This window comes from Babylonia areolata, chromosome 18, assembly GCF_041734735.1.
Source record: "Babylonia areolata isolate BAREFJ2019XMU chromosome 18, ASM4173473v1, whole genome shotgun sequence".
Classification (NCBI taxonomy): domain Eukaryota; kingdom Metazoa; phylum Mollusca; class Gastropoda; order Neogastropoda; family Buccinidae; genus Babylonia; species Babylonia areolata.
Genome location: NC_134893.1, coordinates 36,018,267 through 36,072,582, shown reverse-complemented (window position 1 = coordinate 36,072,582; position 54,316 = coordinate 36,018,267). Strand labels below are relative to the sequence as shown.

Here is a 54,316-nt window from a genome sequence, read left to right as displayed (position 1 = left end):
TATATTGTGTAGATTTCCAATGTGATTTGTTTTGAAGTTGTGATGTGAAACTTAGTTCTTTATTGGTGGTCAGTTGTTCAGATGGGTGTGAGCATTGCAACCGAATCCACAGGTCCTTGAGGTGCAGGATTTGATTCAGAAGATGTATGTTACATTGAAGAGGAAAAAAGACTCACAAAAATATATTTTATTTTTGATTAATTATTGATATGTTAGTATTGTTGCATTCAGTAGTGGTGACAGTGTACTGTTACACGAGATCATTTTATATATGATAGTCAGTCATGTCTGACTATGACCATCAGAAGAGCAGAGAAGGCAACTGCTGTTCCGACTATTTGGGCTAGAATTTGATTATTGTGGAGAGTGTCTTGCCCAAGTTACATCCCCACTCTCACGGCCAAGAGGGTTTTAGGACAGTCAGTATTGGGATGGTTCCCAAAGGCTAACCAGCCCACAAGGCTGCAGCACTAAGAGCCTGTGCAATTTTGCCACCTAGTTTGAGAGTCATAGTCCTTCACAAAAGACTAAGCTGTAAATGTTTTCCCATTGACTGGAGAAACCATTGATAATACAGCTCTCACTTTGCTGTTGGCCCAGATGTAAACTTATGTCAATCTGATATAAGCCGAGTGTTGGGCCATAGTAAACAGATGAGATTGTCGTGAAAATTTATTTGAACTGTTACTTGAACTCCTTTCAAGATTGTAATTCAGAATAACTGATTAGCTAAACAAAAATTTTTAAATGTATGTAAATCTTTTATTACTCGGTTCAGTGCCTAAACTGGCTAAAGACGTCAGCTGACGTCCTGCTGGAAGTGTTGCCTGTATGCGTATATAACTGCATAAGATGTCCTCTGATGTCCTGCATCTATTCTGATTTTTCCTTGTCATTGGAGTTTGTTCCATTGAATATAAACAGACTGAATGGTTAGTTAATGAGTCTGGATTTTAAACGCATTATTTAAATGAGCATTCAGCAGGCGGAAGGCTCCTTTCTTCTCAATAATCTTTTGCTAACTGGACTGCTTGGAGTGTGTGTGTAAAGAGGATTTGCCTCACATGCCAGAAAGGCATTTGACACTTTGTCAAATGAATTTCGTGGTCCCAGTCAACCGATTCACACAACTTTGTTAGCTGTGCAGATGATTGTTATAAACTTATCAGCACTGAATAAGCATGCTGTTTTTAGCTGCTTTGTGTGTGTGTGTGTGTGTCATTCTTTGGAGGTGGAAATAAACATTTTTAATGTATGAAAATCATTATCTTCACTTTGAAAGGTTTGAATTGTTATCTTGATTCTAAATGATCAGGGAGAGAAAAGCCTGGATTTAGAATCCACATTCATTTTTCTTCACAGAAATATTTACTTTTGTTCTCTTTCTCTTGTAGTTTTTGTGCTAGATTTTTTTCTTCTTCTTTTTTTTTTTTTTATTACCCCTGAATCCTCAGAATTCCCTGGCAAGGGGATAGCCCTTGTTTACCAAATTCTCTGGCACTGAACAGGTTTAAACTTTAAAGCATTTGATGTTGATTTATGTGCATGCTGATAATTAAAGAAAAATGCTAGTGTCTTTTGACACAAGTTTGCAACTACTTAAATACTATGTGTATAATATGAAGTTGTTGATTTTTTCGAATTATGATTATTATTATTGTTATTTATACTTCCAGTGACTTTCAAATTCCACAACTCAAGAGCCAGGCAGTTGATCAAAACCTACTATCCAACTCCACAAGGTAAGATACAATGAAAAGAAATTAGCTCAGAAATGAAACATTATAGCAAAACAGAACAGATTGAATGCGGGATAAAGCAACCAAATGACATGCAGCATTCAAAAAAGGAAAGCATCCTGACACATGAACAAACTGAGCACAAATTAAAAAAGAATGGCTAATAAGATTCGCAGAAGATAACCAAAACTCAAATCTCTCAACAGCTTTGAAGAATGACAAAATTTGAAATACAGGGAACCAAGAACATACAAAAAGCAGGAGAAAAAACTAAACTGGGATTCACAACAGATACAGGCGATAAAAGACAAATCTCCTTTACTTCTACAGGATTTCACATATCGACTCCACAACAAGATTTAATCTATTTGACTACAAGATTTTACAAATCTGCTTCATGACAAAATTTCATATTTTATGAGACCGGTCTACTTTTCTACACAATTTCACTGTTCATGGCTTGATATTTGTAGAAAAGTATTAAAATGTAAGAAGGCATACATGCGTAATTGACGAGACTTCACTTTTGGGGACTACCAACATTTGTGCAATCCTTAATACAAATACAGAGAACGTTCATTCAGGTACCATCTTGCTTCTTTCTGAAAAACATTACCATAATATATATCAATTTTCTTCCAACAGTCAGAAGTCATGAACAAACAATGAATACGATTCTCTGTTTTCTCCAAATAATGTGCAGTTCAAAATGAATATGGAACCATCACAAAGAAAGATGGTACACTCATTGGTCACATTAAAAAAAATGTTTTGTTCCAGCCTACGTATAATAATCATGGTTTCTCTAGACAGGACTGAAACCAACACAAACAACAAACTTAGCATGATGAACACACGTCACCAAATGTCAGCACTTTGGCTGTATATTTTCTCATATTTGCCTTGAAACATGGACAGTCCAGAAATGGTTGGCCGAAATCCGAACATCACAGCAAATTGACGACCACAGTGTGTTTGGTCCTCACAATCTGGACTTGCCAGCATGTCTGTGGCAGCCACCATATCACCATCATGTGTGTGGTCGGAAGTATGCAGTCTTCAGCCCATTTCAGGGCATCAAACATTCTTTTCATTTACCCGTTTCATGATGGCAGTCCAGTAAGGATCCATTCCATTCATAAATTGCTTTGAAATGTACTCATTGCCAACACATGACAAGACCTAAGAGTTTTGCTGTTTGTGTTTAGCAAGTTTAGTAATGCACTTAAAAGCAGAATATTTCAAATCGCCGTGAGACATTTGGTACACAATGTGAAAAGCTAAAATCACTAGGCATATATTAAAATCGTTTGTAGGATCTCAGACAAAAAAAAATCAAGTATTTTAGTACATATTCATACTATTCCGTGCCCCACAGTGCAGACACTGACAGATTAATAACTGCTTTGGCAGTAAGGGGATAACATTATGAATATGATTATCATATCACCATATGTGTTTTGTCAACTTCACTGTCCGTACATGTCAGTATTTTTGTTCACAATGTTCCCGTGGTCCCACTGAGTGTATCTTCAGCATATGGGAAGTGGGTTACTCTTAAGTTTAAGAAGGCTGATATAATCCATGTCAGGAAAACTTCTTCACAGACTTTCCTTAGCTGGAGATAAAAGCAGAGCTTGAGACAGCTGTGACCAAGGTGTATTCCTTGCTTCAGCCAGCAAGGTCACAGACTGACAAAGCCAGCCACAACTAACAAAGCAGAAACAGAAGTGGCCTCATATAGAGGAAACATGCTGTTTGTCTTGCACTGAAGATGGCTGAAGTAGACTGGACCATCAAGTTTTGTCATCTGTCCACACGTTGTTTGCTGAAGAAGAGAAGAAGGCAGCACAAGATGATGAACTCTAACACAATGACACTTCCGTCAACTGGTGATGTGTGCATAGCAACTTCAGTTGCATATCTGTCGGCTCAGGAGCATGCAACACACCAGCTAACTGGTAAACATTCACATTCCTGTGAACATCTGGTGTACCATGGTATTGAATGTAAAGCATAGATACCTGAAACACAAGTCTTCCGTTCACAACTGCATTCTACAAGAATGTATCTGTTGGCATATCAGAATGAAAGAAAGACATCAAAGCTTAACAGATACTTCATAGACTTAGAGGATTCATGTTTACCAATATCCTACATGTTTGTCAGATCGGTGTTTGCCACATTGATTAATTTTGTCTTTGACGTTGATGACATTTGATTTTGTCAGGACTCCAGGTTTGAACTAGAGCTGTTTGTGAATGAATGATTTTATTTATGATGCATTTTCTTGTAACAGACTGTCAGTAAACTTACTTTGTAATGTACATTTCCCTGCCTGCATTGAGGCCTTCACATAGCAAAAGCATTCACACAGTTTCACATACGTTTTTGCGCTGCATTATTTCTTCACATTTGCACCTTAACACTCATCAGGTGACAGTATGCCCACTTTGACCATTGAAACACCAGCCTGCTTGATTTATCACGTCTGGCTCACAGTGGCACTCGACTTAAGTGACACTAGCACAGAATTACTTACACCTACTATGATAGAATGAATAGAACTGTGATCAGAAGCCAGCTTAATTGAAAACCTAAACTCCACTTAATCACAGCTGACTTTCACAGACTTTGATGCGTTTCTCAATCCTGTAGCTTCTGTACTCTTTTAACAAGTTTCGTGTGAACTTGATTCATTGCCCCCTCTGGTATAGTTGTTTCTCCCCATTTCAAGGTCCTGTATTTTACGCAAATTTATATATAAAAAATAGAGCACAGTCATACATTTGCACAAAAAGTTGACACAGTTCATATTGCATTGCAAAAGAGACTGTGCTCTATTTATTATACATTTTATTAATAAGCATCAGTTCCATGAAACATGCAAAATACATATGTACAAAAATGAAGATAAAGTACTTGCAGATCTCCTTTCTTGTTAACCCCTTCAACCAGCTGTTTTGATTTGCTGCAGTTTGCAGTGCCAGCTGTTTTTCTTTACAGCAAAGCAGTGACTTAACCACTGGCTGGTTAGATCATTTTCATACATGAACATAGTAATGACACTGAACAATGGCAAGAGAATCCCAGTCACACAATGGAAAGTTGATGCTAACAAAAAGACTTGGAAAGGCATTCTGCTTCTGAAGCCCCCATGTTCCATATGGTGCAATAAGAAGTGTCAGCACTGAAAGTGGGGGAGGAGGAAAAACCATTGTCCTGAGGGGAAACTTCCTACCTTTTGTTTCCTGAATGGTCTTGGATCCTGTAGTCACTGAACAGTCATGAACTAAGGACGTGAGTTGGCTTGGTCTCTGTTACTGTCATGGAGACCCACCTGGATCAGACCAGTTGTTTTGTTTTAACTTCAGTGTATTATTGGTCTGTTTCTATTGTCCAGCTTTGGGTTTTCTGACAGATTTCATTGTTCTCAAGAAAGTTCTTTAACTCTTTCATTCCTGCGGCACGGTTTTCCAGTTTATAGGATTTTTACCCTTCATTCCTGGAGGCCAGAAAACCGTACAGCAGAGAGTTCCCCCTTTCCTTCCTGCAGCCCGGAAAATTGGTTCTCGCGGTAAGCGCTTTGAACTTCCCTCGAGTCGCGAGTCGCGTCGTCAGTGCGCATCATCTATCCTTGACCGGGTCGCTAGCGGGGCAGTGTTTATGAGTGGAATGGATGCCAGACACCCCCTTCCCCCTCTCTAGGACGTGGGAAAGTGGGCGCCACTACATTCTTTCCACTGTGCTGTGTAGACACACGGACACAGAAAAACGGAATGTGTAGAACGTTCGGATTGTGACCAGTTTTCTGATGATGAGTTTTACAACGCTCTAACAGATAATGATTTCGATCTGTCTCAAATGAATGAAAAGGAGAGAGTGCAATTAGCTGTTGCTAAAGTTCAAAAAGTAACAAGTGTGAAAATTGAGGTGTATACTTGTGCAGTAACTGGCATGACTGCTTCAAGGTATATCACACACGTGTCACCTTTGTGTGGCATATTACATGATGATTGTAGAGACAGTGTCGTTTCTGAATAGTTTTTGTTCAAGAATTGTGCAGATAATGATCTGATTCTGGCTCAGTGACAGCTAATGTAGTGAAAAGCATATATTCTCTTTGAGACAAAGTTCAAATCATTCATGTGATAAGGACAATAGTAATGACAATTGTGGCAGTTTTTCGTGGATATGACTAGCAGTGTGGCACTGAGATACATATGAGGCACTACTTGGTGAGTACCTGCATGATGTGCTTACTCTTCAAGCAAAACACTGTCCTGCATGTAGTACATACTTGTATGCATTGTGTTTGACCCCAAAGTCACCTGTTTTACACCTGAGTGTCACCAGAGATAACACCCTATAGTGTCAACAGGGTCTCAGACAACTTCTCACATCAATTCTGAACACAACAGTATATAACAATCTTAGTCAAGTAACTTAGTGTACTGTAATGAGCCGTGTTACCGTAAACCTCCAAAATAAGTACCCTGCTTCATACTTTCTTTCTCTTCTCTAAATCCAGGAATGAAGGGAATATGCGAATGGTAGGGATCTCGGAACAAGGGGGAGTAATGGTTCATAGAAAAATAGGAATGAAAGAGTTAAGATTGTTTCATTTCAGTGTGTGTTGTAGCTTTCTGAGTTAATCTGCGAGCATTTTTGTTTATTAGTTCTCAGAAAAGTTCTCAACAGATGTTCTGTGTTCGCTGGATGTGGTTCAACCATCTCAGTTCATCTTGCAGTGTGTTCTTGATTATTTCTTAAGGAAACTTCTTTTTCTGGTTTCAGTGTGTATATTGCATCTAAAAATGGAGTCTGAATTGAGAATGAGTCTGCAGATTATCAGCTTTTCTTAAGAAAACTTTTTGTCGTTTCTTCTTCTGTGTTTGTCTTTACTTCTTCTGACATATCTCAATGGTATTCTTGTCTGGAATAAATTCTTAAAGGTGTCGCCATTGTTCATTTGGTGAACATAGCAAAAGCTGGCCATCTGCTTGGTTTGGAATGGAAGATGGTGATTCTGGATTGCTACTTGTCAACTCTGAACTCAGTAAGAGGTCAACAAATAAGTTCTAAAATCTGCTGTTATGCTTTGTGTCAAGCTGTATAAACATGTATTCACATTATCACTAAAAGAATGACAAAACTACTGTTTACTTTGAGCCAAACACAAAGATACTATAGTGATGCATCTGCAGTGCCATCATGATAAGATATTCACAGGCTATCTGCACGTATCCTTTGATCATTTCACACTGATTTGAAACTGAGGATCAAGACATTTTTCAGTGTCACTTTCACAGTCACTCTGATACTGTATCTTCTGAGGATATTCGAAAGAAATGTTGAAACACATTTCTGGGCTTCTTTTTTTTTCTTTCTTTTTTTTTTAACCGTATTAACAGTTTTTGATAGCTTACATTGCCAACATTTTCAGCCACTTGAATGGACTTCTGATCCATATTTCTGACAGAACTGTCATATAAAATTTGTACGCTGAAACAAGTTTTCATAAAACAGCCAGAAACTGAATAAGACCAGCCCCATTAGCATTATATTTATAAAAAGTGCTGTTTCGTTGAAGGTCGGTGTTAACTTTGTCATATCTTTGACAAAATTTCTGTGAGACTGTATCATACAACCAAGACCAGTGTAAAACCCACTGAGCATCACACACATTACTTGATGTTCTTTTCCCTTTCAGAAACTACTCTTTCCCCTCTGAGGCATTAAACAAAAACAAAATGCTGGTCTCTGTTTAGCTTTAACCCTATTTTCCAAGCATCTGTTCTCCCCTGCTATGTGACAGGCTGTGCATGTCGCATGTCCACACACATTCAGACAAAGTCGTCGGTAGTCTCTAACCCGATCCTGGAACCTTTTCAGGATTTGTTTTCACCGTACGTACCTTCGTCCGTCCCATCAGGGACCTAACTCGTCCATCTGGGACCCATGCCGTTTGTTTCAGGGTATGTAACCGAGAGGTCTGTCTATGTAAACTATATAAACACAGGCAAGGCTGTCAACTTGCTGAAAGCGGTTTTTCCCTGCGCGGCCAAGATCAGTGTGGCCCGATCAACCAAGGAGACCAGGTAGGTGTGACAACCTTTCCACCATACACATCTGTGCAAGCTGCAGTCCACTTAGTGCTTAGCATCGCTCATGCAAAATGTACAGATGTGTTGTATCAGTTACACAAACTGTACAAATAAAACTTCCCAACACCATCACATACAAATCACTTGTGACAATTGATGTTGATAATGGGTAAGTCTTGTATGAGATTGAAAACAGCATTGGTTTTTGTTGTTATTGTTAATCCAGTTCTGTCAATTCAGAGCATAGACTGCATGGGTAATTTTATTGATACTGAAAACAAACCAAAAAATGTAAAAATGGACAAATGAAAAACATAACCCCCACACACACAAAATCAAAGATATGGTATCTATTTTGAACAAGAAACATTTCGCTTGTTCAGATCTGAGTCCAAATTGCATCTGATGATGCGTAGCAAACTCTTTCCTTCCAATGACTGATTACTCCAAGAACCTGTCATCAGAATTATAATAGAATCACTGTAAACATTGCTGCTTTCTGATTTTCAAGAATAAAAAGAAAACACTTGTCACTCCTTTGAAAATCTGCCAGAATTCATTGATGGCATATAAAAATGGGCTTTCGTTCTTGATAAGCTGTGTTTAGTATCGTGTTCTAAAACTGTGCATGAATATTTAATAATCAGCTTTGGGGGGGGTTCTCCCAAAATGAAGACCATTTTGACGCCATGAACAGCCCAAAGGACACAAGGTTATAAAAATATCATTTCACAAAATGAAGCAGATAATGCTCTGTGGTTATCAGAGTGGTATCAGAAACAATATGTATTTTAATGAAAATTATAGTCAGCATTGAAGGGTTATAAGACGTGACTTACATACCAGTCAGATTTAAAGTCCCAAAGTCTGTGGCCTTTCATGCCCTGCTGTCATGGTGACTTCAGTTTCGATACCTCTCTACTTCTGTGCTTGGGGTGAGTCTTGTTGAGGTCTTCATTGTCGGCGGATTCATGGGGGACTGCCGTTGGAGGGACGTGGTGGCAGTCTTCACGCTGGGAGGTATGCTCACTCAGTCTGGCTCCGCAGCTAAGCCATAATTGTCGTCAGTAGGGGGCTTAGTAGGTGGTGTCCTAAGTAAGTTAAATCAGAACAGGCATCACTGAACACCACCGGAGTGACTCAGCAGCAGTGCAGGGTCTCCTCTGGCGTGTGGCCTCCAGGCAACCTAACATCAATGGTTCCCTGCGGACTGCCGATGCTGGGACTGTGATGGACAAACCCAGGTGTGGCTGTGTATGGGTGACTCGGAAGGACCGGCGTGGGAGTAATGCCACTGATACCAGGCAGATGATGGGGCAGCAAAAAAACAAAATAAAAAAATTAAAATACCAGTCAGATTTTGAATCAAAGCACACACATGCAAGAGGTAAACACAGGTCACTTGCGCATGATATCACACATTCACAGAAGACAAAACCATTATTATGACCATTTATATGTAATCAACATTAAAAAATAGAATTGTTTGCTTTATTTGGTATCGGGGGGGGGGGGGGGGGGGGGGGGGGAGGAAACACCGGAAAACACACACACATAAAACACACATGCGCACGCGTGCACATAAACAAAATTTAGAGTCTGTGCAGTAAAATTGCATAAAGACTTTAATCACATACGCCTTCATACTCACTTAAAGAGGTGCAAGACGGTATGCTTTGTCCGTCTCATCATCTTTTGACTGGAAACAACATGAAACTGATTTTATTTTTACTGTGGTTTGTCATCATCATTCCCACACAGTTGGATACTGACCCGGACAGGAAAATACAACATGAAAACAAATTTGGTTCATCACCTGTTTAACATGGAACTATCATGAAGATCAGACAGTGTTTACATGCTTTTTATCGTGTACACGGACACCCAGGACATCAGTTCTGTATCACGGCTTTGGAAACGCCAAGAAAATCGTACTTGCGTGGTAACATGACACACTAGAAAGCCAATGTGCACAAGGTTACGTCCCATGTACAGTCCAGGAATTTTACTTCTCCATCCTACTTCTCTACGCCTTAAGTGATAATCGTTTGCATGAGACAATAAACTGCACTTTGCGCATGTAAAAGAATCCACGGTTGTACTTGACAAAATTCTGTTGAAAAATCCACTTTGATTGTAAAAACAAATACACTTGCAGACAGGGTATACGGAAGGAAAAAAGAGTGACAAAAGGTTGTGTTTTTTAACCAGACAAATCTATGTACATAGAGCTTTATATTTAAACAGTTAGAAGCTACTTTTCAGCATGGTGTGATTCTGGATTATGCAGCTTGGGAACATGAATCCTAAACACATACTCATAGTTTCGGTTTCAAGTCTGGCTTAGAATAACATTTGACTCATATCACTTCAGGAGAGAGACTGCATATCCACTGAATTGTGACAGTCACAAAATACAAAATGATTTACTTTGACTCCATATCACTTTTCAGAGACTAAGTTGTGTAACACTAACACAGCCGTCTAAACATTTGAGTCATTAACACAACAGCTTACAGTGACAGTTCCATACTTACAGCTTACAGTGACAGTTCCATACTTAAGTTTCAAAACAGGCCAACAAATATTTCCAGAGAATGGGGTAAGTTTCTTATTTCTCTTTTTTTCACTCGATTTGTGTGTTCATCTTATCTGTCCCTTTAAAGCAATAGTTTTCAATCAAAAGAAAATGACTCGATTTAAAAAAGAAACTAAAGTCATGTCAAGGACAATAAAATGGCAGATCAAAACAGTTGTTTCATATTAACGGAAGCAAGCGGTATTTCTTTTTTCTTGACAGTGTTGTACAATTTGAAATGTATGTAGCATATGGAAAGTTTTCAGGGAAATTGGAAAACCTCACAATATTTGTTCAGTGGTGAGACAAGAATTATGGGCATTCAGGGACAGTGAAAAGATCAATAAAACAATAATTTATTGTATTTTCAAACTGAAGCAAGCAGAAACAAACAGTACTGACAGGAGTGTGTTGTACAATAGGAAGTTGATATATCCTTTGGGAAATCTTAGGGAAATCAGATTGTCCCCAATATTTCTGGGTTTATTTTGAACTTGGGGGTTCATAATATGGGTTTTTAATGTTTTTGAGATTTTGTATTAAAAAAAAATTTAAAAAAGATTGTAATAATGAATAATAAATACGTCCTAATAATGAATAAAAAAATAAATGCCTTTAAAAAAAAAAAAAATCCTTAAGAATCTTTTGAAAATGAACCCAGTTTTGTAAAACTAAATGTTTTGAATTTTATCCTCTATATTTCTGACATTGTTTCTGTCAGTGATAAAGAACAGCTGTGAAATGTTCCATCTGAATCAGAATTTAAAGGAAAGTAATGTTTTCTATACTGCACTTAATCCTGAAAAAATCTTTGCAACCAACATGACTGCACTTGAAATGTCATGTATTGATAGTGGTTGATATGTTTTTTAAGGCATGTTTGTAGTCAACTATGATGTAAGGCGCTTTGAGCAGCATTGGTGCTGGATATCGTGCTATAGAAAAACTATGTATTATTATTAGTATTGTTATTATTATAAATGTCATGTAGTTTATATGGACTCCTGATGTCTTTAATTTTTGGCCTTTGGTGTGAGGTTTTTAAAAAGTATCTAAATGTTGTAATTAAAAACCTGTATGAACTGTTCATCACCAGTCATTGAAAGTGATTAGACTTTTGCTTTTGACCAAATAATCAGCCATGACATTCGCAGATTTATTGCAATCCAGGATAGTTTGTGCTTTGCCCATAATAGAAAATTACTGTATTTTCAGTTTCAAAATGAAAATCAAGTCAAAATTGTTTCAGGTGGTTTACTGTATTATTATATTTACGTGATATTTTTTTCCACACTTGTATTATTTATCTTGAAAGGATGCAGTGTACTTCCTCAGTTCCTTAAGGACTGCCCTGACTTTATTAATTGTCAGTCTTTGATTGAGTCATTGAACTTGTGTTCATTTTCCAGATAACCTGGTGGTGCTCTTTGTATCTTCTCCCATCTGTCTCTCTCTCATGAGCTATCTTTTAGTATTTCATAACTTTCATGCTATCCATTTACCCCCTGTCCATCTTGCAGGCATGTGCACCTACAACGCTGTCCCTCTCGCTCACTCTTTCTCTCTCTCTCTCTCTCTCTCTCACACACACACACACACTTGCACAGAAATCAGGATATTGATATGTTTGTGGGTTGGCTAATACCTGCATGTGTTTTTTCAGTACTGCGCTTGTGGAAACGTCGGGCACAGAGGAAGCCGTCAACTATCTGGTGGTCTATAACCAGATCTGTATCAACGGCTATGACGTAATTCTAAGCACAGAGAATTGTGACTGGGAAGGTTTGTGCTTTAACATGAGTGTGCAACTACAAGTGCATGCACGCGTGTGGCTGTGCCTGGAAGAGGGAGGGGTGGCTGGGTCATTTGGGAGAAAGAAAAGAAATAGAGCGCTTGTGTAACAGTTATAACACATCCTTGTTAATTTTTGAAAGAAAAAAATTTGCACATAACTTGTGGTTTCAAAATGTTTTGAGCACATTTTTGTATATTTTTGATAGTCTCAATGGGTTTTATTTGGAAAATAACAGTTGCCTTGCTATGTTTTTTTCTTTCTTTCTTTTTTTGATCACTCATGTATTGTTTATTGACTGACATAGAGAAATTATTGCTTACATGACAAGATTTTTTATTATATAAATACTTGTTCCATGAAATTAAGTATGCTTTTATCATACAGTTTGTGGCATGCATGTGAATTTGTATCACTGTCTGTGTGTGTGTATATATAAGTCAGGGGGAAAAGGGTAGAGACGAGTCATTTATTTTTGCTTGCGTTATCATTGTGTTCATAAATTTATAAATTTATGATGTGATTACAAAAGAACATAGAAAAAAAGTGACATAAGTCTGTTTGGGTGAATTTTTAAAAAACCAGAATGGTTGAATGTTGATTTCAAACTCCCCTGATAACTTGATTAAGTGTAAGCTTCAAAGTCAAAATGTTTTCCAGGTGCCAAGAAGAAGTATGAGCAAAAACAGGGTAAATCAGACAAAAAAGATGCAGGAACAGACAAGAAATCGGTAGGCAGCAGCAGCACTACCACCACCACCAGCAAACCGCCCACCGCAGTGAAAACAGCTGTGTTCACACGTGGAGGAAAGCGCCCAGCAGACAGTGCTGTCAGCCATGCGAACACCTCCCTGTCAAAGAGAGGCAGGGGTGCCACCACCACCACCAACCCTCCACGCCAGGGAGAGTTTGTCAGGGGCAGAGGGGGACTGAGCAGAGGGGGTGGCTCCCGAGGGAGAGGCGGCCGAGGAGGTGGTGGAGGAGGGGCCCTGAACCGGAACCAGGGACGCCCGTTGCTGCCAGACCCTCCTATGGGCGGAGGGGACGGGCTGCTGCCCCTGCCACCCCCGCCTGAGCCCCCACTGATGTCGGGCAGCGACGGCTTGCTGCCACACCCTGATCACATGCCTGGGCCCCCACCGCCTGCACTGATGTCCTTGCCTGTCGGCCATGGTTCCAAAGGAAGTGAGTGGAGGAGGGGCAGTGTGTTGGATAGATCATTATTGTTGTTCTTATAATTATGATCATTATTTTCCTGATAGTTGTTTTGTGTTCATGTGGTGTCTATGTTTTATGTAACGCAGAGAACACAAAACAAAGTGAATTAATGGTAACGTAAATGCTTTTTTTTTTTTTTTTTTTCCCCTGGCTTTTATAGAAAAAAGAATGAATGACCCAGAGTTCCTAACAATAATAAGAGTTCATTGCATAATAATGTTTTCAAAATGAAACATCCCAAGTACTGTACAATGTTAAGCCACCATTCCCAATTTCTCAGCTGAAAACAAAAAGACAAACATATGTTTGAAGCCACATGAGGAACATTAACCCATACCTTGGTATCTTTTTGTAACTAAATCAGCTGGGGCTTGTTCAGTCAAGGAAATATTTAAAAAATCTTTTGGAAAATGAGAGAACCATTTCAATGACTGGAAAAGTCTTGGAAGATAAAGTTTTGCCCTTCAGGGTCTGGAAAAGTCTTGGAATTAGTACAGTTCAAAAAAGAGCTTAAAACAATGAACAGGCAAATGATGGAAAAAGACAACAACAAAAAGTGATGAAAATTGAACATCAGTACCTCCATTCTCTTTTATCAGCAGTATAGCAGACAAATTTCTTATCTGCTTTCTGTCGGGTGTGGAAACAGTTTCAGTCTAGTCTGGAAATAGTATGGAATTTTGTTTGGTCTCGTGTCTGGGTACCCTTTCTTAGTGGTGATTGTTAGTCTTGTTCGCAGTTTTGTTGGGGAAAGTGTTCTGTCTGGTGTGGAAGAAGTCTGGAATTTTTGTTTGCCACGGAATGATTCAGCGCTTATAGCTTTTAGAGGCGTTTGATTGGCTGAGAGCGGGGGGGCCCGTCTTTTCACTGTTAGCCGCGCGAAATTTGGCCAAGCAGAGCAAACCAATAGGCCTAGTTTGCATCAGTTTGACATGGTAAGTATATGTAACACCAAACATGGAGTATAATACAAACTCCTCCTTTTGGTCACATGTTTGGGAACCCTTTCATACATAGTGGTGACTGTTAGTCCTGTTCCCTGTTCAGTTTTTTAAAACAAGGCTCTCTCTCCCTCTCTCTCTCTCTCTCTCTCTCTCTCTCTGTACAGTGAGGGAGGAAGAGCTGCGTGGTCCAAGGGAGGCGGACTACCGCACGATAGAGCTGAAGGAGATACGTCAGGAGCTGGAGTCGCGTGTGCAGGAGACACGGGCCCAGCTAGAGAGCCACTTGTCCAAACTGGACCACTCCTACCGTGTCCTGCCGCCACATGCCGCCAAACCTCGCAGACCTGGGGTTCGTATCCGTGGATGGTCTTTTTGATGTTTTTAGACTACAAAAATGTTGTGTGTGTTTTGTGGATATTTTTTCTTTGCTGTTGTTTTTATTTGTTTGTTTGCTTGTTTGTTTGCTTTTTTAATAGTCAGTCCTGAATATTTGGAAAATCATGGAAAAATGAGAACCATTTGCACAGCCTGAAAATGATGAAAATTGGACATTGGTACAGGGATATCCACCAATGTCTTTCGTCAGTGATATATGGCAGATGAATTTTCGATTCAGTCTGGCTTTGTGTGTGGTACAGAAAATTTTCAGTGTGGTCTGGAAAATTTTTTTGAATTTTTGTTTGGTCACATTTGTGGGAACCCTGAAAAAAAAAAGTAAGAAAAAAAGCATGTTTTTTTCCCAGGATTACATGGAGGAGGAGGACCGATCCAGAGAGGCCCCAAGGCGGACCCTGCTGCCCATGGAAGGGCGGCCTCCCCGCCCTGAACACAGGGAGGAGTGGATGGAGGAACCTGCCGACTACCGTCACCCCGCCCCCACTCGCCCTCCTCCCTCCCGCCCCGCTCCCCCACCACCAGTAGCACCACCAGTGCCGCCACCTTTAGAGCGAGGTTATGATGGTGGTGCTTACAGCAGAGGGAGACGGGAAGAGGATTACAGCGACGTCAGGTGAGAATGAATGGATTGACCACTTTTTTGGGGGGGATATTGTTTTTTGTCGGACATACGTGGTCTGATGTTCACCAGCGATAGGGTTCCAGGCCCCATTTCATCATAGCATTATGTCTTTGGAAAAGGCGCTTGGAAATGGTGATTTACTCCAATTTTTCTCTTTCCACCCAGTTGTGAATGGGTGGGTGCCTGACTTCAGTGAAAATGTTGTATGCTTAGGATGTTCATATCTCAGGACAGGGCTTTGTATAAGATTTTCTTGTCGTCTTGTTTATCTGTAACTGGTGTATTGTGTCATGTTCCAAATAAAATCCTGCCTAAACCAGTGTCAAAGCATCGTCTCAAATCTCATCTTTGAACATCCAGGTCATCTCGCCCACGACCCTACCTGCTGGAGGCACCTCCAGAGCAGGCGGAAGTGCATGAGGACCGTGAGACAAGGGAGGTGTACGATTACGAGCACGCTCGCCGGCATCCTCACATTGAGCCGGAGGTGCCACGTCGCGATGACTCCAGGCCTCTGCTCAGTCGCCCCTCACTGCTGGAAAGGGACAGGGACAGGTTAGTGCTGCCAGGGTGAGATATAGTGCAAAAGAAGAAGGGGGAAAAGAGAGAAAAGAAAGATAAAGAAAAAGAAGGGATATTGTTGTTTTTGTAGTCATTCTGTTTGTGTGTGTGAAAATGAAATTGAAAGTATTTAGCATGTGAGCATGCATGCATGTCCACACGCACACACACACTCAAAACACTTGCATGCACACACGCACACACATACACACACAAAGCACACACACACACACGCAAAGTACAGATGCACAGATGGCCTGTATCCTCAATCTGAATTATCTGAACAATTTCCTTTCCCATACTTCTTAGTCGTGCTCCTTTCTTTTCCTCTTTTATGTTTTTGGCGCTGTATTTCTTTTAAAATCATGAGAATTTCCTAATTGAAACCTCACAATTATTATCCAGAATCCCACTTCTTGGGCTAGCAGCAATTGGCTTGTAAAATAACTATGAATTTAACATTGAATTAACCATTTCTCCCTGTTCATATAAAGGGAAAGAACTTAGATTATGCCAAAACCTTCTGGCTGCACTCAGATTTCAACTTTTATTTAATTTCATTTAAACCATATGTTGGATTCATGTTCTGTGCAGAGGCTGTGTTGATGATTTCAAGAAATCTGTTTTTGTAAAGCGCCTAGAGCCCTATTTAGAGAGTAGGTTCTGTATACATTTATATTACTATAATTATTAAATCAGTATCATCATAATCCAGCACAACACAAAACAGAATCACTTTATTAATCCCACACTGGAGTTATTTTTGTCTCCTGAAACACACAGCAAGAATCACATACAAACAATAATATACAGGCATAAACCTATGAACAGCATAAAAAAAAAACAACCAAAAACCTCTGGTGTTTTGCAAACAGGCGAGATTACCCTGAGGAACGGAGCTACTCCAGTCACCGGGAGAGATATGACTACGAAGACATGGACACCAGAAGAGTGCCAAGTTACAGCAGGTATGAGGAGGACAGCAGGCGTCTGGCACCCCGGTACAAGGATGATTACGACCGGCGCTACTAGCCGTCATCCCTCAGTTTGTCTTCCCCTGATCCATGAATGGACACTGTTGTTCAGCAGCATTGTTTGTGAAACTTTTTTTTTTTTTTTTGAAACATGATTGTTGTTCATCTGTAGTTGTGTCTTCGTTAAGAGAACAGGACTAATGGAAAGTAGTATTAGTTGTTGATGGGAATGTGTGGTTTGTGTGTGTGTGTGAGAATGAAAAAGAATGTAATGTTATGGTCAGGGGGTCTGTAGACTTTTTAGTCATTTCATAAAATTTTAATTGAAAAGATGTGTCCTTCATATGTGTACATCATGCATGTGCTCTTGACCACACACGCATGAACGTGCTGACATGTACACAGACAAGGACACAGAGTCACTGATGCTCGCACATTCACACAGACATGGAGGTGCTCATGCACTCACTGTTTGGCCTTTTCTCCTTTGTTGATTTTTATAGGAGTTTAACTAATAGACAGTTTTCGCAAAATCAAATCCTGTGTTTGTATTTATGAAAAATATCTTTATATGAATTGAAATACATAATCCTATTTTGTATAAGAGCGTAGAAACTTCACAAAATTTGTTTCACATGAGAATCAGTCTAAAGTCTCATTCCTTTGTTTTTTGTTTGTTTGTTTTTTACCCTTCAGTGTTTTAAGTATCACTGTTGTTTCAATTGCTGTCATGTCCTCAGTCATTTTACCCATTGTTTTAGTTCTTTGCTCACGTGGTATATTGATGAAATTATGAAAGACAAGAGTATTGTTCTGTGTCATATTTGTCACAGTGTTCAAGAGGTTTGTTCTCAGATTGTTTCTTGGTTGATTTGGGATGTATCTATGATGGAAGGATGTCCAGCTTACATACATGCAGATTGTTGAAAATATGTTTGTGGGCATGTTAGATATTGTTTGGGTCCTGTTGTCCAAAATGTCAAAGAATGCCATGTATTAGAAGTGTTTGTATCAATTTCCTGACAGATCTCATGTTGACTGGCATGCAAGGTCTTATTGGTAACACAACAGTTTAAGTCACAGTGAATTGGAAATGAGTGTGTCTGTTCTAATTTTGCATGTTGTCAGTGATTCATTTGGTGAGGAGGTAAGACCAGTTATATTTGCCTTAGTGTCAGCAGCATTGAGCATGAATTATTTGCTTTTAAGTTAAGATTGATTGAAATACAGACATGTCAGACCAAACAGGTGCTAATGACTGGGACATTGCTAATGAGTGGGACACTGGTTTCAACCTAGCGGTTTATTTGTATGTTTTGTTGTTTTTTCTCTGGTGTGTGTGGTGTTGTTTCAAAGTGCTTACTTTCTGTGACATAATGCCGTCATGTGGTGGGTGAAGAATGAGAGAGATAAAGCAGTGAAAGATATGAGCCCAACTCATGTGAATGCTTGTTTATATGTGTGTGTGTATTTAGATCTTATCTTTCCAAGTTGAGTTGTGATTGTACTTCTGATGAACGTATTCATCTTATGGGAATAAAGCCATCAAGGACTCGGGTCATGCTTTCGCCAGACAGGATAAGGCCATCAATGTCCAGACTCAAAATGCCCACCTGTCCAATTGTCCGCAGACAACTACATCTTCTGGCACACGAGTTGAATGTATTCTCCACTTGTTTGTTAGGCAACCTTTTTTTTTTTTTATTGTGACAGTGAAAGGGTGACTGAGTTGTCAGCTTCAGTGGAGGTTGATTACATTTGACTCCTTCTCTTACCAGTGTGTGTTCTGTGAATAAAACGTGTCAGCACAGAAAATGATAGATCTGACTTGAAATTCTTTGTGGGACCTTTTATTTCTTCTCACTGTTTGTAAAAATAAAAATTAAAAATAAACCAAAAAAACCAATTACCTCCTCTTTCTCCTGTAATATGTACCACTCATATAATGATTCATGTCTGCTGACTTGTCATTGATATGACTCATGCTTCTGACTTGTCATTGATTTACTGGTAGTCACTTTCTTTAACCATCTCTTCAGGGCAAGTAGGAATTTGGTGGGCACAAGCAGAGTTGTTTTTTGTTTTGTTTTTGAATTACATTAACTTGTCTCCACAACAACTTGAATCTGTCTGGGAATTTCTATCCCTGTCAAGAAATGTTAGTCTTGAGTTGCCTGGCTCTTTCCATGACAAGCCTGTCTTTTCGCAGGGCAAAGGATGTGTCAGTCTTTGTGAATCCTGGGCAGCTTTCATGAACCAGGGCTGAGTAATTATGATTCACAGTTTTCTTCAAGAACAACCACCTGTGACTTATTTGTAAATACACATTGACCCACCTTACTTCTTGGCAGTTGCACACAAGAGATTTTGCTAGGTAGTTAAAAAGTTTAATGTGCAGCCTTGAATTGTTTTTTTCAGTATATTACTTTCATTATTCAGGAACATGGTATTCCTTGGGGAGACCCTTAAGGTAGACCCTGGACCCCTGTCATTTTATGAGAGGGCTTTGAGGGTTGCAGTGGGAGGTGTAGGTTGTGTATTTTTGTGTTTCTACTTAATAGTTATAGTTCTTAAAGCTGTATTCACAGAGCTTGTTTATGATATGCTTGGAGAATGAAGTCATTTTAAAAACTAAAGCATTTTCTGAAGTCGGTGTTCGACTAGGCATTGACTTTTGGAATTATTCATGGTATTGATTTCTTGTGTAACTGACTGTCCATTTAGGTGTTGGAAAGCTTTCAAATCCTTTGATATGAATTTCAGGATTGAGGATGAACAGAAAAAGCATACAAAGTTGGAAGTTTGTAAATGTCTTCATTTGGAGGTGTACACTCAGTTAGATTGGAGGACTGGTTTTGTTGACGAAGTGTTTGGCATTTTCTTGACAATTGTCGTTGATGCTTAAGTTGGGTTTTTGGGTGTGTTTTTTCCTCAAGTACAAAGTAATAAGTTCTTTTGCACAAACCGAGAATTTTGGTCGGAACATGAATGAAAGCTCTATCTGTGCATTGTACAACTGATTCAGTCTGTTCATCTTTTGGGGTAGTTGGGTTAGAAATTTGATCTTCTTTCATGGATTCAGTATGATTTTTTTGCAGGTGAAAATTTGTTGGGTTTTTTTTTTTTTTTTTTTTTTTTTTTTTTTAGAGTTGTGGACCCACCCTTAGCAGTGATGACCAGTGGTTGTGCTGGTTTTTCACTGACTGAAGGGCTCTTTAAGTTTCCTTTATGTTGACATCACTCTTCCGTTCATTGTTGCTTTTGTATGAATAAAACACATTGTTCTCAGCTTTGTTGTCCTGACTTTTTCAAAGAAGAGAGAAAGAATGGAGAAATCTTTCAAAGAATGCTGTACATCTGTCTGTCAAGGTCTTCCACATTGGAAGTACAGGGTACACTGATTCCAAACTGTTGCTTGCTTGCTCTGGCATTATGATGTTTTATTTTGTGTGCAGCCTGTTGCAAACATACTAGTGATGTGTGATGGATGGGGACTTCAGGGTAGGGTTAGTCAGAAAGGAGGTAATGAGAAGGGATATAGTGGGTTAATAGGATGGAGGGGGTAAACTTAAAGTGGACCAGTGCAGGCAGCAAGATACAGAGGCAAGTCAAACTAAGTTTTCAAATGTTTTATTACAATAGTTTCTTGTTTTGGGAGAGAAGAAGACAGTGCCTGGAAGACACAAACGAAGAGACATCATAAAGCCAATATCAGTAATGCATGAGGATAGTAAAGGGCATACACATTGCAAAGACTGTCCTGGGTTTGGTACTGGCACCAAAACATTCCATGAATAATACACATGTGTGAAGACCAAACACTGATATCAAATGACTTGCCTAATGCATTTAGATAATAGTGAAAAGAGCTAAGGATCTGCTGATTTAATGAAAGTACATCGACACATGGTACAGCCTAGGTAGAGAGTTTATATGACATAAAAGTGTGACTCAATCAGATATCATGTGGCACTATGCCCTAGAAGGCTAGTTAGCTGGACAGAAAAGCATGATTATCATACGATAATTAAAAGAATGCAATGTATGTTAATTTAACCAATGGCTTGGCTTGGAATTTCTTGTTGGCATGACAAACTGATAGATACGGATACTTATATATGCCTATCCTTGGTCAGAGACCAGGCTCCAAGTGCTTTACAAACACAGGGTAATTTGCACAACAGGTTGCTTACCTGGGTAGCTCCGACTGACAGCTGCTATGGAGCTGACATTCATTCCCTGTGTCACTCATCAGATTTCAGGCACACACAGTCAGACACAAACAAACATGTAACCTGTTTACTTGTATGACCTTTTTTTTTTTTTTATTTACCCCACCATGTAAGCAGCCATATTCCATTTTTGGGGTGTTCCTTGTATTACCTCCCCCCCGCCCCTTTTTATTTATTTATTTATTTTTTTAAATTACACTGCCATGTAAGCAGCCATTTTCCGTTTTGTGTGGGTGTGCAAACAGGATATGTTCTTATTTCCATAACCCACCGAAGGCTGACATTGATTACAGGATCTTTAACCGGCGTATTTGATTTTCTGTGTGTGTATACACACGAAGGGGGTTCATGTACAATGAGGTTTGCACATATGTTGACCTGGGAGATGGGAAAAACCTCCACCTTTCACCCACTAGGCGCTGTTGCCAAGATTCGAACCCCGGACCCTCAGGTTGAAAGTCCAACGCTTTAACCACTGGAGAACCCTTTTACTTGCAGAAAATAACTTCGAAAAGAAAATACAGACTTTAGACATGCATATTTATTGGGTAACAATCATGTACGAATATCAGAGAGGTTTGGACACTCCATAATAAAATGAAATTCATCACCAACAGTATTCATTTTACATTTTCAACAAATACGGTATTCTCTTGGAATTCCATTTAACTGCCCTGTTTCAATAGGTAAACAGTGATTATAATATTTAAATTTTATTAATGAAATTCCGTGTGTAGTAGGTAATTAACCAATATCTTTTTTCTCTCAAATTCTTTTCTTTTCTTTTTTTCCTATTGTTTATAAAACATACCTTTTGTACTTTTTTTGTAGTGATTCAGTCCATATCTTTTCAAAATTATCTACGAAGCAGTTATGACAATACAACATGAATAATCTTTATTTTAAAAGAAATGTCCGTGATTCCCAAACACAATCAAATGCCGTTTCAACCAAAATTCAGTATATATTACTTATCGTTTCTGATCAATAAACCCCTTCTGTGTGCAAATTATAATATGCTGTACATTTTTGAATATTTTTTTTTCTGATGCATTCAGACTGATATGCACACACGCACGCACGCGCACGCACGCACACACACACACACACTTACTCATGGGCATGCACACACTCACAAAAACTGAGCATATAGACTGAAAATTTCAGATAACAGTTCAGAGTTGATAGTTTTACAACACAACCAGTCATTATCCATTCTGGAACAAAACCGTTGTACAAGTCTAACTGACCATGTCAAAATCGTTATGTTCACAAGTTACAAGAAGCGAACACACCAGCGGACTGCGCCCAATCTCCCCTATCAGTTAACAGAACAGTTCTCGGGTAGCCCAGCTAAATTGCGCCCAACAGCAACCTCCCACAACACGACAATTTTCAATGTTGGTCGTTAAGTGGAAGAAGAAGAATTCGTGCATGAAAAATCAAGCCGGTGTTCTGGTGTCTAAGTACTCCAATACACAACCATCCATTCAACACGTCTGTACTAGTATACACACACACACACACATTTCCCAAAGCTTTTCCCCCATTCCTTTCCCCAACCCACTGCCGCTCTCCCTCAACTCCCCCACCCCCCACCCATAAAAAAAAATTAAAAAAAAAAAATTCGAGTCACGAGACCGCCCGTCACATGACATTTTTGTTTATTGTTTCTCTTTTCTTCTTCTTCTCTTCTTTTTTTTTCTTCTTTACACAACCGGCTTTGCTGTCCCTGAACTCCCAAGAACTTTCACCTCCAAGTCACACGACCACAGCTGGGCTGACCGGTGTTTCAGCCTCAAACTATACCATCCCCTGCTGTGTTTTTACCCGGGGGTCATTCTGGGCTGGCCTCGGGGGGTCAGCGGGGGTGTCTACTTTGATAGTATGTATTGACCAGTTCTGACTGGGCCAAATTTACCCTTGGAGGGAGGGGGTAACTTCAAACTAGTATAGAATGACACCTCCATGATATAAGGCATGGATTAGGAGTGGGTTAAAATCCAACCAGGGGATCAGTTCTTACTGGTTGAAGTTTACAACTGGCTTGTTTGTTTATTCATTATCATTATTGTCTTTTTATTTTATTATTATCATTATTGTCATCGTTATCATTATCATTATCTTTCTTTTTTGCATAGTTAAATATTTATTTACTTCTTTTTTTTCTTTCTTTTTTTTTCTTCTTTTTTTTCTCAATGCCTGACTAAGTGCGTTGGGTTACACTGCTGGTCAGGCATCTGCTTGGCAGATGCGGTGTAGCGCATATGGATTTGTCCGAATGCAGTGACGCCTCCTTGAGCCTACTGATACTGATACAACAGGGATGGCCATATTTGACCTGGGGGGAAAAAACAGCAACTGGGGGTATGAATTGACTGCTTCACCTGGTCAAGTCGGCGATTGTCGAAAACACCTGCACACACCTTCCCTGTCTCCACCTTGCCAGCTCCGCTGACAGTGCTTATTCCCAAGTAGTTTAGTTGACCCAGTTGGGTTCTTGCGGCTTGCGCTCACGTGAGTTGATTGTCATAGTTTTTATTTAGCTGGATGTACTTTGGCCTAAGTGTTTCAAGTGCGCACGTGTAAATTATACAGCTAGGCGTTCACGTTTCTCTAAGTATGGCTGTCCTTAGCTTGGACGTGAGTTTATTACATGATTATTTGTTGGCGTTTGGGAGAGGATAAATGAATGAATGAATGAATGAATGGTTCATGACAGGCGAGGAGCCCTATATGAAGGGGGGATGTAACGCAAAATTATTCCATCAAACATGTAGTGAATGTACCCGACAAATTAGAACACATATTTACGCACATACAATATACTTTGAACATACTGTTTTACCTCTGAGATGTAAGGCCCGGGAAAAAAAACCTTTTGATTTGCAGAGTATACTATCCTACTAAAACGGAAAAAACAATGTTCTCTCTAAAATTATTCTTGGACAAGTTCTTAAGATAAAGACAGACAGACAGACGGAAACAGAGAGAGTGAGGTTCTCTCTTTCTCTCTCTCTCTCCCTCTGTGTGTGTGTGTGTGTGTGTGTGTGTGTTCCAAATCAGAGGCAACCGGCTCTCAGCTCTGTGGCGGCTAACAAACTGACGTGCACGTGGTATAGCTCGAAAAGCTCGTGTGCCACCGATGCCTTCAGCAGAGTTCTATGGCTTATTTGTTTTAGCTTTTAGCAGTGTAAAAATAGCCTCTCTTTTTTTACTCCTTTGAAACAAGATTCAGGTCAGAAATTCTGTCACAATGTCAAGTGAAATCTGGCCAAATTGCAGTTAGCAAGGCAGGAATACATGCCATTGGATAGTTAAAGTAATCACGAGATAATCATGGAGGGGCGGACGGAATGGAATCTTTAATCAGTTGATTATTAGTGAGAGGGAACGGAGAAATCTTTCATCTTCTCGTTTTGCAACATGTGTTGACATGTTTCAGTGACATGAATGATAGCAAATGTACCCTAACTCTCTCTCTCTCTCTCTCTCTCTCTCTCTCTCTCTCTCTCTCCTTGTTATAATGTGACATGTGCATGTCTTTTTTTTTTTGCCCCCCTCGTCCCCCACCCCCACCCCCACCCCCTTTTTAAAAAAAATTTGTGAAGCGGTTTGAATGTAAAAAAAAAAAAAAAAAAAAAAAAAAAAAAAAAGGAAAAAGAAAAGAAAAGAAAAGAAGAAGTTTTGCCAACTGATGCTCTTTCCATGACCCTTTTGAAATCTCTCTCTCTCTCTCTCTCTCTCTCTCACGCAAACCCACACCCATTCTCAACGTTTCAAAAACGAAAACAAACAACAACAACAAGAGAGGCAAGGCCTTCAAGACTCACTTGTGATACGTATTGAGTATAATTTCAAAATGTAATGTTTAAGATGAGAAAGATCAGTTTAAAGCAAATTAAGTCCCCTAGCATTAATTACAGAGTAATTTCCCTTCTTTACTACCTGCACCAAAACGTTTGCAAAATAAATAAAACTTCCATGCTTAGCAAAAGAAGTTCCTGTTTGAACAAAAAATGATAATAATGACTGCTCTTGTTGCTGTGTCGAATATCAAATCAAAGTGCCAAGTTTAGAGAATACAAAAAATATAAATATAACAGTAAATGCAGTTTGCATATAATTAGGCTTCATTTTTTATTTTTTGTGCCCATCCCAGAGGTGCAATATTGTTTTAAACAAGATGACTGGAAAGAACTGAATTTTTCCTATTTTCATGCCTAATTTGGTGTCAACTTACAAAGTATTTGCAGAGAAAATGTCAGTGTTAAAGTTTACCACGTTGGCTTAGTAGGCAGTGTGCTGTGACATATAAATTATAGTTGTCAGTCAAAAAGCTGAAAATGTGTTGAAACCTTGGTCTGTCGTCATTTGTTTTGTTGACTGAGAAGAGATAAGATGGAAGTGTGAGAGTATCTTTTATTTTTCTTCTTTTTCTATTTTAATTGCGTTCCTTTCTTCTTCTTTTTTTTTCAAAGAGTAAGAATTCAGTGTCAAAACAATCACATAATGATGTTTTGCCTCTCACATTAATCAGTTGTAGGCATACTACCTGCCAGTGCCGACCACGACGAACAGGTGGCAGTGTGATGTTGTGTATAGTACTAGTAGGCCTGCAGTTAGCGACAACGCATTGTGACACCTATGACCTGAACGGGGACTGTAGACAAAGAGTCTTATGTAGTAGCTTCAGAGTTCACTACACGGCCGACAACAAAGCTTCTTGTTGGCTATTATCTTCACACCAGGCATGTGACGGGTCGCGTGAAGCCGCTTCTCTCTCTCTCTCTCTCTCTCTCTCTCTCTGAGAATGAGGATGGAGAGGGCGAGTGAGACACAGACACATACGTGAAAACTGTAACATTAATTTTGCCTTATTTGATTGTGTTATTAGTGTGATTAGGGGAGATCACTAGAAGGGAACGGCGCTTCTCCGGATGTGGTTGGAATAAAGTCATAAACCGACACACGGCGTGTTGAGTTTGTATTATTCTATTAACCCTAGAACATAACATAACAACAACAACAACAACACACGAAAGCATTAAAACAACAACAAAAACAACAGTGAAACAAACAAACAACAACTACAAAAACAAAAAAACAAACAAAAAACAAACAAACGCACGCAAGGAAACAGACGAATTTTATGTAAACTTGCATCAAATGTAAAAAGTAACGCAAAGAAAGTGTACGTCAATGATGAACATGAAAACACACAGACATAGAATATTGTGCTTGATTGTGTGTATGTGTGCATGTGCGTGCGGGCGTGTGTGTGTGTGTGTTCGTTTTTTAGTTTAACGTCTTTTCACTGTAAGTGATATTAGACGTTCGTTCGTTCTTTTGTTTAGCGTCTTTTCACTATCAGTGATATTACACGTTAAAAAAAAAAAGGGGGGGGGGGGGACGGGGGGCATGGGGTATAACTAACATGCAATTACATTTAACAGTAACAATTCAATAATAATAATTATAATAATCAGAAACCATTAACACAATTCTGAAGTGCATTAAAGGAATGTAGAAATAGGGCTATGAACTAATGCCTGTGAAAGTTCGACCATAAGAACCTTGTCAGAAATAACTTTACAAAAATCATCTGTAGAATTATTATTCTCTTTGAAATACTTGGGCAAGAAGGTACGTAACTGCTGGCAGTGAAACAAACAATGATGCAAGCTGAACTGCTTACCACAGATGCATGTAACATTTTTACTATACTTTATCTTCAGCGCATCAAGGATATTAGACGTGTGTGTGTGTGTGTGTGTGTGTGTGTGTGTGTGTGTGTGTTTCGGCCAATGAAGAAGTATCATATGTAAAGCATTTTACTAAAAGTGTAGGGAAATGGAAATTTTACAAAGGCGTGCTCCACGATGCAGGCAAAAAACAAAACAAAAAACAGCAACAAACAAACGCAACAACAACGAACAAACAAAACAAAGAAACAAACTGACCATTACCTTAGAGAAACACGTGACAATGGGATTATGATGGAGCCTCCCGTCGGACCGACGGATGAGTAGGCTAGCAGGCTCATCTGTCGGTGTGTGTCCTCATATGGGAGAAAAGGCCGATTCTGGATGCGCAGCACTTAACAAAGGTGTTGCAAGAGAAAACTTCTGCCTGACCAGCACAGGTGACTTTTTTTTCGGTGAAGAGGAGTTGCGCAGTCTCTTCCCCACTCTCTCGCCTACCGACGCTCACAGTCACACAGGTGCAGATACTGCCACGTGTAGAACGGCCTCGGCAGGTGCAGGTTTTTTTCTTCGGAGTTCTGTCTCCTAGGAGGACTTCCAGCCAAGGGTAAGAGCTCCTCCTGACCTTTGGTCATCCTCTTCCGCCTTCACAGCCGTTGGAAAAGGTTTCCACCTCCGCCTGGTCCGTCGTTGGGAGACTTCACATGCGGCAGGTAGTACTGGGTTACATGGTACCAGTAGCAAGGGCTATGCCCATGACCTGACCTCATTAGGCTATATATAATGTATACATATACATTTGTACTGTAGCGATTGGTGCGATTGTTCGAGCACTAGATTCTCGCCTGAGTTCCCTGAGTTTGATTCCCGGTTTCGTCCGATTTCCCATGTCAACATATGTGCAGACCTGCTAGTGTTTGAATGCACTTTGGTAGTCAGCCTGTGACAAAACTCACTATGACCCAAAACTAATTGGTACATGAACTATTTCTTTTGTGACATGTTTACTAAGATCATGTCTGCATGTTGTGAAAAATCGAAATTTGTATGCCCCTGCATAATTGTTTTATGACGGTTTAATTGTGTAAGGGATATCAAAATTTTTTGTCGAAATATATTTTGTTGAAAACCTTGTCATTTTGTATCTCATTTGGCTTCTTTACTTATGATTTAAATACCCTTTAAGAATTTCAATTGTGACATTGTTAAACTTTACTTCAGTTCCTTGTACAATCAGCAAACAACTTGAAACAAAGACTGAGAATAACCGTCATTTAGCCAACTATTGATTCATCACAAATTTGAAAAGAAAACGTTGCTTTTACCAAGGCATCACCGATCGACATCATTTTTATGTCTACGTCATGATACGTAATACTGATGACGTACTAATCCTCGTTAGTACGGGCGACCATTGGTTTACCTGAGCTCGAAATGACACCACATCCACACACCAAAAGGACCTATATATCTATAGCTTGCCAGCTCTGCTGATAGTGCTTCAGTGGCTGGCCTGCATTGGGTTCTCGCATGTCGTTCACGTGAGTTTATCACTACGAATTGTCGGATATAGGCTACACGTGTTCTTATTTCTGGCGCGCATGTGTGACCTTTTCTGCTGACTGATTTTTCTTTTCTTTTTTTGTTGACGGTTGTTTATCATGGTGTTTGAAAACGTGTGCGAGTGTGGGTGTGTATCGCTGTATGTCACTATGTGTGTGTGCGTGCATGCGGTGCGTGTGCCAGTGTGTGTGTGTGTGTGTGTGTGTGTGTGTGTGTTGGAATATGTACATGTGTATGCCTGTGTATATTCGTGTGTGCCTGCTTTGAGGTAAGCTTACATGCGTGCGTACACGCGCCTGTTGAATACCCAGATTAGCTTGTAATTTGCATTAGTTTTTTGTTTTTTTTCGTTTTGAGAGAGAGAGAGAGAGAGCATGTGTGTGCTTGTGTTTGTTTATCAAGAGGCATTATTCAACAGCAAAGCATTCTTCACACAAAAAATACATGCTAGAGGGAAAGAGGGAGAGACAGACAAACAGGCAGACAGATGTGGGAAAGGGTGAAGGAAGAGTCATTGATTTTGAGCAAACAACCTCGATCGTGATGTGGATAATGATGAGGATGATGACAATGATGATGATGATGATTATTATCATTATCAATTCTCTCTCTCTCTCTTTCCTTTTTTTTCTTCTTCGTTTTTTTATATTCAGGATTCCGGATTCACTCGCACGATTGTACCAACGAGTTGACCAGTCAGTTATCTCTTTACAACGATCGATATACCTTCAGCTGAAGGTCACACACATACCAAGTTGCTTTCGCACGTACGTACATGGGTATACCAACGTTTACTGACACGGCGTGGTGTTGAAGACAATAAATTTCAATTAAAGACCGACTTCCTTCAGTGGCCGCCGGGAATCGAGGAACCATGAGGCTCAGCAGTGTGCCAGGGTGGTGTTTGTTGGGGCTGTGTGCGGCTATGTGTGTCAGCGTCGCCTCGTCGACCCCCTTCGCTCGTCAGCTCTATGAGGTGCTCACTTCTCCCTTCACTGAGGTCGGTGGATTTTTTTAAAATTTTTATTATTATTATTTTTGTTTGTTTGTTTCTTGTTGTGTGTGTGTGTGTGTTTGGTTGCTGTTGGGTGTTTGTTTTTTATTTGTTTGTTTTTTTGTTTTGGTGTATGTGTGTTAGTGTGTGTGTGTGTGTGTGTGTGTGTCGATGGGGTAAGGTTTGAGTAAGAAGGTGAGGGGAAGAAGATTATGGTGGAGGTGATGTTGGTGGCTGTGGTGGTGGTGTGTGTGTCAGTATGTGTGTTTGTGACAGAGAGAGAGATAGGTGTGTGTGTGTGGGGGGGGGGGGGGGGGGGGGGGGTCTGGGCGGACGGTCAGAAATGGGCACGCAGAGATACAGACGGACAAAAGACAAGACAAAATTCTTTATTTCGAGGATAATAGATAAGCACTGGTGTCTGCGGTTTTTTACATCCAGTCCCCGCCCTGAATAGGGTCTACGCTACACAATACTAAATAAAATTAAAGCATGGTGTCAGTAGAAATACATAACAGAGGAGAAAAATTAAAAATAAAGAAAAACAAAGAAAACACACACACACACACACACACACACACACACACACGCACGCACACACACACACACACGCACACACACACACACATGAAATACAGGCAAGGGCATGGTGTTAGTAAGATGCATAGGAAAAAAATGAACCTGACAAAATGAAAGGAACAAATACACACAACACACACCGCATCACAGACCAGAATGGGGGATGGAGGGTGAGGGAGGTTCTCAGTCAACCATGCACGTGTGACAAACAGTTTCATTATAATGTACGATTTACATAACACATTACATGTTACAAACAGGTATGATTAAAATGAACGATTTACATAACACATTGCGGCATAAGGTAGGAAAGGTAACGTTTTTTGAAGGTGGTTGGGCAATGGTGTTTAATTGTTTCTGGGAGTGAGTTCCATAGGGTGGCGCCTGAGTACATCAGACTGGATTTGAACAAGTCATTTCTTGGGATTGGGATATGGACTTGGGGAGGGGGCGTGGGGGGGGGGGGGGTCCTTGATGAATTTACAGAAAATTTGTCTATTAATGTTGGTGGTGCATTACCTGTCATAAACTTTTGCCTCGTGATTCATTTATTGTACTCTAATCTACGGATTAGTGGGAAAATAATGGCTTGTTTATAGTCTGAGTCTAAAAGGGTAGTCTTTTTAAGGAGTACCAGCTTGAGCCCCCGTTTATGAAGATTCAGTAACGGCTTGAGACAACCAGAGAACACGTTCATGCTTACACAAGTCACAATTGTACAGGTGCTTGGGTAAGTGTGTGCGCACACATAAACATAGAGAGCATGCACGGGTATGTGTTCTTGTTCATTGTTTGAACAAGTGCGTGCGCATCAGTGCGTGAGCGTGTGAGCGTCAGTTTGTGTATGTGAGAGAAAGATTATTTGACGTATGAGAGAGAGAATTGATTTGATTTTGCATCAACAGCGGGACGAAAAAGTATGGCTGTTTGCAATCAGTGGACGACGAAAACCATTCCAGTTCGTGTAAGTACACACACACACACACACACACACACACACACACACACACACACACACACACAAACACACACACACACACACACACACACACACACACACACACACAAAGAGCACATAACAATCGCTATAAACGTCTTGGTGAAGATTTTTTATTCATTTGTTTTTTGTGTTTTTTTTGTTTGTTTTTTTTTTTCGTTATTTTTAGTTTACTCTAATAAAATTGGAAAATAAGTGAAAGAGACGACTGGCGTAATAGCCGAGTGGTTAAAGCGTTGGACTTTCAATCTGAGGGTCCCGGGTTCGAATCTCGGTAACGGCGTCAGTGTAGTGGGTAAAGGATGGAGATTTTTCCGATCTCCCAGGTCAACATAATGTGCACACCTGCTGGTATCTGAACCCCTTTCGTGTGTATACGCAAGCAGAACACCAGATACGCATGTTAAAGATCCTGTAATCCATGTCAGTGTTCAGAACAGACCCAGCATGCACACCCCCGAAAACGGAGTTTTGCTGCCTACATGGCGGGGTAAAAACGGTCATACACGTATTAGCCCACTCGTGTACATACGAGTGAACGTGGTAGTTGCAGCCCACGAACACAGAAGAAGATATGTGAAAGAGGGTGGTGTGTGTGTGGGGTGGGGGTGGTGGGATGGATTTTGGGACGTGGGGATAAAGATAGTAGAAGCGGGAGGAGGGGGTGGGGGTAGATGCTTGATAGTTCTTTTTTTTGTTAACTCGCTTTTTAAGAATTGCTAGAATTTGATGCGTGTGTGTGTGTGCATCTGTGTGTGCGTGTGCATGCGATCGTGTGTGTGTGTGTGTGTGTGTGTGTGTGTGTGTGTGTGTGTGTGTGCAGAAATGACTTTGGAGAAATCGAAGGCTTCAACGTGGATGTCATAAGAGACGGTCTGTATCATTTATTGGAAAATGGTAATGTCAGTTACTTTTGAAGCGTTTATAGTAAAGGTGAATGTTTATATATTCGTTAAACTATTTTGTTTCGAGTACTGCATTCGCAAATTTAAGAATATCCTAATGATTGGTTTGGAGTAGGGTTACCCATTTTGGAAATAAGGCTAATCTAAGTGTTGAATTTGAATTAGAGCATGTGCTGTCTATTAATTTTTTTACTGCATGCAAGAATGCGATTTTTCAAAGTACAGGAACAGCTGTTTAAAAATGTATAATGTATATAGGAATATTTCTTATTCGGGAATGGTGTTTCTTAGTCTTTCTATTAAAAAAAAAATGCTATTTCAATTTACTGTGTGATTAATAAAGCTACTTTGTTTTGATTACTTCTGTGTTTTTTGTAATCTGCTTGATAGGTTTTACTTTTTGACGTTTTCAACTTCTGTCATGCTCACTACAATGGGCTGAGAGCTGGTGGCGAGTCTTTGAATGTACACAATTTCCAAACAGATTAATAGAAATGTATTATATTGCAGTGTATTGCATCATAATGTGTTGTGTTGTATTATATTGTGTTGTATTGTTTTTATTTGGTTCTTTTTTTGGGCGGGGGTTGGGGGGGGGGGGGGGTTGTATTGCATTATATCGCAGTGCATCGTATTGCGTTATATTGCTTTGTATTGTATTCTGTTGCGTTGTATTGTATTGTAGTGTATTGTATTGCATTGTATTTATTGGATTCTTGTCGATTATAGTGTTTTATCCTCACCTATCTCCTTTTCTCCCTCTTTTCTGTATGAGTGTCATGTGGTGTCAGCTGGTGGCCGTGGGAGGGAAGTTGGGGTTTGGGGGAGGGGGGAGGGAGCGTTTCTTAGTTAGATATTTACGGTTTTTTTTTTTTTATTTATTTTTTTTATTCATTCATTATGAATTTCGTGAGTTAACTATATATGTGGCATGCACGAGTAAGTGGGAGGCGATTGCACGTGCTTTAATTCTATTGCTTGTTTGTTTGTTTTTTAATTTTTGTTGTTTTTTTCAAATCCTACATATAAATTGATAGGGTTTGTTGTTGTTGTTGTTGTTTGCCGTGTTTTGTTTTTGCCTGTGATAGAGCTGAATGTGGTTGGTTGTTCTCTCCTTATCAGTGTTAATCTTGATTCATTCGTTTTTGTTGGTTTTTTTTTTCTTTCGTTCGTTCAGTCCTTATAAATCGTCCAAACATTTATTCGTTCGTTAATCAGTCCGTTCAATCTTACGGTCGATCGTTTAAATCGTTCATTTATTCGTTCGTTCACTCTTTCCTTCGTTTATTCATTCGTACGTTCGTACGTTCATACGTTCATTCATTCATTCATTCATTCATTCATTTGTTTGTTCGTTCATTCATTCATTTATGTGTTCGTTCATTCATTCATTTATTTATGTGTTCTTTCATTCATTCATTCATTCGTTCATACATTCATTCATTCGTCCCTTATTGTCTGCACGGCCTGGCAGTGTGCGAGGTAGCCAGGAAGAAGTGCAAGATGGTGCTGTCGCCTTTCACCGAGTGTACCTTCACTGAGCGGAACATCAACTACCCTGGGAGAGGTGGGTTCTTTGCCACACGAGAGAAATCGGAATTTTTTTTTTTTTTTCTGAGGGACTCCAAAAAAGCACACGATGGCACTATGTGTGTATGTGTGTGTGTGTGCTATAATTTTTCACGAAGCTATATATAGTGTGGATGTGACGAGGGTAACTTTCATCTATGCAGAAGGCGGTTATGATGCGCATTTCCGCATTTGAACGTGTGTAAACGATTTTTGGGGTTGTCAGTCGCGAGTGTATTGTTGGACGGGTGGGGGATGTTGGGGGGTCTCGGTCAAAATGATAGGTTCCCTAAATTTAGAATACACCTACTAAAACTACTTTATCTTATGCTCTTTTTTTTTTTTTTTTTTTGCCTTTTAAATATATCCCTGAATGTCGGATACTAAAACAGTACATTGCTTTATCTCTTTCACTGTGTGAAAAACACTCCCCAGCGCCAAATAGTTTAGATACGAAGCTCTCCGTCACAGGCTTCGGTTCATGTTAAAAAAAACAACAACATGGACTTGATGACTACCAAGTTGAACCGATCTCTCAGTCAAAGAAGGCTACTCACTTGCGTAGCTTGGACTTGTTCACTTCAAACTCGGTCAAGGGGCAAAGGTTAGTCATTGTTCTATTGGCAGGGAAACTGGCTGCAAGCTGTCAAGCTTTGTTACAGTGTGAAAAATGGTCTTATCAACATGACCCCTCTATGTTGACTTAAGTCGCCTACCCTATGGCGGTGCACAAGCTTCCTGTTTACATATGTATTCGAGTATATATATATATATATATATATATATATATATATATATATTTCCTTTTCTTTCTTTTTTCTATTTTTTTATTTATCTAAGTGTGATCGTCCATGAACCGAGCGGTATATTATAAAGAGGTTAGAAAAGAATGATTGAATTTACAGGATTAAAAGAGAAAGGACAGAAAGCCCCTTGCACAGGCCAGGGGCATATTGAGGCCAGTCACAAAGGGTTTTTCTGTTGTTTTATTACAATAGTTAATTAGGAACAGAAAAGAGAACAGTGCAGTAGAATGTTAGGTAGTGGACTGTGTGCGCGACACTGAGCGTGCGTTCGAGAACATCGCTAGCTGAAGACCGACTGACCGGACGCTGAACGCCTAACACCTTTCTTTTCAAATTCGAATTTGAATAGCGTTTCGCAACAGGAGTTGCCTCAACAAGCAAGTCAATGGTCGGACACCGTCACTGTAGTAAAACTGTCATCCACTTCACGGCGTGTGCTGTGAGTTGAACTACAGTTATCGTAGCCAGCTGAGCGCTTGGTTACATAACTTCTTCCACGTGCAGGGTTGATGGCCGGGTGGTTTGACGCCTGCCCTGGATACGCCATCTCTGTGGACCGACGCAGCGCTTTCGACTTCACTCTGCCGTTCGTCACCAACACGGCCACCTTCGCCGTGACCCCTGGTAACCCCAGTGGCTTTGACCCTGACCTTCAGGACTTCTCGCCCTTCGTACTCAGTAAGTTCGGGATTCCGGATTGTGTAGGGAGTACCACTGAGATACATATACATCTCTCTATATATATGTCTATGAGGGACACGGACGTATTATACGTCCTTGGTGTAGGGGTTGGCGGGTTTGTTTTGTTGCTGTGGTTTTGTGTGGGAATTGTTTCAGTTTTATATATATATATATATATATATATATATATATACCTTTTTGCCTGACTCGAATTCAGACAGAAATATTAAAACCCTGCGTAATGGTGTGGCGTGAGTGTGCAAAAACCAACAGTGAGCAAACAAAAAAACACATTCCTTTGGCGCGTGTGTTTGTATGTGTGTGTGTTCATGTCCACGTGTATGTGTACGTATGTGTGTGTGTGTGTGTGTGTGCTGTACTTGTGCGTGTGTGTATGTACGATGTATGTGTGTGTGTGTACTACGTGCGTTACATGTATGCCATGGCAACGCGCGTGCTACTACTGACTGTTGCAGCCCATCTGACGGGAGCCTACACCAACGCAGCCTGCCTCCGCCGCCTGAGCAAGACCTTCAGGAGGATCATCGTGGCCGCCAACCTCCCTGAGGCTAAGGCCCTGCTCCAGAACGGAACGGTAGGCACTAGCAGACTGACTTCACAGACACGCACGGATACTAAAAAAAAAAAAATAAAAAAAAAAAAAAAAAGCTGGCGCATTTTTTGACATCTTTGGATAACATACAATTAATAAAGAGTGGTAACTGTCTCTCCATACACAAGGTACACAGCTTCTTAGTCAATGGTGCTTATGCTACCGATTCAGCTAACTCACACAGGAAAATAAAAGGTACATTGGAAGAAACCCAGATAGGCCTACTTCCTATAAAAAAAAAATTTAAAAAAAGAAGCTCCTGGCTTGTCTTCATATTGATCATTAATTTTGACATGTGCACACGGCAGCGATAACCGAAGAAATGTGCAAGCACATCTTAGCTTTCATGACATCTTTGAACTTTTTGAGGCCTGATCCAACGGCCGCCACAAATGTAGATAGATGGTGATGTTTTCAGTAGCCAGTGCAGCGAAATATGTAGACTAGATGTAGAAGTAGATCTCAGTATAGACCGGACTTTCACGTACGCACGCGCGAGCGCGTACACACACACACACACACACACACACACACACACACAAACACACACAAACACGCACAGAAACACCCACGCACACAGATACATCTTCACACACACAAACACACACAGAATGAGCAGACCCACCAAGAGCCGGCTGAAAAGAGGCAGCTTCATCCACCAGTCAAGACGCCTTGAAAGACAAACCCCAGTCTTGATGGAATACAAATCAAAGCCTATCCCGGCAAATGTCACCCACCCATCTTGGAAGAGGCAGGTGTTCCCAACAGTCGTCACCAGCATTCCCGGAGTGGAGAAGAGAGGGAAACAGTCAGACACCCAAAGGAAGGCCCTGGCCATGGAGTACATCTGCAACCAGTACCCCCAGGAAGACTGGACCCATGTCTTTACAGATGGCTCTGCCACAGAAGCAACGAGGGATGGTGGAGCTGGAATCTTCCTCCGATACAAAGACGGAGATGAAGAAATTGCAATCCCAACAGGAAAATACTCCACCAACTTCCGAGCTGAGCGAGAAGCCCTCTGTGAGGCAGCCACAACAGTCTCGCAGAACTCCACAAGAACAACAGGGCAGGTGGTGGTGTTCTCAGACGCTCTCTCCGTGCTCCAAGCCCTCAAGAACTCCCACTGCAAAGAACAGAACCATCTCACTTCAGCCCTTGTTGCCCTGAGTGCCAGAGTGGAGGAAGTGGTGATACAATGGGTACCAGCACACTGTGGCATCAGAGGCAACGAAAAAGCGGACATTCTGGCAAAAGACGGTGCACAGAAGGAGCAGGCCAACAAACTGGTGTCACACGATGAAATCAAGACAATCATCAAGGCACAGCAAGGAATAAAGTGGCGCCTCCAGCACCCCAAATATAACCCAGAAGACAGATACCATTTGCTGGAACGACGGGAACAGGTCAAAATCTTCCGCCTGAGGACTGGACACAACTGCCTGCTCCACCACATGCACACAAAATTTGGCATTGGACAGAGTGGAGAGTGCCCTTGTGGTGAGGGACCAATGACAACCGACCATATCCTTCAAGACTGTACGACACATGCAGCATCCAGGAGGAAGTACTGGCCAACACCGACAGCAGTGGAAGCCAAGCTGTACGGCACCCTGGAGGAGCTGCGACGGACGGCAGCCTTCATCGAGGACACCGGGCTGCTCATCTAACAGGAGGCGAACGAGGAAGAAGAAGAAGAAACACACACATACATCTACACACGCACACACACACTGCACGCATACAGATTTAAGTAAAGCCATCATGTTTACTGTGTGCAGGCTCAGGTACTTTTCTCTCCTCGCTCGGCTATCCCTGACCTGGAAGTACTTCCCCAGAGGGTGAACTGCTCGGATGGGGGCGCTGGCATGATGGTGAAAAAGGGGTCACCTCTTCCGGAATGGTGGAACCGAGCCTTCCGGATCTACTACGATTCCGGGCACTTCCATGCCTTGTGCCTGAGAGATGGGCTAAAGTACAACAGTGAGTATAGTTCTGTCAACGGTTGGGTTTTGTTTTGATTTGATTTGATAAGATTATGGATACTTATATAGCGCCTATCCTCGGTCGGAGACCAAGCTCTAAGCGTTTTTACAAACACGGGGTCATTAAAGTTTGCACAGCAGGCTGCATGCCTACCTGAGTAGAGCCGACTGACGGTTGCCATTGGGCGCTCGTCATTCGTTTCTTGTGTCATTCGATCAGCTTTCAGGTACACACACATACACACTTAGGCATGTAACTTTTTACGTGTACCACCGTTTTGTTTATCTACCCCGCCATGTAGGCAGCCATACTCAGTTTTCGGGGGTTGGGGGGGTTGCATGCTGGGTATGTTCTTGTTTCCATAACCCACCGAACGCTGACATGGAGTACAGATCATTAACGTGCGTATTTGATCTGCCTGCGTATACACACAGGCGTAAAACCACCTTCACTCCGCCGGTTTTCTTTTCCGGAGGAAGGAGAGGAAGGTGGCAGAATGGTTAAGACGCTCATCTGCCCAACACAAAGCCCGTGAGAGACTGGGTTCGAATCCCGCCCTCGCCCGTTCTTCACCCCAGGTTTGACTGGAAAATCAAGCTGAGCGTGTAGTCATTCGGATGAGACGATAAACCGAGGGCCCGTGTGCAGCACGCACTTGGCTTTCTGAAGAAGAATCAATGGCAACGAGAGTGTTGTACTCTGGCAAAATTGTGTTGAAGAAAATCCATTCTGATGATAGGCAGGTACAGAAATATATGTGCATGTACTCAAGGTCTTATAAAGCAGATGTGGTGTGGCGTACATAGATTTATTTTGTCCGAACCCAGTGACGCCTCCTTGAGAAACTGGAACTGAACCTCTTCTCCGGAATGTGTATGTGTGTGTGTGTGCGTGTATGTGTGTGTGTGTGTGTGTGTGTGTGTGTGTGTGTGTTGGTTTTTTATTTTTTTATTTTTTTTATTTAATTTTTTTTTTATTCACAACAGATTTCTCTGTGTGAAATTCGGGCTGCTCTCCCCAGGGAGAGCGCGTCGCTATACTACAGCGCCACCCCTTTTTTTTTTTTTTTGTATTTTTTTCCCTGCGTGCAGTTTTTTTTGTTTTTCCTATCGAAGTGGATTTTTCTATAGAATTTTGCCAGGAACAACCCTCTGTGTGTGTGTGTGTGTGTGTGTGTGTGTGTTTAGCTAGAGAGTGGAGGCTGGGGGGGGGGGGCGATTTGTTCACCAGTCTTCAGTGTACAGTTTAAACGAAAGCAGTGAAACAGTGGTCACCACGGATGGAAGACTCAATGGCTTCGTGAAGTAATTGTCTACTTGCACTCTTCTCTTCGTGATAGATATACTGTATGGATGAATTTTAATGTGCTTCGTTTCGGTTAGCGTTTTTCTTACATACTTTCTTTCTTTCTTTCTTCTGTCTCCGTTAATTTTTCTTTTCATCCTTTCCCTCTTTTTTTTTTCTTTCGTTCTTTTTTTCTATTTCTGTCTGCCTTTCTTAGTTTCTCTCGTCCTCCTTTCTGTCTTCTTTTCTTTCTATCTTTCTCTCTGTCTCTCCTTCGTTCTCTCTCTCTATCTCTTCTACCTTCCTTGTACCTTCCTCCTTTCTCATCCTTCCTTTCTGTCTTTCTTTTTCTGCCTTCGTTATGTTTCTTTCCTCCCCCCCTCTCTCTCTCTTTTTATGCCTTCCTTGGTTTATCTCTTCTTCCTTTCCCCCATTTCTTTCTTTCTGCCCCCCCCCCCCCCCCCTCTTTCTCTGTCTGTCTGTCTCTCTCTCTCTCTCCATCCCCCACCCCGCTTTCTCAGTATCGCTTTTCCACCTCCCTTACAGTTTCTCCCTTCCTTCTTTCCCTCCCGCCTTTCTTTCTTTCTTTCTTTCTTTTTTTCTTCTTTCTTTCTTGCTTTCTTGCTATCTCTGTCACTGCCAAACTGCACACTGACAACGACATCTCCGTTCTGTCCGTCCAGGAACGATCAATTGTGTGTAAAGGAGCTGGCTGGAATCCTGTACTTCGTCCCCGCTGCTCAAGTGTCCGCTCGAAGAGGCGTGGGACTTTGGAACAGAAGCGCCTTGGACTGCTTGGGTTTCAGATTTTTCTTTTCTTTTCTCAGAAACGTAGTGTTGTTGCTAGAAACGTCATGAATTATCTGTTGTAACCCAAACTGGTACACACCCCCACCAACAGCCGCATTACCGAAATAGCTCCCTTTCTCTCCCCCCCCCCCCCCCCGCCCCCGCCATCCTTCCGAAAAAAACAGAACAGACAGGACTTGGCATAGTTCTGAGCTCATTTATTTGTTTCATGGAGATAGTGATCCGATGGTGATGACATCACATTTGAAAAGGGGGGAGGGGGGGGGGGAAGAAAAGAAATGAAAACAGAAAAAAAAAATTGTAATGGATAGCACACATGGACGAAACCTGGAAAACGTCAGATTCCTCGCCACCATCAGTCTATCGCCATGTTTTTTTGTTTGTTTTGTTTTGTTTTTTGTTGTTGTTGTTTTTATTTTTTTATATATATGTATACATACCAGCTGTCTGCTGTTGGTTCTGTCAGTAGATATCTCCTATTTGTGTATACATGTGTACAATGCTGTATCTCTTGGAATGTTTTTTTTTTCTTTCTTATTTTCTTTTCTTTCTCCAGTTGTGTGTCTTATGTGTGTATGCCTTAACCAAACATTTGGTATGGCCATTGTAAATGATTGTGAGTACAATACAGTGAATACTAAATGCTATTCATATCAATTTGTATTAGTCACATGAAATATGTAACATTTTCCTGTGCCTCCTACGGGGTTTCCTCAAATAAACATGCCTTGTCTTGTATTGTCTAGTCTCTGATCATCATTTATCTGTAAAACAACATATGTGAGGGTTTTGAAGTAATATTGAAACAAGGCATTTAGTCATTTCCACCCTCAAGCCCTTAACAGCTGGTTTAAGGCTTGTACAACCTTCACAAACAGTTAGGGATCATTTCATAAAACAAGGTATGTTTTCATAAAACGTTTACATAATTGTTTTTTCTAACTATGCAGGCTACGCGTGGTCTGCTACTGGCCTTTCCTTTGATACATTAACTCTCTCCATACGAACGGCGAAAGAGACGACGTTAACAGCGTTTCACCCCAATTTACACCATCAAAATATTGCAAGCGGAAGGCTCTTATACTGAAGAGGTGAATGTTGACAAAGAATACCACAATTCTGACGACGGAAGCTAAAGGTTGGGTCATTGAGACACCCACTGGACATCCGAGGGGTCTGGGTAGAGGAGAAGAGAGGACTGGCCGTACAGAGTGAGTTAACGGTTTCAGGTGCATCTCCACCATGAACAATTTGAAAACTGCGTTTGAAAGATCGATGATTCAGCCAGAAAATGTTACAGTTATTCAATGGTTTATAAAGGATAGTCGTAGTATTATTTTTTTCCAGTGTAAAAAAAACAAAACAAACGGAAGCGCACATGCAAAAAGGCATCTGTGGTTAAGTGTCCTGCTCATTATAATGACTGCTTACACCGCTGTGTTAGTGTTGGTTTACATACAGCAATGTAGCGACTATTAGTAGCCTGTGTGTTTTTCTTTGTAATATATATTTTTTTTAATTTTATATATGATATTTGTATATTTGTGTGTGTTTTTTATATCAGTGTGTACCATTCCTTGCGTTTTTCGTTTACGTTCCTGTTTTTTTCTTTCTTTCTGCATTTGAGAATTAAAGAAAATACAATATGTTTCTTTTTCTTACCATCTTTTACTTGCTGCCAGTAGCATAGCAATTCTGTGTGTGTGTGTGTGTGTGTGTGTGTCTCTCTCTCTTTCTCTGTGTGTGTGTGTGTGTGTGTGTGTCCCTCTGTCTCTGTCTGTCTCTCTCCCCCTCCCTCTCTGTCTCTCTGTCTGTCTGTGTCTCTCTCTGTCTGTCTGTCTCTCTCTCTGTTGTGCACGCACCCATCCCCCAGTAACTCTATTCCAGTGCTTCCCGCATATACCCCCTACGTAGTGGTGAAAACGTTCAGTTCCAGGCCTTGTGATTGTGTGTGTGCGCGCGCGCCCGTGCGTTTGTGTGTGCGTGCGGCCGTGCATATCACGCGCGCGCGTGTATGTGTGTGTGTGTGCATTTGGGTGGGTAGGTGGGGTGGAGGGGCTGAGAAGGGAGGGTAGGGGTGTGAGGGGCTCAAGTCAATAGCTCGAGTCCATTGCTCTAATGGCCTGTCTGCACAGCACCATTTCAATTAGAGCTGTTTGGCCACTACCAGCACCACAACAAACTAAATGCTCGGTTTGCATTTCCGTCACCATGCGTGTGTGTGTGTGTGTGCAACATACACATGCGTACGTACATGCACATGCACACTTTCATAAATGGCACACACACACACACACACACACACACACACACTTATACGATGACGGAGGCGAAGAAGTTTGAATATAAACAGAAGCCGAATTTGTCCGTTCCATGTTGGAACTCCTCAGCCGTGGGCAGTGCACTCTTTTCAAAAGCTTGCTCGTTCAGTTGCCTTGTTTGCCAGTCTTACTCGTCCTTCGCGGTCATCAGTCTCCTATCATTTGGACATCATGTCTTCGGACGGGTAAGTGAAGTACTTTAATAATAATAATAATAATGGATACTTATATAACACACTATCCAGAAATCTGCTCTAGGTGCTTTACAAAAACGCTTTTGTTAACATAAAACATTACATCTATGTTACACACACACACACACACACCAAAATGCGACTACACACACACACACACACACACAGCATACATACATTTTAACATACATGTGTATCTAACAGCTACCCTAACACATACGCACACATAGGCAGGCACAAACTTACATAAACACACAATACACATTCATATACATGCATGTAGTTATGTACACATACATATGTATACACACATAGTCAAGCACAGCTAACGCAAAGGAAGTGGACCTGCCACAATTGAACTTATTGCTGAGGGAAAAGGTGAGTTTTGAGACGAGATTTAAAAGATGCGAGGGAATCAGAATGACGGAGGTTATCAGGGAGCTTGTTCCACGTCTTTGGTGATTGAAAAGAAAACGATTTGTGTCCATAGGTCTTACTTCTGACGTGAGGTATCCTGAGAAGTCGAGTATCAGAGGAAGAACGGAGCTGGCGAGACGGGGTATAGATATGGAGGAGTTCATCGAATTAAATCTTGTGTCGTCATGCCTCAGCTCTTAGCAGATTGGGTTTAAAATTGAACTTCAGAATATTTTGTAAAATTGCTTCAAACGATTGAAACAGCTTTTTTTTTTTCTTTTTTTAAATACTTTTTAAAAGCTCGCTCAAATGGTCGTCATGAGATAGAATAACATGTGATGTAAAGACTAAAGAAGAATAACCGGTGCACCCTTCCTTGATCACCATGCACACACCAATCATCATATACTAGAAGGAAAGCATTCAGGTAAGAAAATCGTTTCAAGCATTCAGGTAAGAAAATTGTATCATTTTAAGAAACAAGCGAAATAGAAGTAAGAGTATATCCTGTACACCCATTTTTGGTTACTATGTAAATAAATCGTCAGGCAAAAGGAAATACATTTGGGTAAAAAGAGTATAACATTCTAGGACACTAGTGAAATAGAAACAAACGTGATGATTATGTATATATCGATCATCATATAAAGGGAAGTCATTCAGGTAAGAAAAATATAGTATTAATTTTGAAGACCAGTGAAATAAAATAAATAAATGAATAACCCGTAAACCCCCTCTTTAACTACCGTGCACATATCAAGCATGTCAATGGAAAACATTCAGGGGTAAAAAAAAAAATAAAGTAACTTTTTAAGACGCAGCATCAATAGCTGAAAAGCCATGTTCGAACTGCAACTAAGTTCATGAGCCTTCAATACCCCCCTCCCCCTTCCCCTTCAAAGAAAAAAAAAAGAAGAAGAAAATGAAACATACATCATCACAGCAATGAGCAAATCACAGGCAGTTGAATAAAATAAAACATTACTTGAGCGCATTATTAATCACAACATACAGCAGAAGGAAAATAAAAAGCATTCGCATTCTTCTTTGGGAGTGGTAGTTTACACCGTCTGCTAGAACTGAGAACATTAATTTTTTGGAAGGCTGAGTTAAGTGGGTGGATAGGACCATTAACTCTCTCCATACGAACGGCGAAAGAGACGATGTTAACAGCGTTTCACCCCAGTTACCATCATCAAAATATTGCGAGTGGAAGGCTCTTACACTGAAGAGGTGAATGTTGACAAAGAATACCACAATTCTGACGGCGGAAGCTCAAGGTTGGGTCATTCAGACACCCACTGGACATCCGGAGGGGTCTGTGTAGAGGAGAAGAGAGGACTGGCCGTACTGAGTGAGTTAAAATTTTGGGGAGCTTTTTTTTTTTTTTTTTTTTTTTTTTTTTTTTGCGTGTGTGTACGCATTAAGAACGGATTCGTACTGGGCGTTTCATTGTTGCTGGGGCTGGCTTGTCATGCCTTTGTTGGCCAGATTTACATCTTGTCACAGCTTTGTCTTGTTTGACAATTAAATTTCGAAACCAAGCCGCAGTGCTGTTTATAGGTCCTTAAGACTATAAATGTACTGTAAGATCAGCATTAAATCGCCAAATTGTTGTCGTTGTTATCATTATTGGTGTTGTTGCTTTTGGTTCTTATAATTATAGCACCTGTCTTCCGTCAGAGACCAAACTCTGAGCACTTGTTTGGTGCATTTCTGTTGTGCATGTGTGGGTGTGTGTGTGAATGTGTGTCTTCATGTTTTACATTTATTCGCTTATTTATCACCCTTGTTGTCTTATTTATTTATTTATTTTTAAATCATTTTATTAGTATTACTATTATTATTACTACTACCTTTTTCTATATTATAATTATTATTCATTTATTTATTTATTTATTTATGTAAGCTTATCTATTATTTATTCCCCCGTTTTTGGGGTGTTTTTTGGGGGGTTTTTGTTTGTTTTTGTTTTGTTTTTCCTCAAGGCCTGACTAAGCGCGTTGGGTTACGCTGCTGGTCAGGCATCTGCTTGGCAGATGTGGTGTAGCGTATATGGTTTGTCCGAACGCAGTGACGCCTCCTTGAACAACTGAAACTGAAACTGAAACTGAGCACTTGCACAACAGTCGGAGCCGGGTAGAGCCAACTGAGAGCCGGCTTTTGGTGCTCATCTTTTGTTTCCTTTGCCATTCAGTCAGGCTTCAGTCACACGCACGCACACATACATGAATATTAGAGTAAAGTTTGCAGCAGAATTTTTCCAGGGACAACTATATTGTTGGCTCCCTTTCTCACACAGAATAAAGAAAAAGATCAGCACTCTGTGTTAATAAATGTATTCACACATACAGATGCAGAATACTTTATTATCTCAAGAAGAGAAATGCATCCGTGGTGTACGCTTCACAAACAATGCGCGGTATGAATACACAAAGGGAATAGACTGCTCAGATGCCAAGTTAATGTGAGACCTCATAACGATAAACACCCACTGGTCACAGTTATTCAATATCAGCGTAAATGCATACATGTATAAAAGAAAATATGCTTAACTGATAAGTTAATAAATTATTATAAGAATCGCATAAAATAATCACAGTCACACACATGCATTAATAAATATCATACAAAACTAAAACTGCCCCTTCATATCTTTGTGGCTGCTTTCACCTCTACACTCCATCTCGCTCTCTACGATCGGCTTCGGATCCACTCTGTTTACGCATACCCAGATTCAAACACTCCACTGTTGGACGCCGTTCTTTCTCTGTCTCTGGACCTTGTATTTGGAATGAAACTTCTTCTTTCGCTTCGTCAGGCCTCCGCACTCAGCTCTTTCAAGTCTGGCCTTAAAACCCACCTCTTCACAAGATAGCCTCCCTCCCCTACCTCTTCCTTGTCTTCAGTTTCTTCAGTTTTAGAGTTATGCATGCGTGTGAATGACTGGTGTGAAAGCGCTTAGATTTGTCTCTGTACAAGATTCAGCGCTATATAAATACTATCATTATTATTATTTAGTTTTACGTGCGCTAAGTGCGTGCTGCACACGGGATCTCGGTCTGTCTCGTCCGAATGACTAATCTTCAATGTCTAGTGAGGGTGTTAAGTTTCTTTCGTGTGCGGGATTTGATCTCTTTCCCTCAGATTCTCTCGCTTCCTAGGCGGACGCGTTAGTGGAGTGGTGGCCTAGAGGTAACGCGTCCGCCTAGGAAGCGAGAGAATCTGAGCGCGCTGGTTCGAATCACGGCTCAGCCGCCGATATTTTCTCCCCTTCCACTAGACCTTGAGTGGTGGTCTGGACGCTAGTCATTCGGATGAGACGATAAACCGAGGTCCTGTGAGCAGCATGCACTTAGCGCACGTTAAAGAACCCACGGCAACAAAAGGGTTGTTCCTGGCACAATTCTGTAGAAAAATCCACTTTGAAAGGAAAAACAAATAAAACTGCACGCTGGAAAAAATACAAAAAAATGGGTGGCGCTGTAGTGTAGCAACGCGCTCTCCCTGGGGAGAGCAGCCCGAATTTCACACAGAGAAATCTGTTGTGATAAAAAGAAATACAAATGCAAATACAAATACCAGTACCACAAAGCCGCCAACACTCCGCCAAGTGAACCTACCTGCCACCGATGTGTCTCACATTATTCACGGTAGGTAGTTTGTGCTCCTAGCTGTGTGTATGTTAGGGGAACTTAGCAGATTCTTGGTGAACGATCTGCAGAGACCCGCAATGAAGTCTATCATTTGGGCAGACAGAAAATAATGACATGAATACACCAGTGGGAAGATACTCCAGCACTCCGCCGCTCAGCCTCTTTCGTGTGGAAGTTGCAGCAGTGTGTGTGGCTTAGTAACACCGATGACTTCATCACATCCAGGAAGTTGCTGGGAGGGGGAGGAGTCGGGGGGGGGGGGGGGGGGGGGGGGGGGGAGCAGAAAAAGAAAACAAACAAACAAACAGAACACTTGGTTGTAGGAGACATCGGAGAATTGGCAACATGAGCCAGTCCTGCCCAGCCAAACTGTTTCCCCATCATTATCGCGGCGTTCGCTTCTATCCACGAACACAATAATTTGCTTCTCCACAGAAGTGTAACAAAAATTTTTGCGAAGTCGATAACCCTTGGTTCTTTTACGTCTGGTGAGCGCATAAGCCTGCTACTGCACATGAGACTCAAGTTTTTTTTTTCTTCTTTTTCTCACCTGTACGCGCCCAGACTATCACTCAAGGTCTATTGGAACGGGTGGGGGTGCGATGGGGTGGGTGAGGGATGTGAAATTCACTGTCCGTGTATGTGTGACTCACGGACGTATATCTATAACTCCGTGGTGTGAATCGAACCCGCACACACTGGCTCCCTGGCTGTCCTTGTCAGGCGCTTTACCACTGTGCCACAAAGTCTGGTGGCCTGTTGACGCCGTGTCCTGTCAGGCACTGTCTCGGTGGTGATGTCCAGCTGGGATGTACTTTTCTTTTAAGATGATGTCTGGTCAAGTAAAGAGAGAGAGAGAGAGAGAGAGAGAGAGAGAGGGAGGAAATTTGTGCGAAAGGAATCGGTTCCGGCATTTTGTAGAGGCGAAGTGTGTGTGTGTGTGTGTGTGTTTGTGAATGTGTCCGTGCGTGCGTGCATGTGTTTACGTGTTTGTTAATGTGTGCGTGCGTGTTTTAATTTTTAGTATATTTTTTTTAGCCTTCGTTAATTAAGAAAAGTAGTCCTCTCATCAGCGAAAAGACGGCGACGGGAAGACAGCAGCAGGAGGTGACTCCCGGACGCCTGAACGCCTTGGAGAAAGGGCTGATCCGTAGCTGTGAGGACCGCTCTTGGTTCGGCGTGGACTTCTGGGCGTCTTTGCCCTGTGTGGACGTCAACTGCCGAAGTGAGTCACAATGTTGGGCATTTGCGAGAATTTTCTTCGTTCGTGGGCTGCAACACCCACATTCACTCGTACGTACACGAGTGGGCTTTTACGTATATGACCGTTTTTACCTCCACTCATACTCCGTTTTCGGGGGTGCGCATGCTGGGTATGTTCTTGTTTCCATAACCCACCGAACGCTGACATGGATTACAGGATCTTTAATTTAACGTGCATATTTGATCTTCTGCGTGCGTATACACACGAGGGGGTTCAGGCACAAGCAGGTCTGCACATATGTTGACCTGGGAGATCGGGAAAATCTCCACCTTTTACCCACCAGGCGCCGTTAATGAGATACGAACCCGGGACCCTCAGATTGAAACTCCAAAGCTTTAACCACTTGGCAATTGCGCCCGTCATTTGTGAGAATCGGAGTGCTTCTCTCTTTATCGTCTTTCAGTTTCATTCTGTTGTTTGACATCCGTCACGGACAACTTCGGTGACACAAACCTAAATTCGAAACAGCGACAAGACAAAGCAAGACAAGACCAATTTCTTTATTCCTGAGGATGATAAATCAATGAGGACTGGTATGCGGCTCATAAACAGGGTTTGAGTACTGAATGATAAAGGCATGATTGTTGAAAAAAAACACACAAAAAAAAACAGAAATAAGAAACTCACGCACACCAGAATGTAAGAAGACAGGCGCCGAGTGGTTAAGCGTTGGACTTTCAATCTGAGGGTCCCGGGTTTTAGAATCTCCGTAACGGCACCTAGTGGGTAAAGGGTGAAGATTTTTCTGGTCTCTCGGGTCATCATAATTATGTGCAGACCAGTCGTGCCTGAACCCCCTTCGTGTGAATATGCAAGCAGAAGATCAAGTACTCACGTTGAAAATCCTGTAATCCATGTCAGAGTTCAGTGTGTTATAATGGAAACAAGAACATACCCAGCATGCACCCGGAAACGGCTGGTCGGTCTATGGCTGCCTACATGGCTCATATTCAAGAGAACATCGTGCCTGAGGGTAAATGTGTACCTGCGGGTAATCTGCCTGAGGCAAGGCAAACTGCCCGAGGGTAAGCAATCTCCAGTATTCATGAACACAAGAGTCCACCCGCGTGTCTACAAACCCGAAGGCAATGTACCCTTACTACCTGCCAAGGGTGACTGCCCACGAAGCAGAGGTAAATATGGCGGATCCTTTTGCAGTATTTTTCTCTTTTTTTTTTTTTTTTTTTTTTTAAAGGGAAAACAGGCGTGCTTTGCGGATAGCACGTGTTTTGCGAACTCTGTCTACAATACTGAGAGCATGAGCAGACGGGAATCTGGGGATTTTTTTTCAAAAAAAGGCCATGGATTAGCTGTCTGAACTGTGTCTTGAATACAAGATAACTTATCCTTCAAGGTAAACTGTACCCGCGGGTCCCAGCCATGTCAAAGATAACTTGCCTGAAGGCAAAATGAATTTTGTCTTGTATATGGCCCCATTGTGGGGTAAAACGGTCATACGCGTAAAAGCCCACTCGCATAGTGAACGTGGGAGTTGCAGCCTACGAACGAAGAAGAATGTAATAGTAATGTTGTCGGGTCGGGAAGGAATGAGAAAAGAACAGGGAAAGAAGAAATGGGCGGAATGGAGAGAAAGAGAGATGGAGGGGCATTATAATGAGCTGTTAACATGTATGCATATACATTATTTAAAACCGGTATAGTGTTTGTAATCAAATAACAAAACGCTGTGAATAACAATGCAGAAATGTTCAGATAAACATGTATGCACATATATACATTATTTCAAACCGGTAGAGTGTTTGTAAATCAAATAACAAAGCACTGTGATGATAACAATGCACAAAATGTTCAGATAAAGATACACAAAGCAATAAAGGGAGAACTGACGCATTTCAATGTAAGCCTGATTACAGAGATATGATAAAATAGAGAGACAGAAGAAGATAGCTGTACTTTGAAGGAAAATCGTAGTGATTAAAGCTGAGTGTCTTCTGCAAATATTGCATAACAGAATGTGTCAATGAGATGTGTCAGAGGAGCTGAATGACTGCACCGCTGAATTTTGTATTCCTGTTGCAATCTTCCAAAGTTCCTTTTCCACATGTGCCAATATGGAGAGGTCTAAATGCAGATTTTTGTATGACTATGAATATGCAAAAGCGTAGTGATTCAAATATAATTTCATGTCCATGGATTTTTTCTTTTTGTACTGAATAAGACTTTGCATATTCACAGCCGCATTTTTCCTTGTTTCTTGATAAGTCTTTGTGCATTGGGCGCCGCATTTTGCCTTGTTTCTTGAATAAGACTTTGTGTATTGAAAGCCGCATTCTGTGGTTTCTAGACTAGGACCGTTTATATTGACCACTGGTCGCCGTATTTTGCCTTCTTTCTTGAGTAAGTCTCTGTGTATTGACCGCCGTATTTTGCCTTGTTTCTTGAATAAGATTTTTTTATACTGACCGCCGTTTTTTTTTGTTTTTTTTACCTGGTTTCTTGAATGACTTTTATTTTCCTCGTTTCTTGATGAATTAGAACACTTAGACAAAACACACACACACACACACACACACACACACACACACACACCAAAACAACATCTTGTTTCTGAACAAGAAACCCTTCTTCCTCCTATCAACAGCTGAATCAGGGGACACGCCGCTGCACCTGGCCGTGCGTGCAGACTGCTTCACCAAGGTGAAGAAGCTGATGAAGCACGGCGCGGACCCTCAGATCGACAGCCGACTGTCGCAGTCCCCCTTCCGCATGGCGCTCACCAACAACATGCACGACACCGTCTACCACATGTGCTGTATCAATGACCTCCTCATCGACGCCTACAGCCAACGGGGCGAGACGGCCCTGCACCAGAGCTGCCGGGAGGGCAACCTGGTGGGCGTGCAGATCCTCCTGCTGGCCGGGGCCAACCTGGACCTCCTGGCCCACGACGGATTGTCTGCCCTGGACAAGGCGGTGTTGGGAAGGAGCACCCACATCGTCCGGGAGCTCATCCTGCACAACTGCAGCCCCATCCTGCGGTCCCTGAGCTCCCCGGACATGACCCACCTCCTGTGGCGCGTCTGGAACACGCTGCAGACCTCCCCGGAGATCGTGCGACTCCTCCTGGAGGCCGGCTGCCCACTGCCGCATCTGAGCCGCTTCGCCGATTATCTCCACCTGGGGTCCAACAGCCAATTGGTGCAGCTGCTCCGCTCGCCCCCGAGTCTGCGGAGACTGAGCTGCACGGAGATGCGAGCGGTCCTCAACAGGGGCCGGCTGTGGAGGAAAGGCTTCTGCCTGAACGACCATGTGCGTGAGGTGCTCGACATTTACTCCCAGGCCTACCCCAGCCTGCCGTATGACGACCTCCGCTCCAACCTCCTTCTGCACAGTGTCGGGAAAGGGCGCGACCTCACGGAGGAGTCGAAGCAGTTCTGGGACAGGCACTGAGTGCATGCATTAATTACCCTGAGGGATGGGTGAAGAGACAGAGAGGGGGTGTAGGGGATGGGGGTGGGGGGCAAGGGGCGAGGGGAGGGAGAGAGAGAAAGAGAGAGGGAGGGAGCCTCAAACTACCCCCTAACCTGCACCACCCACCCACCCACCCCCAAACACACGTACCCACAGCCCCCTGATTGATTTTACTCCTAAGTCATTTTGGGCAAACCTCAAATAATCCCCAGGGTCATAAGTGGCTAGTCAAGATCGACACGCCCCCCTTGCCCCCCCCCCCCCCAGGCCCTCCCCTCCCCCCCCCCCAACACACACACACACCCGCGCCACCACCACCCGCCGTCCAGGTTCCCTGCCCCCATCCCCAGCTAGAACTGACCCCCTTTCTAAAGATTTTATTGAGCTATTGTAAAAGTAAGGAAAGAAGGGTCGTTGTGGACAAGCCAAACCTGTTCTCCATTTTAACTAACGAAAGCGAACGGCGAGCTGGGTGGTGGTGGTGGTGGTGGTGGGTGGAGGGCTATTACTTTGATAACTTGTATCAGTTCTAACTGGGTCAAATTTACCACCACGATTACCCCACCCCCTGCCCCCGCTGGGGTCATTTTAAACAGCCTAGACTGACTTCCATATCCCTTGTGACACCAAATACACTTGGAAATAAAGACATTCCCTATTCTTTTCTTCTTCTTTTTTTCTCTCCATGACAATGGTTGGCAGGGGTGGGGGGGGGGGGGCAAAGTCCAATTCAACAGGGATTGGGAGTGGAAGAGAAGGAGGAGGGTGGGTAAGGGGGGGTGGTGGTGAGTCAGTAGATGAAGTTGATCTCCGAAGGTTATTCCAGACTAGTCTCCATTACGTAATTACAGCTTTAAATTATGGGTACGAACAGGCGAATAGGTTGCTGCACTGGTTTTTGTAAGTCTATAGGAGATGGAGGATGCCTATTTTTTGGTAGTGTTTTGTAGTGTTTGTTTTGTTGTCGTGTTGTTGTTGCTGTTGTTGTTGTTGTTGTTGTTGCTATCTTAGCCTTGATTATTGTAATCTGACAAGTAGTAGTTTCGGTACGCGTGTTGTACTGAACACAGAGCGAGGGGAAAGGGTGGAAGGGGTGAGGGTTGGTTTGTGTGTGTGGGGGTGGGGGTGGGGGGGGGGAGTTGGGGGGTTGTTTACTGTTTTAATGAAACTTTTTCGTCCTGCACGGTTTTATTTTATTTTTTTTTTATGCCATTGCTTTTCTTGGTGGATTGTTTGCAGTACGAAGATGTCAAATCAGTAACATGAACCCCGTGTCAATGTGGTACCAAAATGGAAAGTATATATTCCTTTATGAGAAAACACACTTTTTTTTTCTTTTTTCTTTTTTTTCGAGTGTCAGCTGATTGAAATAAAACGTCTTGCAATGAGATTGGAACAGTATATTAATTTTTTTTCTTTCCCGGTGTTTTTAGCACAAAAAAAATAAAAAATAATAATGCTATTTTCCAGCGTGAATTCTTCCAATGTCTGTGATCTTTTTAATGAAAATAAAGGTGATTTCCCCCTTCTTTCAGTTCCATCAGCATTGTTGATGTTTCTTTGTTGCAGCTAGTTTTGTGCACATAGTATCATAAGAGCTTCTGTTTGTTGCACACGGTATTTTAGCTTTGTCTGCTGCATTGTATCATCCTTAAAGGAATAAAATGTGTTCAATAAACCAAACTGACTTTGTTTGGAGTACATCTGAGTGACCAAGATACCAGTAAGTCACGGAGAAGCGCCGTGGCAGGATTCACCAGTGATCAGGGTTCATTCAAGGCTCACGGTTTCGGTACGGTGTTGTGTTAGGGCTTTTGATTAGTATGAATGAATGAAAGTTGTTCGTCTGTGATGCCTCTTATGTTTTTTTGTGAACTGTGGAAGTGCTGCTTTTTGGTTTAATTCTTGTCTTACTCTGGTGATAGTTGATTTTTAATTTAAATGTACTGGGATCTTTGTAGTTGCATACTTTGTGAAGAGAGAGACACAGAGAGAGAGAGAGGAGAAGAGAGAGAGTGTATGTGTGCGTGTGTGTGCGCGTAGTGTGTGTGTGTGTGTGTGTGTGTGTGTGTGTGTGTGTGTGTGTGTTTGTATGTGTGTGTGTGTGGTGTGGGAAGATGTGCAATGTGGCTTGGCTGACTGAAATGGAGAGGCGCGTAAATTTCAGTAATCAGTATATTTCCATTTGGTGCCATTTAATTTATCTTTTTATTTTCTGTTCATTTTATTTGTTTGTTGTTTTCTTCTTATGTTGGACATGTGCTGCTGCCAAAAAGAAAATCTCTGTACCAAAGTATAGACAATTAAGTTTGTGTATTGTGATTGTATTGTGTATAGTGTTCTTGGGAATGGCACAGTTCAGTCCGACTTTCCTCAACACGGCCCAGGTGATAATGTGTGTGTGTGTGTGTGTGTGTGTGTGTGTGTGTGTGTGTGTGTCCGTCTATGTGTGTGTGTGTGTGACCAAAGTGACAACAGAAAAAAAGAAAGAAAGGAAGGAAGGAAGAAATGAAGCAAGGAAGGAAGGAGAAAGAAAGAAAGGAGGAAAGAAAGGAATGAAGGAAGGAATGTAAAAAGAAAGGAACAAGAAAGGAAGGTAAAAAGAAGGAAGAAAGAAAGAAAGGAAGCAAGGAAAAAGGAAAGAAAGAAAAAAGAAAGGAAGGAAGAAAGGAAAAAAGAAAGGAAGGAAGGAAGCAAAAAAAGAAAGGAAGAAAGAAAGGAAGGAAAAAGAAAGGAAGGGAGGGAAAAAAGGAAGGAAGGAAGGAAAAAAGGAAGAAAGGAAGGGAGGAAGAAAGAAAGGAAGAAAGAAATAAAGGAAGGGAGTAAGGAAGGAAAAAAGAAAGAAAGAAAGGAATGGAGAAAGAAAGGAAGAAAGAAAGGAAAGAAGAAAGGAAGGAAGGAAAGAAAAGCGATAACAAATGAAAGAAGTCTTGATGCGTGGTCAGTTCATTTAGTTTATTGGACAGGAAAATCCAAATGGGGCCATATCAGAGCTGTGAGACAAACACGTCAGTTGTGTGGTGGGTGTGTGGGTGCGCGCGCGCGCGCGTGTGTGTGTGTGTGTGTGTGTGTGTGTGTGTGTGTGTGTGTGTGTGTGTGTGTGTGTGTGTGTGTGTGATCAAAGTGACCAAAGGAAAAGAAGAAAGAAACAAAGAAAGAAAGAAAGAACGGATACAGAAGTGATAAAGAAAAAAAATCTTGATGCGGGTAGGTTCATTCAGTGAAGGAAGTCCCAAATTAATGGAGCCACATCCCAGCTGTGAAACGAACGCGCCTGTCCTCTTTCTGTGTGTGTGTGTGTGTGTGTGTGTGTGTGTGTGTGTGTGTGTGTGTGTGTGTGTGTGTGTGTGTGTGTGTGTGTTTGTCTGTCTGTCTGT

At 41.5% G+C, this 54,316-nt stretch overlaps 2 protein-coding genes across 2 annotated transcripts in view; both read left to right on the top strand.

Moving 5' to 3' along the window:
* LOC143292715 (uncharacterized) overlaps positions 1–18,837 on the top strand; it is a 24,341-nt gene extending 5,504 nt beyond the window's left edge. Inside the window, exons 5-12 of the mRNA XM_076603235.1 lie at positions 1,677–1,742; positions 7,717–7,840; positions 12,088–12,206; positions 12,877–13,401; positions 14,543–14,727; positions 15,122–15,387; positions 15,757–15,951; positions 16,833–18,837. Of these exons, the coding sequence (XP_076459350.1) occupies positions 1,677–1,742; positions 7,717–7,840; positions 12,088–12,206; positions 12,877–13,401; positions 14,543–14,727; positions 15,122–15,387; positions 15,757–15,951; positions 16,833–16,989 (1,637 nt within the window). The 3' untranslated portion in view covers positions 16,990–18,837. The remainder of the gene's footprint in view (positions 1–1,676; positions 1,743–7,716; positions 7,841–12,087; positions 12,207–12,876; positions 13,402–14,542; positions 14,728–15,121; positions 15,388–15,756; positions 15,952–16,832) is intronic.
* Positions 18,838–27,520: 8,683 nt separating this feature from the next.
* On the top strand, positions 27,521–39,784 carry LOC143291960 (uncharacterized). Its single transcript, XM_076602111.1, has 9 exons — positions 27,521–27,581; positions 29,283–29,431; positions 30,910–30,968; positions 31,825–31,874; positions 33,381–33,473; positions 34,786–34,959; positions 35,439–35,557; positions 37,357–37,558; positions 39,529–39,784. Exons 2-9 carry the CDS (start codon positions 29,306–29,308, stop codon positions 39,546–39,548), a joined length of 843 nt encoding a protein of 280 aa, XP_076458226.1. The 5' UTR covers positions 27,521–27,581; positions 29,283–29,305; the 3' UTR covers positions 39,549–39,784.
* The last annotated feature ends 14,532 nt before the right edge of the window (positions 39,785–54,316 follow it).

Excerpts from the sequence above, each read along its gene's own strand:
- LOC143291960 (XM_076602111.1), top strand. The coding sequence starts at position 29,306 with ATGAGGCTCAGCAGTGTGCCAGGGTGGTGTTTGTTGGGGCTGTGTGCG. Across the intron at positions 31,875-33,380 it reads CGTGGATGTCATAAGAGACG|TGTGCGAGGTAGCCAGGAAG; the intron begins GTCTGTATCATT and ends ACGGCCTGGCAG. Across the intron at positions 34,960-35,438 it reads CTTCTCGCCCTTCGTACTCA|CCCATCTGACGGGAGCCTAC; the intron begins GTAAGTTCGGGA and ends TGACTGTTGCAG.